The 58,221-nt window shown below is 46.4% G+C and overlaps 2 protein-coding genes and 1 pseudogene across 2 annotated transcripts; 2 read left to right on the plus strand and 1 right to left on the minus strand.

The window, feature by feature from the left end:
* The first annotated feature begins 5,870 nt into the window (after nt 1-5,870).
* Nucleotides 5,871-7,147, plus strand: LOC120383511 (annotated as a pseudogene).
* A 28,480-nt stretch (nt 7,148-35,627) lies between these two features.
* Nucleotides 35,628-36,575, plus strand: LOC120386006 (olfactory receptor 52R1-like). Its single transcript, XM_039504727.1, has one exon. It carries the CDS (start codon nt 35,628-35,630, stop codon nt 36,573-36,575), a length of 948 nt encoding a protein of 315 aa, XP_039360661.1.
* Nucleotides 36,576-52,080: 15,505 nt separating this feature from the next.
* Nucleotides 52,081-53,028, minus strand: LOC120398666 (olfactory receptor 52K1-like). The gene has a single exon (XM_039526218.1). It carries the CDS (start codon nt 53,026-53,028, stop codon nt 52,081-52,083), a length of 948 nt encoding a protein of 315 aa, XP_039382152.1.
* Between the last annotated feature and the right edge of the window lie 5,193 nt (nt 53,029-58,221).

The raw sequence follows: 58,221 nt of genomic DNA on the forward strand, positions 1-58,221 counted from the left end.
TGGGAGGTCCTCGTTGTTTTTGCTGATACAGACTAACACAGACTAACATCTGAAGTCTAATGAACGTTACTGATGAGAATTACTGATCTCTGATCCCTTAGCGACAGTCCAGTATGGCTGCAGAAAGTGTTCGTATCTCCCCAAAGTCATCTATCCCCAGATCTGTCTGTCTACTACCTACCCATCCCTCCTGGGCATTTACAGGGCATCAGACCCTATGGAGACCAAGACACTACCCCTAGTTTTCTTCCTGATCTATTATAATTTTTAAATATACACAAATGAACAGAGCAGCCAATTCCTTTGTGGCTCAGCACAGAGACCAAGAGTTCTCATCTCCCTTTGGGATGGTCCCTTAATTACTGTTTACTCATAAAGGTGGATAAATAGAACAGAAGTGCAGACAGGCCTGTCTCCAGCCTGTTTACGTTGAGATGCAGCTTCTCCACTAGAGGCTGAGCGAACCCCACTGGGATTGCACAGAGCTATGTTATAAATGGTGCACACCCCTGTGTTAGCTCTCGGTGTGTGATGCTGCTGCAGATGCTGGGCTGAGAGAGGTGTGGGACACGGCTACCTGAGGGGGATTCCATCTCAGGATTCACAGGTACCATCTCTTGCTGAGGAGCTCACCTGCTCGACAAACCCAGTGCAATGTGGGTGTGGTGGGATAGAGAATAGGTCTGGGGTCCTTTCCGATCTGCACAGCCAGTAAACATCTCAGGGATCTTACCACAGGGGATGACTTTCCTCTAGTATCACTGGCCAAAATGTCCCTCTTTCTGTGCACTCCCTCCTACCCTGGCTGATGGCCTCTAGCCCTGAGGTGGCTGCATTTCAGTGCCACAGTAGATCCTTGAGGATGAAAGTTGTTAGTAGATGTGCAATACAGGGCCAAATTCTGAGGCCACGGCTTGTAGTTTGTTCAGGCCCCAAAGAGATTAAAGTCCCCGTGGAGTAAAAACTGATTAAAGACCTTGGGAGCAAGGTGACTGCAAAGACACTGTCACCTCCTCCTCTTGCATTTCTGGGCTTTGGCTGTTAACGGGGACGGGGGCTGTTACCTGACTTGTATCTGCTGCAAGGCATGGAGGTGCTACAGCTCCTCACTGGAACAATTCTAAGAATTTTTCAACGTGGGCAAGACATCATCTCTCCTGGCTTCATTCGAGAAGTCGGCTGAACTGTTACATCTGAAACTTTCAAAAAGCAACTCAGCCAGAAGCAGACACCCAGCGTGGGAAATTTTAGCCAAAGGGTTAAAATTTGGCAAACTTAGAAGCAAATGAAAATCAGGTCTCCTAACGGAAGGTGTCAGACAGACTTAACTAACTGTGGTGCCACCACCTACAATGGCCAATCCATTGGTGAATCCCATTGAGCTAAGCTCTTCTAGAGTAATGTCAGTGCCAAGGAGTTCCACAGGCCAAATATGGAATATGTAAACAATTTTCTTTTCTCGGTGTTATATGTTCAGATTTTCAGTGTAATTGAATATTCCCTTGTTCATATGTTGTGAGACAGAATAATTATAAATGTCTGATCTTTATCTTTTCTTTATCAATGGATTTGTTGGGTTCAACATTAGAAGGCACCATTAGATCATCCTGTCTGAACTCCTGTGTAACACAGGCCATGAAATTTTACCCAATTACCCCTAGATTGAGCTCAGTAACTTGTGTGTGACTAAGGCCTGGTCCACACTAGGATTTTACATTATAGAATCATTGAGCCAGAGGGTGAGAAGAGACCATAAGGAACATCTAGTCTAACTCCCTGCTACAATGCAGGATTTGTTGCATCTAAACCATCCCAGACAGATGAGGATCCAGCCTCCTTTGAAAACCTCCAGTGAAGGAGCTTCCATGACCTCCCAAGGCATCTGTTCCATTGTCCTCCTGTCCTTACAGTTAGGAAGTTTTTCCTGAAATTTCATCTAAATCTGCTCTGCTGTAGTTTGAACCCATTGACTCTTGCCCACCAACTATGGTGAGACAGAACAACTTTTCTCCATCTTTTTTATGTCAGACTTTCAAGTAGGTGAAGACTGTTGTCATGTCCCCGTTCAATCTTCTCTTTTCCTAATTAAACATACCCAGTTCCTTCAGCCTTTGCTCGTATGGTTTGTATTCCATCCCTTGGATCCTCTCTGTCTCTCAGCTCTGGATCCTTTCCAGTTTCTCTTCAAACTTCCTATACACTGGTGACCCAAACGGGACACAATGCTCCAGCTGAGGCCTAACCAGCACTGAGTAGGGGAATACTATCACCTCCAGAGACTTGCATGCTATGCCTTTGTTAATGCAACCCACAACTGCATTTTCTTCCTTTGCAATAGAAAAAAATCCACACCCCAGAGATATGTCGCCGAATCAATCTAACCCTGGTGTAAACAGCATGACGTCGATGGAAGAATTCTTCCATCGACCTAGTTACCACCTTTTGGGGAGGTGGCTACTTACGTTGATGGGAGAACCCCTGCCATCGGTGTAAATAGTGTCTACACTGAAGCACTATGGCAGCGCTGCTGTAGCATCTTAAGTGTAGACAAGCCCTCAAGCAGATCTTCCAGAAAAGCATCCAGTCTGGGTCTGCAGAAATGGGGAGTTGGAGAATCCACCACTTCCCTTCGCAGTTTGTTCCAAAGGTTAATCACCCTCAGTGCTAAACATTTGGACCTTATTTCCAGCTGGCATTTGTCTGGCTTCAGCTTCCAGCCATTGGGTCTTGCTCTGCTTTTGTCCACTTTACCAATAGTTTTCACCCCATGAAAGTCTCTGCTTGATCATCTTTTTGATAAGTTAAGTATATGATGCCCTTTAAATCTCTCTCTGTCAGGCATTTTCTCCAGCCTCCAAGCATTTTTGTGGCTCTTTTCTGCATCCTCTCCAATTTCTCAACAGCCTTTTTGAAATGTGGACCCCAGACCTGGACGCAGTTCGTTTCACCAATGCCACATGCAGAGGTAAAATCCTTCCCCTGCTCCCGTGTTTATGCATCCAAGGGTCACATCAGCCCTTTTGACCACAGCACCTCACTCGGAGCTGATGATGAGTTGGTTTCCACCGTGACCCCTAAATCCTTTTCAGGGTCCCTGCGTTCCATAATACGGTGCCCTAGTCTGTAGGCCTAGCCTGCATTGCCGGTTCAGAGAGAATAACTTTTCATGTGACTGTATTAAAACATTTCGTTTGTATGGGCCCAGCTCTCCAAATGCTCCACATCAATGGGTGTGCTGCCCTGGCCTCCTCATTGTGACCATGCTGCCAGTCTTTGGGTTGCCTGCACATTTTATCTGCAGTGATTTCCTTCCAGATCACTGCTGAAAATATTCAATAGCACTGGGCGTAGAACTGTCCCAGCAGAACCCCGCTAGAAACAGCCCCATTTGCTGACAATGGCCCCTTGACAATGGCTTTCTGAGATCTGTCAGTTAGCCAGTTTTTAATCCACTTCACATGTGCTCTGCTGATATTGTAGACTGGTCATTTTTTTATCTGAAAATTTTCCCCTAATGAATCAAATGTCTCAGAGAAATTGAAGTTCATTGCATCTCTGCAGTACCCTTGATCAACCAAACGTGTGCTCTCATTAAAGGATGAAATCAGTTTTATTTGACAAGACCTGTTTTCCATAAACTATATTGTTTACTGGCATTAAGTATGTTCCTAGACTTTTTTTTAACTAATCCCATACCAGCTTTTCCATTGTTTCCTAACCTTGTGACATCTTTTATTTTTTTAAATTTCCCCCTTTTTAAAATACTTTACATTTAACACAGAACTGTCCTGTGTTTGTCCCTTTTTTTTTCCCCTGCTGCTGACAGGATGTGCACTTCTACTTCCGAAGGGGATGTGTGGTGGATCAGTCGGTTCATACCTCTCGTGTTCGTAACTCTGAGGTTCTGCTGTAGATGCTGTTTAACATTCTCCTTGCAGCTAATGGACTGGAGACTATTCCATCACCTCATGTGATAGGAGCACCTCATACTGCTTCTTTCCAAATGCAGAACAAAACTATTTCTGCAACACATCTACGTTTTCTGCAACATTAAGAAGTTACCTTTCTCCCTCTAGGAATTGGCCTAAACCTTTTCTAGGATTTTTCTTGTTCTTAACATACTTAATAACCTCCTTTTTGTTATCCTTAGCCCTGCCAAGCATGGATTTTCCCCTGATGTCTTTAACATCCGTTATCAATTTTCATAACTTCCAATTTGTATTGCTTGCTGTCTATTTTCCCTTTTTTCCCATTTGTATTGTGATAAACTCAGGACAGACAGCTGCAAGGGGGGGGGGTAGGAGTCAGTCCCAGAGGGTTAAAAGGCCTCCTCCTTATCAACTGGGAGGCAACTACAGGTCAATCAGGTTCAGCTGAGAAAGGGTTACCAAGGTAGCAAATTAGGATCAGCTGAGGGAGAGCTCCCTGAGGGTATTTAGGATCAGCTGATTCCAACTTGGGGCTGCCTGAGACCTTTTTAAACCCCTCCCTGGGAGGAAGGAAGGGGGGAAGCAGAGAGAGAAGGAGCCCTGCTGCCAGGAGTGCTGGAGCAGCAAGACAGCGAGCCTCACCAGGAGGAGAGGCAGTACGCTCCCCCACAAGGGAGTAAAAATACTTTAAACAGGACTGGTGGAGAGACAGGGAGCAGACTTCCCCTGTGTCCTAAGGGGGACCGCGTTACCCAAGCCTGTCTCACCAGGGCTAAAAGCAGCAGAGGCTGGGGAGACTGAGAAGGTGCCTTGCCACAGTATATATTGCTTTTTTCCATATAATTCCTGCCTTCACTTAGCCATTGAATTGGGGTTTTAGCCAAAGGTCTCTACTTCCTTGACTGTGGAATCGTGACTTTTTAGCTATCGAATAAACTCTTCTTAACGAACTCCCAAGCTTCAGTCCCATGTTTCTGTCCAATATTTTCTGCCCAATCAGTTTTCTTGATAATTTTCTACAGCTTTGGGGAATTAGCCCTTTTGATGCACTAAGTATCTACAGGTATTACTGGCTGGGAACTGTTCTCTGTTTCTCCAATTGAATGTAATCAGTTCTATTCTATCCCTCTATCATATGCCTCAATTAGTGTCTCTTCTCTAAAGTAAACTGTTCCAGATTTTTCAGTTTGTCGGCATATGGCAGCCTCCCCCATTCTCAGAGCCTGTCTCGGAAATCCCCTTTATAATGCTGTATCCCTTTTAGAGACTGGGTGACCAAAACTGAGCACATATCCAGAGCAGGTTATTCTCCATCCCATTTCTTAGGCATCCAAACATTTTCTTTGATTTGGCCACTATTGAGAATGAGCAGGTGTTTCCATGGATCTGCTATCAATGAAGCCCATGTCTTTGCCCTGAGGTGTGTTCTAGGTGGGATGTTTCTCCCTGGAACATGTCCTGGCAAAGGTTTTTTTGTTTCTTTGTTTGTTTGGGTTTTTTTTCCACTTTCAGATTTGAGATAGGAACTCCCTACAACATGGACTCTCTAGCCTGGGTTTCATTGCACTAAGGAACAATGATGGAAAACCAGTGTCCACACTCACGTTTCGTGCTGGTGGCTATTAAGGTTTCCCACACGACGACATGTAGAATTATTGAGACATGGAATTGGCATTGGTAGGGTCAGTTGTTCATAATTCATTAATCTGAGTAATGAAAATGTCATTTTTCAGTGTGAGAAGAGAGATCAATCTGCTTTACCCATGAGAACAGCCCCCAGTAGAGCATGTAATGTCTCATATTAACATTGTCTCTCCATCCAGGTATTTGTACTGTGACCATTACCCAAGAGCCTGGGCATATAAAAGAAGTCAGGGGAACATATGTTACATGCAGGACACACGGTTCTGTCTCAGACTTGGACACCTTCTCCCCTACTCCATGTCAGATTCCAACAAAACTGACTTCACCAACCCCTCCACCTTCATCCTGCTGGGCATTCCTGGCCTGGAAGCCGCCCATGTCTGGATCTCCATCCCCTTCTGTGTCATGTACATCATAGCCATCCTGGGGAACTTCACCATCCTGTTCATTGTGAAGAGGGAGCCGAGCCTCCATGGGCCCATGTACTATTTCCTCTGCATGCTGGCCATCGGCGACCTGGTCCTGTCCACGTCCATCCTGCCCAAAACGCTGAGCAACTTCTGGTTCAATTCCAGGGAGATCGATTTCAGTGCCTGCATCACCCAGATGTACTTCATTCACTGCATCTCTGCGATACAGTCTGGGATCTTCGTGGCCATGGCTTTGGATCGCTATGTGGCCATCTGTGACCCCCTGAGACATTCCACCATCCTGACAAACCCCATGGTGGCCAAGATTGGCCTGGCCGTGGTGCTGCGCGGAGGGATGCTCGCACTGCCCTATCCCTTCCTTGCGAGGCGGTGGCCATATTGTAGAACCAACATCATCCCCCACTCGTACTGTGAGCACATGGCCGTGGTGAAACTGGCCTGCGCCGACATCCGCGTCAGTAGTTACTATGGCCTCTCTGTGGCATTTTTGGTGATGGGTCTGGACGTGTTTTTTGTTGCCGTGTCCTATATCCAGATCCTTATGGCCATCTTCAGCCTCCCCACAAAGGACGGCTCAAGACATTTGGGACCTGCAGCTCCCACCTCTGTGTCATCTTAGCCTCTTACATCCCAGCTCTTTTCTCCTTTCTCACACACCGTTTTGGCCACAATGTGCCCCTGCATTTCCACATTCTCATTGCCAACGCGTACCTGCTTGTGCCCCCCATGCTAAATCCCATCATCTACGGGGTGAGGACCAAACAGATCCGGGACAGGCTGCTCCGGCTCTTTACTCATAAAGGGACCTAAAGTTTTCTCCTAGTGCTCTGGCTCTCAGACCGAGCTTTGTGCAGAGCTGGCTGGTGACATGGTGCTGGGGCGTCTTCCTTGAATCACTTACCGGACAGTCAAAAAGACATGAAATCCTTTCCTGACATTAATGTGCTGTGTCAGCATGACAAACTGGGGAATAGGTCTATGTACAATTCTGTGGGTTGCCACCTTTCTAATGCTGGTAACTTGACCCTGAAACCCCACCCTTTGCCCCACCTCTTCTGCTAAGGCTCCGACCCTGCTGTACGTCTTCCCCCGCAAGGCCCCGCCCCTGTCGCTTGCTCCTCTATTCCCCTCCCCGTGTCACTTGCAGGATCATTTCCACCACTCCCACCAGCTACAAAGGAGCCATTTCAGATTTTGGTGGGGGTGGCAACTTTAACCATGATTCCAAGGGCTACTTAGGGTCTTGAAAACTCTAGTTTTGTGTCAGATAAGTTAGCAATTAGCTGACAGGAGCACTGTGTCTAATTCTGATATAAACAAAAGAAAATAACGTACATATTAATGTATTGTTGTGGAAAATCGACCACACGATTGATTTTGGATCAGATCAGCCTGATGCACCTTTATTGATTAATCAAACATGCATGCATGGGGGAGTCAGCCAAGGCAGCCGAACCGCCCCTTCCCAACAGACAAAATACAAAAGCTTATATAGGATAAACTCACAACAATTACATATACTGCCTTAAAATTGTATATCCACAGAAGGGCTAAAGCAAGGCAAGCTTTTTCCTGTTTTTCTACCCTTTGTGGTCCCTTGCTCTGCCCCCGGACAGCCATTAATCACTAACTGTTACAGACGGTTAGTTCTGCTTCTATAGTTTCTTTCTACCCTTCTCCTTCTACCTCCCCCCTCCTGCCTCCAGGCCATACACACAGTTTACTTAACCAAAGTTTAGGCCTCGGGCCTTTTCCTCCACAATTCCCCCCTTTGGGTCCTCTTTGGCACCATTTTTGGCCTAAACTTTCACATTCATGAGCCCATTTTTTTTCTTTCCTTTTCCTTTTCCTTTTTCTCATTCCAACTTTTATCAAAAATTTTATTAACAATCATTAATTCCACTTGCTCCCTTGCACTGGGCTTAGCAGAAAAATTACAAGCACAGCAATGTTTCTTGCAACAGCAATAACAAAGGCACAATCCCAAACCAACCAACACCACTACAAGTGTTAGCCTACTCATGGTAACAATATGATGGGGTTTGCGCATAATTTTGATTACTGTACACAGCACATCTCAACTAATACACAAAGGAAACAGTTTATAGGCTGTCTGAAAAGCACCCTTTTCTACCTGATACATATTTTCAAGGATATGAATTTGCCCTTGTAAATCAAAAAAAAATTTTTTTGGGACCTCTGATAAGAATAAAAGCAGATTTAAAAAATGGTTGGGAACCAGGGTCATCCAGTTGAAGAGCATTTGATATCTAAGGGTGATTGCAAATTTTTGTCTGCAGGCCAAAAGATAATCTGGCTGCCTGCAGTCATAGTGATGTTAAAATTGACATCGTATACAATATGGGCCTTAACAAGTACACAACTGTTACTAGCCTGGCAGAGCATGTCTCCTCTCAGGAGGGTTCCTAGTCTCATACCCTCCCAACAAACATAGTCATGAACAGTGACAATTCCCCCTGGCTTGAATTTACATATACACTGAAGCTGTGGGTGTTCTAATGGCCAGAGTGTCCATTGGTTTCTTATCCCAATCCAAATATTGGGTGTTATTTTAGGAACACTGACTATGAATCGGCTAGGCATACCAGGTGGCTTGATTTCCCAAATGTCTTGGTGAATTACCCAATCCCACATTCATTTTCCTTACAGACCCGGCAGGATTCGGTATGTGGGAGCCCACATCCCTCTAACTGGTCTGTAAGCTTGGAAGGAGCACTGTGAATATCCACACCTTCACCCAGAGAACCTCCAAGTATGCCTCCATGGCCATAGATCAGATGGTACCCCTGAAGTGTCTGTAAGGGCAGTGGGCCAGGCCTGGTGTTCGAGATCACTCCGAATGGCCATTAGCTGGTCATTCAGGAAATCCCGAACTTCTGAACATGCCAAGTCACACTGCAATGCCTTCTCAGCCTCAGTGACATTTAATACCATTTCTGTTAGCAACTTCTGGATTATTGAACTAAGGGCGGAAATAACATGCAATTTACCAACCCCAGCCTGAATCTGCGTTAGCTGTGCTCCAGTAATAAGACCAGTGGTTTTCCAATTGGCCTAATTTTTCCTCATGCTGTTGGTTTTCGTGACTATTCCAAATTGCAGCTGCACTATTGGCCCCATCCCACAGGTGTCCAGTTAAATCTCTTCTCTTTTTGGAAGAAGCTGTGACGATGCGGTTCTGGCGGGACCCAACTGAGAGTGCCAATTCAGGACCAATTGCTCAAACAGGGCAGTCACAGCCCTAGGCTGGGGTTTTTCCACCTCTAAGGCAAACCAAACCAGCCAGACAAAAGGGACTTCGGTCTCACCCTACTGGCTAACCACAAGTCACACAAGCAATTTCCTTAGACACTCCAGTCTCCCAGTATCACCACCAGTGCACTCGTCCTGGGGATGAATGGTTATGAAAACCAAAACCCCAATAAAAGGAAAAGATTCTCTCGATCCCAAAGGACCAAGCCCCAGACCCAGGTCAATATACACATCAGATCTTACCCACAAATCACGCTCTTGCCAATCCTTTAGAATCTAAAATCTAAAGGTTTATTCATAAAGGGAAAAGGTAGAGATGAGAGCTAAAATTGGTTAAATGGAATCAATTACATACAGTAATGGCAAAGTTCTTAGTTCAGGCTTGCAGCAGTGATGGCATAAACTGCAGGTTCAAATCAAGTCTCTGGAGAACATCCCCCGCTGGGATGGGTCATTCAGTCCTTTGTGTAGAGCTTCAGCTTGTAGCAAAGTCCCTCCACAGGTAAGAAGCAGGATTGAAGACAAGATGGAGATGATGCATCAGCCTTATATAGGCTTTTCCAGGTGTAAGAACCTCTTTGTCCTTACTGTGGAAAATTACAGCAAAATGGAGTCCGGAGTCACATGGGCCAGTCCCTGCATACTTCGCTGAGTCATAAGGCGTGTTTGCCTTCTCTCCATGGGTCAGTTGTGTAGCTGATGGTCCTTAATGGGCCATCAAGCAGGCTAAGCAGGGCTAACACCAACTTGTCTGCGGTGTCACCCAGAAGCACATCACCAACTTGAAATACAGACAGTATACAGCCAATATACATAATTTCAACTAAAAATGATACATGCACACAGACAGCATAATCATAACCAGCAACCCATAACCTGGTCTTAGACACCTTATATGACCCCCTTTACCTAAGATTTGGTGCCACTACAGGACCTTGGTTGCAACCCATGTTCTATATGGTCCCAATCTATATCAATAACATCACACCCCCAACGCAAAATTGATGCAGGAAGGGATGACAAAACATCACTGACTGCATCCCAAGAGCCCCCTTTCCTTGGGTCTGTCTCACTACAGCTAGTGTTGGGCTAGAGGCCGTACCAGTGTATAACAGAAATGGTTTATCAAAGTCATGTTCAATAACATGATTGAATTTCTTTACAAACTCAAGGTATAACTTGGTTAGCTTTTGCAGCAGGGTTCCTGTATGTTTCATGTGATCTTGCCAAGAGCTAAAGAAAACAGCTACTTTATCCATACCAGCTTTGGCCAATGTTTGGAACCCAATTAACATTAAACCAATGTAGATATTGATGTTGTTCATAGTACAGGAATCTTGGCATTTAGCCATGAAAGCAATATGGTAGTGTGCCTCAGTTTCCCCTTTCATACAGCACATCAGGTCTGGAATGTATTTTCCCCTGTGAAAAGTTCCAATACTATTTACAGGCATTAAGTGTGAAACATCAGTATAGCAAGGCCCTTTAACTTAAAGTGTGTTTTCATGTGTTCCTTTCAACATGTTCAAGGGATTTTCCAAAAGATTAGGCACATTGTACATTGTTACAGTTCTTGGCAATAGCAACACATTAGTTACAAAAATTAGCATTAGCAATAACAACAAATTCATTGCAAGTGTCCATTTACAATCATGTTTGTCATGCCACACCCTTGGCTCAATACCATTGGGGTTTGGGCATTTTAGGGTTAACCTGTGGCTTTCCTTTGCAAAATTCAGTTTTTTCTTTCCTCCCTGTCCTTCAGGATTAAATCCTGATTTCTCTTGCTTAACAGAATTCACTGGCTGATGGGGTGGGCCCTCTGTGCTAACAGCTATTAGCAAGTCTTTCTTCTCCCTGCCAGCCAGGTAATTTGCATTAACACAGACACTAGCTTTTAACTTCTTAGCTGCTACCATTTCCAATCCTGGACTTTGTCTTACAGAGATACCACACAAATTCAAAGGGTCTGAGGGTGAGAGCTGGCTTGCTCTCCCCTGCATCTTTAAGAGTTCCACCATAAAACTGTTCTGCTCTGAGACACCAGTAACCCAATCTGTCCTCAGACCCTGAAGCACTGACTGCTCACTCACAGATTCAGCATGGAGACATTCCTGTTCCAACACCATTGTCTTCCCAACACGCTGGCCACACACAGCCACCTGGTTATATGGCTGCTCAACTTTCTCAACAGCTCCTACTTCATCTGAGACCTTTTTTAAAGCTACCCACACTGGATCTCTCAAAAGGAAAGTCAGTGGATCCATTCACAACAGAAAATTTCTGGCTGTTAGGAACTAAAACTTTCTTGATTAAATCACTTTCACACCCTTCAGTTGCAGTAAACTGCTTGCACAAATTACCATGAGGATTCCCTTCCCTAGGAGCTTTTCTAAGCAGCAATTCACCCCTCTCAGAAATTCTGTCCTTCCCTGCTTCACTTAGGACTTGCTCTAAAGGAACACTTTCCTGACCAACCACAAACTTTTGCTGGGTCTCACTTACATTTAGAATCACCTCTGGCCCATCAGGCAGATCTCTACACAATCCCCTTTCAGACAAACTTATAGACTTTCTCGATAACAGGTTAGAAGGATTCTCCTTTCCCTGGCCTGCAACAAGTTCAGGAATCTTTTCCTTCTTGCTACAAGTTGTCAAACTGTCAGTAGGTAACACAATTAAATCACCTTTATGCTCCCTTTGTGCCCTGGCTAGGGTATCACCCTGATCAGGCAGAGTTGCTACACCCTTTTCCAACCACACATTAGCAACTGGCAAACTACAAGCACCAGAATTGTCTGGTTTCTGGGATCTTGCTAAGACACTAACTGGATGCAACCTAGTCACAGGGCCATTCTCCCCAGCAGACACAAACTTAGGACCATTCCGTTCCTGGGCTTTAGCTGTATTTACAACCAACTTTGAAACAACTGAATCACCCTCAGCCATCACAGGCTGAAAGGCATCTTCTGTCTGCTCCACAGACACAGAAGAGCCAGAGACACATTCTCCTTCACCAGACACACAGCTTGGGATCTCATTTCCCTTGTCCCAGCACACAGGGCTGTTCACAGACAACTGCTTGGAGACCAAGGTAGCTCCCTTCACAGGTGAGTCAATACCCGTGACAGACACAGGCACATTCCCTTCACGGTCATATTTATTCACACAGGAAACAGGTAAGGGACAGGGACACTCATCTTCCACTATCCCTCTCTGCCCAAACTGCTGACTAGACAAAGCCATCAGCTCACAAGGCTGCCTAGGCTCCTCCAAATTTTCCCTACCAGGCACATTGCCACTCCCAATGGATAAGCTGCTGCTTTTTTCACTACACTGAGCTACTTCCAGCAAATCACCGTTACCCATTTCAGGTTCACTTTTACAAGCTGCACTAGCCACCAATTCATTACCCATCACAAATTTACCCTTTCCTTCCTCAGTTAGGGCTTTAACCTGACCATCTACTTTAATCTGCTCCTGAGAAACATTTTCCTCACCCATGAGATCTTTCTGCTCTTGATCTAACTCCAGATTTCCTTCCGAGACATCAGACAGACATTCAGAAACTCCATTCACAGACACACTGCTTTCTTGCACAGACAAACAGATATTTCCCCCCAGGTTAGGACTCCCATCTCCCCAGTCATAGCAAAACTGGTTAAACACAGAAAACTGCCCAGAGTAATACCACATATCAACACAGTTATAAACTGGATTTTGAAGAGAATACAGCTTCTGCTGTTCTTCTATTGCTTTTTTGACTTGGAGTTGGAGTCTAGCCGTCTCCTGTTGCATCTGTCGAGTTTTCTCCTCAGCAGCCAGCAGCTCCAGACGCCCCTTATGAGCTTTTTCTTCTCTCTCAGCAGCTTCTTTCTTTCTCTCAGCAGCCTCTTTCTCCATTCGAATTTCTGCCAGTTCTTGCTCATATTCAAACTGCAGGCTGTCTCTCAAGGCTTGCAGTTTCCTTGCTTTTCCTGATGCTTTCTGTCTCATGGTCACTGATCTTTAACCAACCAAACTCTCAATCCCAAATTTAAAATTTGGATAGCGTGTGGTTCTGACCCAAAGCTTAATTGACCTGGTTCTGTGGATCCTAGCACGACTACACCACTGTGACGATGCGGTTCTGGCGGGACCCAACTGAGAGTGTCAATTCAGGGCCAATTGCTCAAACAGGGCAGTCACAGCCCTAGGCTGGGGTTTTTCCACCTCTAAGGCAAACCAAACCAGCCAGACAAAAGGGACTTCGGTCTCACCCCACTGGCTAACCACAAGTCACACAAGCAATTTCCTTAGACATTCCAGTCTCCCAGTATCACCACCAGTGCACTCGTCCTGGGGATGAATGGTTATGAAAACCAACACCCCAATAAAAGAAAAAGATTCTCTCGATCCCAAAGGACCAAGCCCCAGACCCAGGTCAATATACACATCAGATCTTACCCACAAATCATGCTGTTGCCAATCCTTTAGAATCTAAAATCTAAAGGTTTATTCATAAAGGGAAAAGGTAGAGATGAGAGTTAGAATTGGTTAAATGGAATCAATTACATACAGTGATGGCAAAGTTCTTAGTTCAGGCTTGCAGCAGTGATGGCTTAAACTGCAGGTTCAAATCAAGTCTCTGGAGAACATCCCCCTCTGGGGTGGGTCATTCAGTCCTTTGTGTAGAGCTTCAGCTTGTAGCAAAGTCCCTTCAGAGGTAGAAGCAGGATTGAAGACAAGATGGAGATGATGCATCAGCCTTATATAGGCTTTTCCAGGTGTAAGAACCTCTTTGTCCTTACTGTGGAAAATTACAGCAAAATGGAGTCCGGAGTCACATGGGCCAGTCCCTGCATACTTCGCTGAGTCATAAGGCGTGTTTGTCTTCTCTCCATGGGTCAATTGTGTAGCTGATGGTCCTTAATGGGCCATCAAGCAGGCTAGGCAGAGTTAACACCAGCTTGTCTGGGATATCACCCAGAAGCACAGCACCAACTTGAAATACAGACAGTATAGAGCCAATATACATAACTTCAACTAAAAATGACACATGCACACAGACAGCATAATCATAACCAGCAACCCATAACCTGGTCTTAGACACCTCATATGACCCCCTTTACCTAAGATTTGGTGCCACTACAGGATCTTGGTTGCAACCCATGTTCTCTATGGTCCCAATTTATATCAATAACGTCTCAGAAGCCTAGGTCTTTTGCTGTGCTAGCCGAATGGCAGCTCCTTTAGAGCAATTCGGATAGATAAAGGTAACTTGAAAACTGGATAAGGACAGCATGAACTTTATGGTTCCCAGTATAACATTGATTACAGTCCATCGGTGTTCAAACACATCTCTTCTTTGTGAAGTATTATACCACATCCGTTGGTTAAACACCTTTACAAAGGGCAAACTAATAATTTAGAAAAATATTATTTTCCCATCCCCACCCTAAGTTCGTGAAGAAGGAGAGGCTAAGGAATATTAAAAGTTTTATGTTCAGGCAGTTTTGGCTAGCTATTTTTTGCAGTCTTAGATCACGTAGCTGTCCGGTAGTGAGGCAGCAAGGGAGAAGTTACTAGCACAATCACCTTGCTTGGTTGGAGGCTTTATTATGTCCTCAGGTGGAGAGGTTGTTTTAGCAAGATCCAAAGGCACAGTGGGTCTATCAGTGGACAAAGGAGAGGTTACCAGCTCTTTTACCTTGTCTTTCACTCCTGCTGTCCAGAAGGAACAACAATGCCAGAAGGAAAGATAGACTGATCATCAGTTGGAGAGCTATTACAGTGGGAAACATGGGCAGGTAGTCAATTCTTGGCACTTTACAGCAGTTTTGGTAATGAACAGGACTTGATAAGGGTCTTTCAGCATGGGGCCAGGGCAGTTCCTCACTGATGGACCTCTATGTAGATCCAGTCTCCTGGTTTCAGCGAGTGGCAGGGCTGCTGTATATAAAAAGACCAAACACATTTAATTAGTGCATGGCAATAATTAAGCGTTGTCTTATTTATTAAATGAATGTCCATCTGAGCCAGGGCCAGCAGGGCACTGCCGGTAGTCGCATCAGGCACCCGGGTAGAAATTTTATGAGGGTTGAGTCAGTTTTTCGATTGGGAGTGGCCTTCAAAGGGCATTTGACCATACTGGATCTGTGAAGCTGCACATAACTCTTTTATAATCAGTCCAGATATGCCAGATTGTGATACAAAATACTTAAACAAAAGTTTTACAATAGTTTTGGCATCTGCCTTTTTAAAAGGAAATACATTACTAAAACTAACACATACTTACAATTATAACATTTACACATTTGAATAAAATCAATCTGCATATTTACAAAAGGTCCCCAGGGTCGGGGACGCGCTGTCTGCCTAACTTTGACAGCTTTACCAACATTATGTTGCTGGCAGTAGTGCTGGGTCACAGAGGAAAAGTCTTATTTAAATGTAGCAATCAAACCCCCCCTTTGCTCACGCGTGTCATCCAGTGATGCATGTGAGCAAATAGGGCCAGAGCACCTGAGGCGCAACCAGGTGGCCGTCCAGGGAGCCCCAAAGGTGATCAGGCTGTAAGGTGTACCCAGCAACACTGTAAGAACAATTTGCCGCTTTTCAGTTGGTATCAGATTTTCCTATTTTTTTTGGAAAGCCAAAGAGACATATTTCTACCCCTTTTGGGTTGGCAGATTATTGCTTAAAATATTTCTTTCTTTATAAATACCCTTGCTGATTGCAGACAAAACTGAGAAATTACTCAGATTAATCCCCATATTTTCCTGTATTTGTTTTATAGGCAGGTCAGGTTTTAATGGCTTCTATCTTTATTATTTAGGTGATTTACATTAACACAGACATTTTTGGCTTGCTTTTGGATTCAAAGTTATTAGCCGCTTAGAGACTCTGTCTCAAAAGGACACAATTAACTTTTAACTTCTGCTTTCAAATACGTTGATTTGAAAGGAAAACGCAACCTACTTTGCTCCCCTTTGGGAAAGTGAGTGTTGATTACACAGAACCACCCTAAGGCTTAGTGTGGGGTACTGACTACAGCTTTTATCTGCTATTTGTTACCAAAACAGATTTCAATTTTTTCCCATTCTCCTGGCTTTGGCTGCCCTGCTGCAGCCACAACTTTGTTTTTTTTTTTAATTAAAAAACCACAATTTAAATTTTATAACACATTAAATTACCTTAAGGATCAAATGCTAAATACAAAAATTAAACAACACTAGTTTCTTTTGTTTGGAAAAATATTTCTTGGTTTTATAACCCCCAAGCAACATCAATTTATTTTAAACTTATAAAACAAAGTTTGTACACACCAGGAGTGTTCTTTAACAAATTTGACTAATTTTTTCATAGTCAAATGATTTCACTGAGATAGCCTCTTGCCTGGATTATTTACAGACATTCCCAAAGGAATGGCTGCAAGGAAACCAAGAATTTTTCTTAGAATCATAGAATCTCAGGGTTGGAAGGGACCTCAGGAGGTATCTAGTCCAACCCCTTGCTCAAAGCAGGACCAAACCCAACTAAATCATCCCAGCCAGGGCTTTGTCAAGCCTGACCTTAAAAACCTCTAAGGAAGGAGATTCCACCACCTCCCTAGGTAACCCATTCCAGTTCTTCACCACCCTACTAGTGAAAAAGGTTTTCCTAATGTCCAACCTAAACCTCCCCCTCTGCAACTTGAGACCATTACTCCTTGTTCTGTCATCTTCTGCCGCTGAGAACAGTCTAGATCCATCCTCTTTGGAACCCCCTTTCAGGTAGTTGAAAGCAGCTATCAAATCCCCCCTCATTCTTCTCTTCTGCAGGCTAAAGAATCCCAGTTCCCTCAGACTCTCCTCATAAGTCATGTGCTCCAGCCCCCTAATCATTTTTGTTGCCCTCCGCTGGACTCTCTCCAATTTATCCACATCCTTCTTGAAGTGTGGGGCCCAAAACTGGACACACTACTCCAAATGAGGCCTCACTAGTGCTGAATAGAGGGGAATGATCACGTCCCTCGATCTGCTGGAAATGCCCCTACTTATACAACCCAAAATGCCATAAACCTTCTTGGCAAAAAGGGCACACTGTTGACTCATATTCAGCTTTTCGTCCACCGTAACCCCTAGGTCCTTTTCTGCAGAACTGCTGCCCAGCCATTCGGTCCCTAGTCTGTAGAAGTGCATGGGATTCTTCCGTCCTAAGTGCAGGACTCTGCACTTGTCCTTGTTGAACCTCATCATATTTCTTTTGGCCCAATCCTCTAATTTGTCTAGGTCCCTCTGTATACTATCCCTACCCTCCAGCGTATCAACCACTCCTCCCAGTTTAGTGTCATCTGCAAACTTGCTAAGGGTGCAGTCCACACTATCCTCCAGAACGTTAATGAAGATGTTGAACAAAACCGGCCCCAGCACCGACCCTTGGGGCACTCCACTTGATACCGGCTGCCAACTAGACATGGAACCATTGATCACTACCCGTTGAGCCCGACCATCTAGCCAGTTTTCTATCCACCTTACCGTCCATTCATCCAGCCCAGACTTCTTTAACTTGCTGGCAAGAATACTGTGGGAGACTGTATCAAAAGCTTTGCTAAAGTCCAGAAATAGCACATCCACTGCTTTCCCCTCATCCACAGAGCCGGTTATCTCATCATAGAAGGCAATTAGGTTAGTTAGGCATGACTTGCCCTTGCTGAATCCATGCTGACTGTTCCTGATCACTTTTCCCTCCTTTAAGTGGTTCAGAATTGATTCCTTGAGGACCTGTTCCATGATTTTTCCATGGACTGAGGTGAGACTGACTGGCCTGTAGTTCCCTGGATCTTCCTTCTTCCCTTTTTTAAAGATGCGCACTACATTAGCTTTTTTCCAGTCATCTGGGACCTCCCCCGATCGCCATGAGTTTTCAAAGATAATGGCCAATGGCTCTGCAATCTCATCGGCCAACTCCTTTAGCACCCTCGGATGCAGCGCATCCGGCCCCATGGACTTGTGCTCGTCCAGCTTTTCTAAATAGTCCCGAACTACTTCTTTCTGCACAGAGAGCTGGTCACCTCCTCCCCATACCGTGCTGCAGAGTGCAGCTGTCTGGGAGCTGACCTTGTCTGTGAAGACAGATGCAAAAAAAGCATTGAGTACACTAGCTTTCTCCACATCCTCTGTCACTAGGTTCCCTCCCTCATTCAGCAAGGGGCCTACACTTTCCTTGACTTTCTTCTTGTTGCTAACATACCTGAAGAAACCCTTCTTGTTACTCCTAACATCTCCGGCTAGCTGCAACTCCAAGTGTGATTTGGCCTTCCTAATTTCACTCCTGCACTCTTTTATAACATTTTCTTTTAACATTTATACAAAGTTTTACTGCTTAATTCTTTTTAGTAATTATAGAGTTAACTTCTCACTTTTTTTCTTTTAACTTCCTCATACTTCGGTTGCCTGCTTGTCTGGGCCCGATCCTCTTTTCTTGGTACATTATTTCTTTCCATGGGTAGAGGCATTGTTTCACTACCAATTTAGTAAAGAGGGAGGGGTTTTTTGACTAACCCCCCTTTTATTTATTAATACACACCTATGTATATATATACACCTTTTTTTTTTTACATCTAGATGTATTTTATTTAACAATAACCATAATTCTTTATGTCTGGACTTAATACCATCTTTCCTTGAGGAGGTAACAACCCCTCAGCACCGGTGCATTGTAGGAAAGGATAATCTCAGGGTTAGGGACAACGGGAAAGTTAGGAAAAACAGTCACATTAAGAGCACTATGAAATGGGGGAGTTACGCTCACTGACCATAGGAATAATGACTCCTTGCTGAATGCAGGAGGTAATAACAGGTTGGATTTTTCCTTGGCCTGTTTTGAGAGAGGGTACTGCTGCACCTTGGGAAGGAGTCTTGCTGGGTTTAGGTGAATCTTAACAGGTTGGGCAGACCCAATGCACCCAGCCTAGTCGCATGATCGGCTCACAAGGCCCACAGGGAGGGAGAGACCTTAACCAGCAGTTCCTGTTGCAACGAGGAAGGGCTGGGGTCGGTTTTCTCCTATAAACTGCCAGGACCTCACTGTGAGCGGGACCAGGCACATCCAGAGACACAGCATCTGGGATACCGCAGATTATACAATTTAATTTACACAGCAAGTCTTTTCCCAAAAGGTTAACTGATAAACAAGGACTGAGGAGGAAAACGTGATAATAGCAGGTCTATAAGATCGTCAGGAGGTGCGCAGGGGATACTCCAAAGGGGATTTGCCTCCTGAAGGGGTCTAGATGTGTAGAGGCAGATCTGCTGACCAGTGGGGTTACGGAAAAGAGTCAATTTCCTTTTTGTCTTTTTTAGTTGGGTTTTAAGCTCTTCTTGGGAGTCCTTGGGACTCCCGGCTTGAGATTTATGGCACCGTTTTACTGTTTTCTTACACCAATAAAAGTATACATCAAACTGACCTTGTCCGACTTTGTTGGCAAGAAGTGCGCCCCTGGGGTGCACAATCTTGTCAAGGTCGAAACTTCCGTCTAGGGGAACTGTAAATTTGGATCCTCTTTGGGGTATACCAATTTCATTTATTCAGAAACTTGCAAGCGAAAGGACCAAAATTCATTTACATGTAGTGTGCAGGGATGCCTTTTGGTGGGACTCAGCGGCCCCCATTTTTTTCCCCTGGTGAGGTGATCGGCCTCCCAGTAAACTTCCTGGTCCGGTCCCAGTACCTTCCTGGTGAGGCGGAGGTCACCTTGGACCCACCGGCTCCCAATACCCGGAGAACTTTCACTTAGGTCACTCACACAGGGAAGGCTTATTTTAGGGAGTTCACGACTGTCCACATCCCCATCCAGCAAAGAGCGTCAGCTAGTCTCAGAGAGAACAGCGCTGCTCACTCTGCTGCCTTTGGTGGGGCGTTTGGACCCGTCAGTGGATCTTCAGACCGCCTTTTGCTGGCGGAGGAGGGGAACCAAGGGCAGAGGGTGAGGAAACCAGACTGTTCACAGACGGTAGAGGACAGGGTCTCACACGCCTAGACCCAGACAGGCCCCTCGCCGGCCATGGCATGCAGAGGAAGCCTTATCCCAGTCAGGGCCTTTTATTGATCCACTAAGGTGCAGTCACAGGGCTTGCGTTTGAGGCACCTCTGGTCACGAGCCCAAGGCTTATATAGGACAAAGCCATAAAAATTACATGTACTTCCCTAAAATTGTATATCCGTAGAAGGACTAAAGCAAGGCAAGCTTTTCCCTGTTTTTCTACCCTTTGCGGTCCCTTGCTCTGCCCCCGGACAGCCATTAATCTCAAACTGTTACAAGCAGTTAGTTCTGCTTCTATAGTTTCTTTCTACCCTTCTCCTTCTACCTCCCCCTCCCCTCTCCCTCCTCCCTCCAGGCCATACACACAGTTTACTTAACCAACGTTTAGGCCTCGGCCCTTTTCCTCCATAGGATATTCTTAGTTTGTTACTAACTCTGCGGAGAGAGAGATCACATCAGGACTCCTGGTTCTATCTCAGCTCTGGGAGGGGACTGGGGTCTAGTGCATTACAGCAAAGGGGCGGGGAAGATACATCCGTGGTCTCTATAGGAACATCAGAATGGCCAGACTGGGTGAGACCAATGGTCCATCTAGCTCAGTATCTCATCTTCTGATGGTGGCCAGTGCCAGGTGCCCCAGATGGAATGAACAGAACAGGGAATCATCAAGTGATCAATCCCCTGTCGCCCATTCCCAGCTTCTGGCAAACAGAGGCTAGGGACACCATCCCTGCCCAGCCTGGCTAATAGCCATGTATAGACCTATCCACCATGAACTTATCTAGGTCATATTGGAACCATGTTCTAGTTTTGGCCTTCACAGTTTCCCTTGGTGAAGAGTTCCACAGGTTGACTGTGAAGAAATATTTCCTTTTGTTTGTTTTAAATCTGCTGCAGACTAATTCTATTGGGTGACCCTTAGTTCGTGTGTTATGAGAAAGAGTAAATAACACTTCCTTCTTCACTTTCTCCACACCAGTCATGATTTTATAGACCTCTGTCATATCCCCCCTTAGTTGTCTGTTTTCCAGGCTGAAAAGTCCCTGTTTTCATAGAATCATAGAATCATAGAATCTCAGGGTTGGAAGGGACCTCAGGAGGTATCTAGTCCAACCCCCTGCTCAAAGCAGGACCAAACAAAACTAAATCATCCCAGCCAGGGCTTTGTCAAGCCTGACCTTAAAAACCTCTAAGGAAGGAGATTCCACCACCTCCCTAGGTAAAACAGTCAGCATGGATTCACCAAGGGCAAGTCATGCCTGACTAACCTAATTGCCTTCTATGATGAGATAACCGGCTCTGTGGATGAGGGGAAAGCAGTGGATGTGCTATTTCTGGACTTTAGCAAAGCTTTTGATACAGTCTCCCACAGTATTCTTGCCAGCAAGTTAAAGAAGTATGGGCTGGATGAATGGATGGTAAGGTGAATAGAAAACTGGCTAGATGGTCGGGCTCAACGGGTAGTGATCAATGGTTCCATGTCTAGTTGGCAGCCGGTATCAAGTGGGGTGCCCCAAGGGTCGGTGCTGGGGCCGGTTTTATTCAATATCTTCATTAATGATCTGGAGGATCGTGTGGACTGCACCCTTAGCAAGCTTGCAGATGACACTAAACTGGAAGGAGTGGTTGATACGCTGGAGGGTAGGGATAGGATACAGAGGGACCTAGACAAATTAGAGGATTGGGCCAAAAGAAATATGATGAGGTTCAACAAGGACAAGTGCAGAGTCCTGCACTTAGGACGGAAGAATCCCATGCACTGCTACAGACTAGGGACCGAATGGCTGGGCAGCAGTTCTGCAGAAAAGGACCTAGGGGTTACGGTGGACGAAAAGCTGAATATGAGTCAACAGTGTGCCCTTGTTGCCAAGAAGGCTAATGGCATTTTGGGTTGTATAAGTAGGGGCATTTCCAGCAGATCGCGGGATGTGATCATTCCCCTCTATTCAGCACTGGTGAGGCCTCATTTGGAGTACTGTGTCCAGTTTTGGGCCCCACACTACAAGAAGGATGTGGATAAATTGGAGAGAGTCCAGCGGAGGGCAACAAAAATGATTAGGGGGCTGGAACACATGACCAGTGGGGCCACTGGCCCATCAAGGTGCTAACGGAGCGCTCAAGGACAATAGGGCCATTGAGGAGAAACTAAATGAAATCTTTGCATTGGTTTTCACGGCTGAGGATGTGAGGGAGATTCCCAAACCTGAGCCCTTTTTTTTAAGTGACAATGCGGAGGAACTGACCCAGGCTGAGATGTCATTAGAGTTGGTTTTGGAACAAACTGATAAAATAAATGGTAATAAGTCACCAGGCCCAGATGGGATTCACCCAAGAGTTCTGAAGGAACTCAAATGTGAAACAGCTTCCAACAGCCAGGGCTGGGCTGGGCATTTCCGCTGTCTCACGCCACCCAGCAGCCTATGGAGCCACCCGTTCTGAGTGCTGCTCCTCCCCATCTCCCGCCTGCCCCCTCTCTGGTGTGTTACACTCAGTAGCTGGGTCTTGTCTGAATTTGATTTCTAAGCTCCTTGGGACAGGGGATGTTTCTGCTTCTGGGTTTGCGAAGGGCCCAGCACGAGTGGCCCTGAACTGGAGCGAGGCCTCTGCAGGCTTCCACAATTCAGACAATAATAATAAATTATAGACACTGTGATCCAGCCAAATCAGGGCCTAGACCCCTGTGACATTGCACCCCATAAGGTTTTATGGAAATATGCTCATGAATGTAAATATGACATAACTGGAATATGTTTTACGCTACATATGTAACATATCTCTGTAAAGGTTACGCTCTACTGAATCTATTCATCCTATTTGTCTGCATGTGTCATTTTTGTATTCAAAGTTATGAATATTGGCTGTGTACTTGCTTTTGTTTTTAAGTAGCCTTGGTAATGCATTTGGGCAGCTTCTTGAGAAAGGAATGTGCATGTTAAGTGCCCAGTCAAGAAACTCTTAATGGACAATGGATCTTGGAAGGCTCCAATCCACATAAGAAGTCTACATGAGGATGTTCACGGCAGCATGTGAACCATGGCTGCTACCTTTAAGATGGGACTCCAAAACTCCATCTTGTAGCTGGGATTCTACACAGGAGGAGGGGGGTCTCCACCCACAAGAGAAAGTCTACTTCAACCCCTTGGAGACCCCTCCATTTTGTCTTCAACTGGCTAAAGAGGGAGCCTCTCCACCCCCAAAGGATACCTGAAAGAAACTGGAACAAAGGTCAGTAATTATGGGGGGTGGGGGGTGGGGGGTGAGCGATTGCTGGACCCAGACTAGAAGGAGACTAGTCTGTAAAAGGGAGCTTACTGGAACACCTCTGAGGGTGAGGTTTTATCTGTATTCAGTTTTCTTACTGTATTAGTCATAGACTTGCATGTTCTATTTTATTTTGCTTGGTAATTCACTTTGTTCTGCCTGTTAGTACTTGGAATCACTTAAATCCTACTTTCTGTATTTAATAACATCACTTTTTACTTATTAATTAACCCAGAGTCTTTATTAATACCTGGGGGGAAGGAGGGGTAAACAGCTGTTCATATCTCTCTCTCAGTGTTATAGAGGGTGAACAATTTATGTATAAGCTGTATACAGGGTAAAACAGATTTATTTGGGGTTTGGACCCCATTGGGAGTTGGGCATCTGAGTGTTAGAGACAGGAACACTTCTTGAGTTGATTTCAGTTAAGCCTGCAGTTTGTGGGACGTGGTTCAACCTGGGTCTGTGTTTGTGGCCAGCAAGCGTGTCTGGCATAACCAGGCAGAGTTCTGGGGTCCCAGGCTGGCAGGGAAGGCAGGGGCAGAAGTAGTCTTGGCACATCAGTTGGCAGCCCCAAGGGGGTTTCTGCGAACCAACCCATCAAACCCCCCTTTGCCTTTAGCTACAAACACATCAAACCAGGCTGGCCAGCTACAGAATGTTAGAAACTTGAATACAGGTGGACACGGGGCCCCTGTTCAGTTTGGGCAGGAGAATTTGTTCAGTCTCCTTCCAGTGCTTCAAATCCCAGGCACTCCACATGGAGAAATACCCTCGATGAGCCAGAGGAGCAGGCAGGGCGTTCAGCTGTGGCAATCCAAGCGCCCTCCAGCCGGGGCAGTGCTGGAAAGTCTGACTCAGCCTGGAACATTCGATTTCAATTCCCCCTGGGAGAGACTGGGAGGAAAGGAACCAAGAGGGAGAGAACAAACCCAGTGCAAACACTGAGCCAGCCTCTATCCTACATATAGGGACCCCCTTCTTCCAAGGCAGCTCTTGGGGAGAGAGGGGGCAAGGCCTCTGTCCCCGGGACAGGCCCCCGGCTGCCCTCTGTCCACGGGAACATTCTGTTGGTGTTGGTTTTCCTGAGTCTGTTCCCCCAAAGCGACCCCAGTGACTGTGATGTGTTGGCAGGTTTCTGAGGGGCAGTGGAAGTGGAGTCCTGGAGTTCAAACCTCACAGGGGCAGGGAGCTCACAAATTCCTGCTAGTTCTGAAAACCTCAGATTTGCTAAGTGTGTTGAAGATCCTTCAGTGAAAGGTCCTGCACAGTTTGATGATTGTTACAGATGAGAATTACAGATTTCTGATCCCTTAGCAACAGGCCAATACAGCTGCAGAAAGTGTTCGTATCTCCCCTAAGTCATCTATCCCCAGATCTGTCTGTCTACTACCTACCCATCCCTCCTGGGCATTTATAGGGTATCTGGCGCTATGGAGGCCCAGACACTCTCCTTAGTTTCTTCCAAATCGACTAGAATTTTAAAATATACACAAATGCACAGAGCAGCCAATTCCTCTCTGACTCACTAGAAAGCACATGGGTTCTCATCTCCCTTTGGGAAGGTCCCTTAATTGCTGCTTACTCCTAAAGCTGGATAAATAGCACAGAAGTGCAGACAGGCTTGTCTCCAGCCTGTTTACATCCAGATGCTGCTTCTCCCCTAGAAGCTGAGCGAACCCCACTGGGATTGCACAGGGCTATATTATAAATGGTGCACACCCCTGTGTCGCTCTCAGTGTGGGATGTTGCTGCAGATGCTGGGCTGAGAGAGGCGTGGGACACGGCTACCTGAGGGGGATTCCCAGGGAAGACGCTTCCATCTCAGGATTCACAGGTACCGTCTCTTGCTCAAGAGCTCACCTGTTTAACAATCCCAGTTCAACATGGGCGTGATGGGATAGTTAGTCTGGGGTCCTTTCTCTTCTGCACAGTCATTAAACATCCCAGGGCTCTTGCCACAGGTGATGAATTTGCTCCAGTATCACTGGACAAAATGTCATTAGAACATAAGAATGGCCCTACTGGGTCAGACCAAGGGTCCATCTATCCCAGTATCCTGTCTTGCGACCGAGGCCAGTGCCAGGTGCCCCAGAGGGAATGAACAGAACAGGGAATCATCAAGTCATCCATCCCCTGTTGCTCATTCTCAGCTTCTGGCAAACAGAGGTTAGGGACACCATCCCTGTGCAGCCTGGCTGATATCCACTGATTGACCTATCCTCCATGAACTTCTCTAGTCCTTTTTTGAACCCTGTTATGGTCTTGGCCTTCAGAACATCCTTTGGCAAGGAGTTCCACAGATTGACTCTGCGTTGTGTGAGGAAATACTTCCTTTTATTTGTTTAAACCTGCTGCCTATTCATTTCATTTCGTGATCCCTAGTTCTTATGTTATGCGAAGTAGTAAACAACACTTCCTCATCTACTTTCTCTACACCAGTCCTGATTTTATAGACCTCAATCATATCTCCCCTTAGCCGTCTCTTTTCCAAGTTGAAAAATCCCAGTCTTATTAATCTCTCCTCATATGGAAGCCATTCCATACCCCTAATAATTTTTGTTGCCCTTTTCTGAACCTTTTCCAATTCCAAGATATCTTTTATGAGATGGGGCGACCACATCTGCACGCAGTATTCAAGATGTGGGTGTACCATGGATTTATATAGAGGTGCCATGATATTTTCTGTCCTGTTAGGTATCCCTTTCTTAATTATTCCCAGCATTCTGTTTGCTTTTTTGATGCCGCTGCACATTGAGTGGATGTTTTCAGAGAACTATTCACAATGACTCCAAGATCTCTTTCTTGAGTGGTAACAGCTAATTTAGACCCCATCATTTTATATGTAGAGTTGGGATTATGTTTCCCAAGGTGCTTTACTTTGCATTTATCAACATTAAACTTCATCTGCCATTTTGTTGCCCCGTCACCCAGTTTTGTGAGATCCTTTTGTAGCTCTTGGCAGTCTGCTTGGAACTCAACTATCTTTAGTAATTTTGTATCATCTGCAAATTTTGCCACCTCACTGGTTACCCCTTTTCCCAGATCATTTAGGAACATGTTGAACTGAAAACTTATCATTTATTCATACCCTTTGTTTCCTATCTTTCAACCAGTTACCAGTCCTCTCATCCCATGGCAGCTGACTTTGCATAAGAGCCTTTGGTGAGGGACCTTGTCAGAGGCTTTCTGAAATCTAAGTACACTATGTCCACTGGGTCCACATGCTTGTTGACCCCCTCAAAGAATTCTAGTAGATTGGTGAGGTATGATTTCCCTTTACTAAAACTATGTTCACTCTTTTTAAACAAATTATGTACATCTATGACACATCTATGTACATCTATGTGTCTGACATTATTGTTCTTCTGAGTGCCCCAAGGGTCGGTGCTGGGGCCGGTTTTGTTCAATATCTTCATTAACGATCTGGAGGATGGTGTGGACTGCACCCTTAGCAAGTTTGCAGATGACACTAAACTGGGAGAAGTGGTTGATACGCTGGAGGGTAGGGATAGGATACAGAGGGACCTAGACAAATTAGAGGATTGGGCCAAAAGAAATATGATGAGGTTCAACAAGGACAAGTGCAGAGTCCTGCACTTAGGACGGAAGAATCCCATGCACTGTTACAGACTAGGGACCAAATGGCTGGGTAGCAGTTCTGCAGAAAAGGACCTAGGGGTTACGGTGGACGAAAAGCTGAATATGAGTCAACAGTGTGCCCTTGTTGCCAAGAAGGCTAATGGCATTTTGGGTTGTATAAGTAGGGGCATTTCCAGCAGATCAAGGGATGTGATCATTCCCCTCTACTCAGCACTGGTGAGGCCTCATTTGGCGTACTGTGTTCAGTTTTGGGCCCCACACTACAAGAAGGATGTGGATAAATTGGAGAGAGTCCAGCGGAGGGCAACAAAAATGATTAGGGGGCTGGAGCACATGACTTATGAGGAGAGGCTGAGGGAACTGGGATTGTTTAGTCTGCAGAAGAGAAGAATGAGGGGGGATTTGATAGCTGCTTTCAACTACCTGAAAGGGGTTCCAAAGAGGATGGATCTAGACTGTTCTCAGTGGTAGAAGATGATAGAACAAGGAGTAATGGTCTCAAGTTGCAGAGGGGGAGGTTTAGGTTGGATATTAGGAAAAACTTTTTCACTAGTAGGGTGGCGAGGAACTGGAATAGGTTACCTAGGGAGGTAGTGGAATCTCCTTCCTTAGAGGTTTTTAAAGTCAGGCTTGACAAAGCCCTGGCTGGGATGATTTAGTTGGTTTGGTCCTGCTTTGAGCAGGGGGTTGGACTAGATGACCTCCTGAGGTCCCTGCCAACCCTGAGATTCTATGATTCTATGATTATAGTTTCAACCAGTTTGCCCGGTACTGAAGTCAGGCTTACTGACCTGTAATTGCCGGGATCACCCCTGGAGCCCTTTAAAAATTGGTGTCACATTAGCTATCCCTCCAGTCATCTGGTCCAGAAGCTGATTTAAATGATAGGTTACAAACCACAGTTAGTAGTTGTGCAATTTCACATTTGAGTTCCTTCAGAACTCTTGGGTGAATCTCATCTGGGCCTGTTGACTTATTGCTGTTTAATTTATCAATTTGTTCCCAAACCTCCTCTAATGATACCTCAATCTGGGATAGTTCCACAGATTTGTCACGTAAAAAGACTGGCTCAGGTTTGGGAATCTCCCTCACATCCTCAGCCACGAAGACCAATGCAAAGATTTAATTTAGTTTCTCCACAATGGCCTTATCGTCCTTGAGTGCTTCTTTAGCACCTCGATTATCCAGTGGCCCCACTTGTTGTTTAGCAGCTTCCTGCTTCTGAGGTACTTAAATTTGGTTTCGGTATTACTTTGGAGTCTTTGGCTTGCTGTTCTTCAAATTGTTTTTTGGCCTGCGTAATTATATTTTTACACTTCACTTGCCAAAGTTTATGCTCCTTTCTATTTTCCTCACTAGGATTTAACTTCCACTGTTTAAAGGATGCCTTTTTGCCTCTCACTGCTTCTTTTACTTTGTTGTTTAGTCACAGTGGCACTTTTTTGGTTCTCTTACTGTGTTTTTTAATTTGGGGTGTACGTTTAAATTGAGCCTCTATTATGGTGTCTTTAAAAGTTTCCATGCAGCTTGCAGGGATTTCACTCTTGGCGCTGTACCCTTTAATTTCTGTTTAACTAACCTCCTCATTTTTGTGTAGTTCCCCTTTCTGAAATGAAATGGGACAATGTTCAGCTGCTGTGGTGTTTTTAAATTTAATTATATTATGGTCACTATTACCAAGCAGTCCAGCTATATTCACCTCTTGTATCACATCCTGTGTTCCACTTAGGACTAAATCAAGAATTGCCTCTCCTCTGGTGGGTTCCAGAACTAGCTGCTCCAAGAAACAGTCGTTTAAGGTGTTAATAAACTTTATCTCTGCATCCCTTCCTGAGGTGACATGTACCCAGTCAACATGGGGATAATTGAAATCTCCCATTATTATAATTGATTTTTTTTATTTTTCTAGCCTCTCTAATCTCCCTGAGCATTTCACAGTGACTGTCACCATCCTAGTCAGTAGGTCGGTAATAGATCCCTACTGCTATAGTCTTATTATTAGAGCATGGGATTTCTATCCTTAGAGATTCTATGGTGCAGTTTGATTCATTTATGATTTTTACTTCATTTGATTCTACGCTTTCTTTCACATCTAGCGCCAGTCCTCCACCAGCACAACCTGTTCTGTCCTTCCGATAGATTTTGTACCCTGGTATTACTGTGTCCCATTGATTATCCTCATTCCACCAAGTTTCTGTGATGCCTCTTATATCCCTATCCTCGGGACTCTTTTTTATTGACTGTTTCTGATCAGACCCTGCTGTTATTTTATCATCTTCCATCCTCTGGTCCTCGCTAGGACAGAGAGAATCTCCATTAATAGATCCTTCCCTAAAGGATGTCGCTGTCTGAACCACACGCTGCTCTGCACCTGTCAGCTTTCCCCCAGCCCCTAGTTTAAAAACTGCTCTGCGACCTTTTCAATGTTTAGTGCCAGCAGACTGGTTCCCTTTTGGTTTAGGTGGAGCCCATACTTCCTGTACAGGCTCCTCCTTTCCCCCAAATGTCCCCAGTTCCTAATAAATCTAAACCCCTCCTTCCTACACCATCATCTCATCCATGCATTGAGAGACTCTGCAGTAATGCCTGTCTCATTGCAAACCCAGCTATCTATGTTTCTAATGATCGAATCGCCCATTACTAATACCGGTGTCTTCCTAATAGCTGGAGTTCCCTCCCCCAGAGAGGTACCACAACATCATTTGGAAGGAGGGTCCCAACTATGGGATCGTTTCCCTCTGCTCCGGTTGGATGTTCTCCTTCCCTGGGACGTTCATCCTCCTCAGCAGCACAGAGACTGTCAGACCGGGGCTGGGACCATTCTACTGTGTCCTGGGAAGTCTCATCTGTGTCCCTCTCTGTCTCCCTCAGCTCCTCCAGCTCAGCCACCAGGGCCAGCTCCAGACCCCAGCGCGCCAGCGCGCCAGCGGCATTTTGCCGGCAGGGCTGCAGGCGGGTCCGGCAGACCTTCGCAGTCATGCCTACAGGAGGTCCACGGGCCGCGGGTCCAGCGATCCGCCCGCAGGCCTGACTGCGGAGGGTCCGCTGGTCCCGCGGCTCCAGTCGATCTCCCTCAGGCATGACTGCGGCTGATTCGCTGGTCCTGCGGCTCGGGTGGACCTCCCGCATGCATGACTGCGGATGCTCCACTGGAGCTGCGGGGCCAGCGAACCGCCAGCAGTCATGCCTGCAGGAGGTCCGCTGGTCCCACGGCTCCGGTGCACCTCCCGCAGGCATGACTGCTTGGGGCGGCCAAATTCCTAGAGCCGCCCCTGTCAGCCACCCTGGTCCCCAAAGCCCGTACGCAGTCTCTGAAGACCAGGAGCTCCTTTCACCGAATGCTCACATATGCCACCCGCCCCTAGGGCAGGTAATCAGACATGCTGCCTTGGGTGCAATAACCTGGATGGCTCCCACTCTGCTGCCGGACTCCTGCCGGCGTTCTCTTTGTACTGCTGCAGCTGGTTCCTTTTTTGTTGTTTGGCTTTTAAGTTTAAAGAATGTTGAGTTCTAGCCCCTGATCACACTCCCCCTCTAAACTCCTTCGCCAAAATCCCCGTTAGCCGCTCCTGTTTGTAGCTCTTCTGGTCGCTTAAGAGCCGGCTTTTTGAAGCACGGCTCTCCCTGAGGAGCCCTCAGTAGCCCCGCCCCCTGGTTAAGGGTTGATGGTGCTAAAAGGCTTAGGGATCACAGAAGCTCTCAGCTGTCAGCCTTACCTAGCAGGCCGCTAGGCTCAGCACCCACACGGTCAGCACACAATCCCCCAAACAAACAGCGCACACGGTATAGTTCAGTCAAGCAGCAAGCACCCCACAAACACAGATACATACACTACGGACAACAAACTTACGTCAAGGGTCACAAAATCACTCCTCCATCCCTCACAAAACTCCCCTGTTAGCCGCTCCTGCGCGTTAGCTCCTTCTCTGCACTCCCTGCCACTGCGGCTGACAGCTGATGGCCTCTAGCCCTGAGGTGGCTGCATTTCAGTGGCACAGGGGATCCTTCAGGATGGAAGGTGTCGGTAGATGTACAATGCAAGGCTAAGTTCTGAGGCCATGGCTTGTACTATACTAAGGCTGCACCGAGGCAAAATTCCCCTTGAAGTAAAAACTGATAAAAGACCTCAGGAGCCAGCTGTGTGTTACTGCACAGACTCTGTCACCTCCTCCTCCTGCATTTCAGGGCTCTAGCTGTGAACAGGATGGGGAGTTGAGGCTGTTACCTGACTTTTATCTGCTGTAAGGCATGGAGGTGCTAGGGCTCCTCACCGGAATAATTATAAGAATTTTTCAAAATGGGCAAGACATCGTCTCTCCTGGCTTCACTCGAGAGGTTGGCTGAACTGTTATGCCTGAAACTTTCACATAACAATTCAGCTGGAAGCAGACACCCAGCGTGGGAAATTTCAGTTCAAACACATAAAATTTGGCAAACTTAGAAGCAACTGAAAATCAGGTCTCCTAATTGAAGGCATCAGACAGACTTAACTAACTTTGGTGCCACCAGCACCATCTACAATGGCCAATCCATTTGTGAATCCCGTTGAGCTAAGCTCTTCTCCAGTAATGTCAGTGCCAAGGAGTTCCATAGGCCAAACAGGGATTATGTAAACAATTTTCTTTTCTCAGTGTTATATGTTCAGATTTTCAATGTAATTGAATATTCCCTTGTTCATGTGTTGTGAGACACAGTAAATATAAATGTCTGATCTTTATCTTTTCTTTATCAATGGATTCGTAGGGTTCAATGTCAGAAGGCACTATTAGATCATCCTGTCTGAACTCCTGTATAACACGGTCATGAAATTTTACCCAATTACCCCTAGATTGAGCTCAGTAACTTGTGTGTGACTAAGGCCTGGTCCACACTAGGATTTTACAGTGTAGAATCACAGACCCAGAGGGTGAGAAGGAACCACAAGGGTCATCTAGTCTAACTCCCTGCCTCAATGCAGGATTTGTTGCATCAAAACCATCCCAGACAGATGAGGATCCAGCCTCTCTTGGAAAACCTCCAGCGAAGGAGCTTCAACCACCTCCCAAGGCATCTGTTTCACTGTCCTGCTGTTGTTACAGTTAGGAAGTTTTTCCTGAAATTTCATCTAAATTTGCTGTGCTGTAGTTTGAACCCCTCGACTCTTGTCCACCCACTATGGTGAGACAGATCAACTTTTCTCCATCTTTTTATGGCAGCCTTTCAAGTAGCTGAAGAGCATTGTCATGTCCCAGCTCAATTTTCTTTTTTTCAGATTAAACATATCCAATTCCTTCAGCCTTTGCTCGTATGGTTTGTATTCCATCCCTTGGATTATCTTTGTCTCTCGCCTCTGGATCCTTCCCAGTTTCTCTACATACTTCCTATTCTCCAGCTGAGGCCTAACCAGCACTGAGTAGGGGAATACTATCACCTCCAATAACTTGCATGCTACGCCTTTGTTAATGCAACCCACAACTGCATTTTCTTCCTTTGCAATAGGAAAACATATCCACACCCTAGAGAGCTGTTGCTGTATCAATCTAACACCGGTGTAAACAGCATGGGGTCGATGGAAGAATTCTTCCATCGACCTAGTTACCACCACCTGGGGAGGTGGCTACCTACGTGGACGGGAGAACCCCTGCCATCGGTATAAATAGTGTCTACACTGAAGCGATATGGCAGTGCTGCTGTAGCATTTTAAGTGTAGACAAGCCCTCAAGCAGATCTACCAGAAACGCATCTAGTCTGGGTCTGCAGCCACGAGGAGATGGAGAATCCACCACTTCCCTTGGCAGTTTGTTCCAAAGGTTAATCACTCTCAGTGCTAAACATCTGGCCCTTATTTCCAGCTGGAATTCCTCTGGTTTCAGCTTCCAGCCATTGGGTCTTGCTCGGCCTTTCTCCGCTTTACTAATGATTTTCACCCCAAGAAAGTCTCTGCTTGATCATTTTTTTGATAAGTTAAATATCTGATGCCCTTTTAGTCTCTCACTGTCTGGCATTTTCTCCATCCTCCAAGCATTTTTGTGGGTCTTTTCTGCACCCTCTCCAATTTCTCAACAGCCTTTTTGAAATGTGGACCCCAGGACTGGACACGGTCGGTTTCACCAATGCCACATGCAGAGGTAAAATCCTTCCCCTGCTCCAACTCACCACTCCCCTGTTTATGCATCCAACGATCACATCAGCGCTTTTGGCCACAGCATCGCACTGGGACCTCACAGTAAGTTGGTTGACCACAATGACCCCTAAATCCTTTTCAGGGTCCCTGCGTTCCATAATGCAGTGATCTAGTCTGTGAGTCCGGCCTGCATTGTCTTTTCTGAGACAATAACTTTTCACGTGACTGTATTTGTATGGGCCTATTCTCCCAATCAATCAGTATGCCTGCCCTGGCCTCCTCATTGTAACCAGTGATTTTCTGTTTCCTTCCAAATCATTGATGAAAATGTTGAATAGCATCGGACCAAGAACTGATCCCTGCAGAACCCCATTAGAAACACCCCCATTCATCCCCTTGACAACTGATTTCTGAGATCTGTCAGTTAGCCAGTTTTTAATCCACTTTACATGTGCTCTGCTGATATTGTAGAGTGTTAATGTTTTATCTGAATGTTTTCACCTAATGAATACATCTCAGAGAAATTGAAGTTTATTGTATCTGCGCAGTGCATTTGATCAATGAAATATGTACTCTCATTAAAGGATGAAATCAGTTTTATTTGACAAGACCTGCTTTTCATAAACCATGTTGTTGACTGGCATTAATTATATTCCTAGACTTTTTTTTTAAACTAATCTCATACCAGCTTTTCCGTTGTTTCTTAACCTTGTCAAATCTTTTTTTTTTAAATTCCTCTTTTTTACTAGTTTACATCAGAACTGTCCTGTAGTTGCCTTTTTTTTTTGTTTTTTTTGTTTTTTTGTGGCTCTGCAGCTGACAGATTGTGTACTTCTACTTCCCAAGGAGATGTGTGGTGGTTCGGTCAGTTCATACCGCTGGTGTTCATAACTCTAAGGTTCTATGTAGATGCTGTTTAACATTCTCCTTGGAAGCTAATGGACTGGAGACTATTCCATCACCTCATGTGATAGCAGCCCCTCATACTGCTTCTTTCCAAATGCAGAACAAAACTATTTCTGCAACACATCTATGTTTTCTGCAACATTAAGAAGTTTCCTTTCTCCCTCTAGGAATTGGCCTAAACCTTTTCCGGGATTTCTTTTGTTCTTAATATACGTAATAACCTTCTATTTGTTGTCCTTAGCCTCACCAAGCATGGATTTTTCCCTGATGTCAGTAGCTGTCGCTTATCAATTTCCATAACTTCCAATTTGTATTGCTTGCTATCTATTTTCCTTTTTCCCCATTTCTATACATTGCTTTCCCCGCAAATTCCTGCCTTCACTTTGCCACTGAATTGGGTTTTTAGCCAAAGATCTCCACCTCCTTGACTGTGGAATCGTGACTTTTCAGCTATCAAATAAACTTTTCTTAAAGAACTCCCAAGTTTCATTCCCATTTTCCTGTGTAATATTTTCGTCCCAATCAGGTTTCTTGGTAATTTTCTTCAGCTTTGGGGAATTAGCCCTTTTGAAGCACTAAGTGTCTATAGATATTACTGGTTGGGAACTGTTCTGTTTCTCTAATTGAATGTAATCAGTTCTATTCTTTCCCTCTATCATATGCCTCCATTAGTGTCTCTTCTCTAAAGTAAACTGTTCCAGATTTTTCAGTTTGTCGGCATATGGCAGCTTTCCCCATTCTCAGAGCCTGTCTCAGAAATCCTCTTTATAATGCTGTATCCTCTTTAGAGACTGGGTGACCAAAACTGAGCACATCTCCAGAGCAGGTTTTCTCCATCCCATTTCTTAGGCATCCAAACATTGTCTTTGATTTGGCCACAACTGCAAATGAGTATGTGTTTTGTTGATCTGCTGTCAATGACCCCCAGGTCTTTTCCCCGAGGTGTTTTCTGGTTGGGATGTTTCTCCCTGGTACATGTCTTGGCAAAGGTTTGATTTTTTTTACAATCTCAGATTTTTAGCAACCGGGTGAATGGGGAACTCTTTACAGCATGAAATTTCTAGTCTGGCTTTCATTGCATTAAGGAAAAACGATGGATAACCAGTATCTACACTCGTGTTTCCTGCTGGTGCCTATTAAGGTTTCCCACACCACGACATGTAGATTTATTGATGAATGGAGCACCATCAAATATGGAACTGGGATTAGTAGGGCCAGTTGTTCATAATTCATTTATCTGAATAATGAAAATGTCATTGTTCAGTGTGTGTAGAGCGACCAATCTGCTTCACCCCTGAGAACAGCCTCCAGTAGTGCATGCAGTGTCTCATGTTAACATTGTCTCTCCATACAGGCTTTAGTATTTTGACCATCACCCTAGACCCTGGGCACATACAGGAAGTCTGAGGAACGTATGGTACGTGCGAGAGACATCGTTCTGCCTCAGAGTTGGACACCTTCTCCTATACTCCATGTCAGATTCCAACACAACCGAGTTCACCAACCCCTCCACCTTCATCCTGCTGGGCATTCCTGGCCTGGAGGCAGCCCACGTCTGGATCTCCATCGCCTTCTGTGCCATGTACGCCATAGCCATCTTGGGGAACTTCACCATCCTGTTCATCGTGAAGACCGAGCAGAGCCTGCATGGGCCCATGTACTATTTCCTCTGCATGCTGGCTGTCAGCGACCTGGTCCTGTCTACATCCACCCTACCCAAGACGCTGAGCATCTTCTGGTTCAATTCCAGGGAGATCGATTTCAGTGCCTGCCTCACCCAGATGTACTTCATTCACTGCTTCTTAGTGGTTGACTCTGGGATCCTTGTGGCCATGGCTTTGGATCGCTATGTGGCCATCTGCCATCCCCTGAGACATTCCACCATCCTGACAAACCCTGTGGTGGCAAAGATCGGCCTGGCCGTGGTGCTTCGTGGCAGCATTCTCATTCTGCCCTATCCCTTTCTGGCGAGGCGGTGGCCATATTGTAGAACCAACATTATCCCCCACTTGTACTGTGAGCACATGGCCGTGGTGAAACTGGCCTGTGCCGACATCCGCATCAGTAATTACTACAGCCTCTCTGTTGCCTTCTTGGTGACTGCTCTGGATGTGTTTTTTATCACTGTGTCCTATATCCAGATCCTCAGGGCCATCTTTAGCCTCCCCACAAAGGACGCCCGGCTCAAGACTTTTGGGACCTGTAGCTCCCACCTGTGTGTCATTTTAGCCTCTTACATCCCAGCTGTCTTCTCTCTCCTCATGCACCGGTTTGGCCACAATGTGGCCCTACATTTCCACATTCTCATGGCCAACGCATACCTGCTCGTGCCCCCCGTGCTACACCCCATCATCTATGGGGTGAGGACTAAACAGATCCGGGACAGGCTGCTACAGCTACTGAGTTATAAAGGGATGTAAAGTTTTCTCCTGGTGCTCTGGCTCTCAGACCGAGCTCTGTGCAGAGCTGGCAGGTGACAGGGTGCTGGGCTATTTCCCTGAATCACTTGACTGGACAGTCAGAGAGACATTAAACCCTTTCCTGACGTTACTGTGCTGTGTCAGCCTGACAAATGGGGGAATCGGTCTATGTACAATTCAGTGGGTTGCCACGTCTCTAATTGCTGGTATCTGGACCCCCAACACCCCACCCCTTCCTCACCTCTTCTGCCAAGGCTCCCTCCCTGCTTTGCCTCTTCCCCCCCAAGGCCCCGCGCCTGTTGCTTGCTCCTCTATTCCCCTCCCCCTGTCACTTGCTGGAGCCTTTCCACCCCCATCCCCCGACCCCAGCTACAAGGGAGCCATTTCAGATTTTGGTGGGGATGGCAACTTTAGCTTTGATTCCAAAGGCTACTTGAAAACGCTATTTTTTTTGGCAGATAACTTAGCAATTAGCTGACAGGAGCACTGTGTCTAATTCTGATATGAACAAAAGAAATTAAAATAAATGTTAGACCCATTCAGCTCTAATACTAATATGTTCTGACATCTTGTGTCCAGTCACTTAGAATATAATGTATATTCTTACGTTGTTACTAACTCAGCAGAGAGAGACAGACGCCAGCAGGACTCCTGGGTTCTATCTCAGGTCTGGGAGGAGAGTGGGGTCTAGTTCATTGCAGCAGGGAGGGGTGGTGGTGCAAAGGGTGGAGATATATCTGGGGTTTCTATAAGAACATCAGAGTGGACATACTGGGTCAGACTAATGGTCCATCTAGAGCATTGTCCTGTCTTCCATCAGTGGCCAGTGCCAGGTGCCCCAGAGGGAATGAACAGAACAGGGAATCACCAAGTGACCCATCTCCTGGGCCCATTCCCAGCTTCTGGCAAACAGAGGTTAGGGACACCATCCCTGCCCATCCTGGCTAATAGCCATTGATGGACCTGTCCTCCATGAATTTATCTAGTTCTTATTGGAACCATGTTCTAATTTTGGCCTTCACAAGTTCCCCTGGCAAAGAGTTCCACAGGTTGACTGTGAAGAAATATTTCCTTTTGTTTGTTTTAAATCTGCTGCCAAGTAAATCTATTCAGTGACTCCTAGTTTGTGTGTTATGAGAAGGAGTAAATAACATTTTCTTCTTTACTTTCTCTATACCACTCATGGTTTTATAGACCTCTGTCATATCCCCCCTTTGTCATCTCTTTTCCAAGCTGAAAAGTCACTGCCTTATTAATCTCTCCTCATATGAAGCTGTTACATGTCCCTAATCATTTGTGCTGCCCTTCTCTGTACCTTTCCGCACACAGTATTCAAGGTGTGGGCATCCCATGGATTTATACAGAGGCAATATGATATTTCCTGTCTGATTCTCTATCCCTTGCCTAGTGATTCCCAACATTCTGTTCATTCGTTTGATTGCCACTGCACATCGAGCAGATGTTTTAACCCTATTAACTCACATTAGATTGTATGAACTGTCTGTAGCCTTATATCTTTGGGCTGTTCCTGAACTCTTCCCTCATGCTCCTTGCACTAAGGGGAAGTGTACTAGTAGGATTTTATGTTTTTTATTTTACATAATTTAAAAGAAAAAATATAGGATAATAATGTAGCATGTATGAAATGTATTGGTATCTGATTCAATTATATCCGGACAGTCATCCTTTTTAAATAGTGGAAAGGAACGGCCTAGTGGGCCATGGGTAAAGATGCATCAGCCAGAATCTGTGTCTGAGCTGATTTCAAGGCAGTAACAGACCTTTCAGGGTGACCACTTCGTTGTAGGTTTAGCATTTGAAAATAAGTAAAAGAATGTAATGATTGTTTTTCTCTTGCATTGCAGTTTGATGTTCCTGTTCAAATGCTCTGTGTAAATCAATTCTGTTTTGTGTGTGAATGAGGAATGTGTGTGTTAGAAAATAAGTGTAAAGGCCGTCACTGAACCAGATGTTCTAGGGAGGAACCGAGGACAGACTCAAGGGTGCCAGAAAATTACAAGATGCCCCAATTGAAATGTCAGAAAAGGACAAATTAACAACTCTAAAAATAAGACACAGGCACCTATGAATGGGGACAAAATAGCTGCAATCAAAACCAGCCTGGGGGCAACTCCCTAAAAACCTTAATAAAAAACAAAATTAAAAAAGCAATTTTTAAAAACAAGCACTCATCAAACAACAATTGATTACAGCAAAACTCATTGGTTGCAATGAAAAAAACCACACTATATACAGGGTGCCTTGCTGTGAAACTTTGGGTTCGTCCTGACAAGACTTCCCCAGAGCATCGTGTCATGACTGACTGAACCCGGCTCCCCCCTACCCGTGAGGAGAGAGGAGGAGGGGTAAGTGAGCTACCGAGCCGGAGCCCACATCAAAGCCCTATGGCAAGGAGTCATTCTGCCCCTGGGTGATTGGGGTCAGACCCAGGGCCTTGATCTTCTTGAAGGTGGACTTCCGCTGCCACAACAACCTAGGCAGCAATTGCCTTGGCGTTGACGGGGGTACAGCTGGTAAAGGGGCTGGGGGGGGTCCATCTGAGGCCCCCTCGGGAAGGGACTCTGAGAGGGGGACGATACCGCTCCCCTCTGTTGTCATGGCGTCTGCAGCCAGAGCCACCTGCTGGGCTGTATCAGCAGGTGCGGCAGAAGTCTCAGCAGCCGCGTCTCCCCTCCTTATCTTTTGGGGGGATTCTCCACCTCCGCATCGAGGGTGAGTTGCCAATCCCATTCCTTTCGTGTGCCACGCTTCCCATGAACAAGCACCCAGTGTGATGCTACACCCCATATCCTTCACCGAACTATTGTTATGATACAGATATGGGATAACTAAGATATATTTCAGGGAACCTGGGTCATGTGAGGTATCATTGGAAAGGTTACGATTTACTAAACATGATTATCCAATTTGTACGCATGGGTCATCTCTGTATCTGAAGATAGCAGTATTGACTATGTAGCAATTACAATGGGTGTGTACTTGGGAACGCCCACCAGACAGTAGGCAATCAGCCTGGAGGAGCCATTTCAGAAGGACAATAAAACTGAAGATTCTAATCTCCCACCTTCCTGAGGAGCTTCCCGGGATGTTGCTTTGACGGTGCCGGGGCATCCGATGATGTCACCTGGTACGGAGGACCACCTTGGACACTGCTGGTATTTTTCCACTGGAAACAAAGGATTCCTGCCTCACGTAAATCCTACTCAGGGATGGGAAGTGAGTCAATCAGGGCTCTTCTCCATTGCCTCCCCGCCCAAGAAGGGAGACGGCTGAAAACACCTGAAGAAACAAAGGAACTAAACTGGGGAGAGACAAGGGTTGAGTTGAGGCTGAGTCAGGAGTTTAGCCTGTGAAGAGAAATAACTGCAACTCTAAGCTACAGAAACTCTGCAACTTCCCTAAAACAACATTTAGGGTGAGAAATGACATGTTGTAACCTCCTTCTTTAGTGAATTAAGCTGAATTAAGCTTAGGTGGCCTGTTTTGTTTTATTTGCTCAGTAATTTGCTTTGTTCTGTTTGCTATCCCTTATCATCACTTACAATTTATCTGTTGTAGCTAAAAAGGGGGGGGCAGGGATAGCTCAGTGGCTTGAGCATTCACCTGCTAAACCCTGGGTTGTGAGCTCAATCCTTGAGGATCTGGATTAGGGATCAGATCCTTAGGGAGCTGGGGCAAAATCAGTACTTGGTCCTGCTAGTGAAGGCAGGGGGCTGGACTCAAGGACCTTTCAGGGTCCCTTCCAGTTCCAGGAGATTGGTATAAGTCCATATATTCCTTGTTTGTTTCAGACCCCAGTTTGTGCAATTCATATCTGGGGCAGGGGTAGAAAGCTGTGCATATCTCCCCCGACATTGAGGGTGGGGGCAGTTGTTATGAGCTCATGCTGTACAGATCTTTCTATACAGCACAAGAGAATGCATTTTGGGTTTACACCCCGAGGGACGTGTGCATGTGAGTGCTGGGCTGAAGCCTCCCACACAGAGCTGATTTCAGTCTGTGTCCGCAGCGGGTGTGGCCTTGCCTGGGTGTGTGCTGGAGAAGGCTTGAGGGCCTGACACAGCAGGACAGGGTGAGGGAGCCCAGGCTGGTGGAACGGGCGGGCTCAGTGGAGCCCCAGCACATCAGGTGGCATCCCAGATGGTGGGTCCCACCTGTCACAGCCTCCTCCCCCTCCACATTGAGGGGGAGGTGCTGAGTCTGTGCCTTTCGGGTGCCACACTTCACCTGAATGAGCACCCAGTCCTCCAAGGTGGAGGTGGAGGGCTGGTCGGGAGCAGAGGGCAGGGGCAACGGATCCAAGGATAAGGGAGGCATATAGATCATTGTTTCAACCACTGTCATATATTTGCAAAAATGTTGTACAAAATGTGACATGTGAGATGTCTATGATTTGCTGGTTGCGATGATGCTATCTGCATGCATGGATCACTTTTGTTTTGGGGGCTATAAGTACTGGCTCTCTACCTGTATTTCAAGTGTTTTCTCCTGGGGTAACGCCCACAAGGTTTTTAGCCAGCACATCTTGACGGGATTATTAAAATTAAGTGGCTCATCAAGTATCAGTTAACTGAGAATAGACCCTGGGAGACGCCCATCTACACTGAATGGATTGTCCTTCAAACGTGCTGTCTGGGGTATAGCTAACGATTTCCTGCAATGACTCGGTGAAATGCATGGACATGTGACTTGTCCATGTGACTCCAACCACTATCTTGTTACTGTACTTTTCCACAGGACGAACAATGGGATTCCCTCCACCTGGCAGAAGATATAAAAGGCCCTGGAAACTCCTCCATTTTGCCTCTTTCCTGCTCAAACCTCTGGACTCTGGACTTATACTAATGGGAGCATCTAACCAAGAGAGCGAGGCCCTTCCAATGATTTGGAGGCAGCCAGAGACTTGATTTAACACAGCAGTTTGTTCCATCACTGCTACAAGCCTGAAGCAAGAGCTTTGCAATTACTGTATGTATTTGATGCCTTTAATCAGTTTTAACTCTCACTTTTCTTTTATTTCTTTTTATAAAGGAAACCGCTTTTATGACTTCCTGTTAGCCAGTATGGGGAGAGAGAAGTTCACTCTTGTTGCTGGTTTGGTATATCCTATGGGGGATTAGCCACCAGCCTTGGGGTATATCTGCCCTATATCTCGGCAGTGTGTTGAGAATTCAGCATTCTCAGTTGTGACCCAAGAAGGCATGGTTACCAGACGTAGCACTGGGCCTCCCCCGAAGAACAGTGTACCCATTAATGGGCCCCCGGATGGGGCACCCGGAAGGATCCCTCTAATGCCTGTCCATCATGCGCTGCCGGAGGCAGTCGGATCTGAACCTGCTGGCAGAAGGCTAAATGGGAACGTATGTGCCGTCCCCCACCAGGCCCTTCTCCACTGCCTCCTGGGCAGTGGCCTCCAATGCCAGGAAGAAAGCCACCTTCCCGTACATCTTGCAGGCTCCCGCCACCCTCACCAATGCCTGCCAGGGAGGCAGGGGAGGAGGTGCCAATGGGGGATGTAAAAGCCAGTTGAGGCAGGGAAAGGGGGCACACTGACTGGCGCGAGGCGGGGAACTACAAATCTCTGTTCAAGTCCCTGCTCCAAATCAGGGAGAGCAGAAATTTTGGATCTGGTCCCTCATGTCTCTCTTGGAAGTCTAAATAATAAGATGGGTGAACTTAGAAGCCTGAGCAGTGTAACTTTATTACCCAGCCTGCCCCTCCCTCAGTGTGGCGAGAACAATGAACCAGCCCCTGTTGCAGGGCAGCCTTCCCTTTACGCTGGAAACAACACACGTTTTAGGTTAAAATATAAAAGAGATTTATTACCTAAGGCAAGATAGATTTTAAGTGATTATAAGTAATAAGTGTGCAGATCAAAGGAGCTTACCTAACAAATAAAGCAACATTGCAATCTGAGTGCTACAAACCAGACTGGATCTGAATCAGGCAGTGACTCACCCTATCGCACAAATAGTTCACCAGTGTTCTGTACGCAGGCCGGGATTCCTCATTTCCAGCTGGGACCACCTCCCCACTCAAAGTCTTTTCACTCTAGCTGTGTTTTCAGGTGTTCAGTCGTGGGGGGAGTGAGGCCAGCTGCTGATGTCACTTCCCCTTTTCATAGTTTCTGCCATGTGGAGGGAACATCATTTTCGCAAACAAAGCCCCAGCACAGTTAATGGGAAAGTACAGGAACAAGATGGAGTGCGGTGTCACATGAGCAGGTCACATGCCCGTGCATGAATCAGTGAGTCACAGTTCCATGGCACATTGTGTTCAGTGAGGGCCATCAACTTGAATAGTCCATTCACAGTGTGCTGGCTAGACTGGATGTAAACTACCTTGTAGGAGTTACCACAGGAGGAAACACATTTGAAATTCAGGTGTATAGTCAATATTCATAACTTCAGATACAAAACCTGAGCCATGCCTACAGATAGGATAACCCTGTTCACCAGACCATAACTTTTCCATAGACACCTCACACGAAATATTTTGGAGAAGATTTGTTGCAATTAGTGGTGAATATGGGGCTGCCAGTGTGTTGCTTTGGGGTGCAGAGTGGCACAGCAATATGTCTGTTGAACTAGAGCCTATGAGATCTAATTCTGTATTTTTCTTATTTTTCCGTTGACCTCATGCTGTCTACACCAGGGTAAGGCGGATACAGTGACATCTGTCTGGGGTGTGGAATGTTTTGCTATTGCAAAAAAGCAAATGCAGTTTTGTGCTGCCTGAACAGAGGCACAGCATGCGACTCATGGGAGGTGACAGTGTTCCTCTTCTCCGTGCTGGTTAGGCCACAGCTGGAGCACTGTGTCCAGTTCTGGGTGCCACATTTCAGGAAAGATGTGGAGAAAGAGCAAGAAAAATGACTAAAGTTCTAGAAAACATGACCTGAGGAAGATTGAAAAAACTGGGTTTGTTTAGTCTGGAGAAGAGAAGACTGAGAGGGGACATGATAACAGTTTTCAAGTACATAAAAGGTTGTTACAAGCAGGAGGGAGAAGAATTATTTTTCTTAACCTCTGAGGACAGGACAAGAAGCAATGGGCTTAAATTGCAGCAGGGGAGGTTTAGGTTGGACATTAGGAAAAACTTCCTAACTGTCAGGGTGGCTAAGCACTGGAATAAATTGCCTGGGGAGGTTGTGGAATCTCCATTGTTGGAGATTTTTAAGAGCAGGTTGGACAAATACCTGTCAGGGATGGTCTAGATAATACTTAGTCCTGCTGTGAGTCCAGGGGACTGAACTAGATGACCTCTCGAATCCCTGCGATCCAACACTGCTGTGATTCTGTGCCCACTCCCGGTGCCCCTCCTGCCTAGCTGACATTTTGAGGTTCCTTCCACTCCTCTGATTCCATGATTCTATGCCTTGGCCATGTTGAAAAATTCTTAGAATTGTTCCGGTGAGGAGCCCTAACACCTCCTTACTTTCCAGCAGATAAAAGTCAGGTAACGGCTCCTCTTCCCCTCCTCCTCCCTCCCCGTTAACAGTCAGAGCCCTGAAATACAAGACCAGGAGGGGACAGTGTCTGTGCATAAACACACAGCTGGCTCCTGAGCTCTCACTCCGAGTGAAGATTTGCCTCAGTGGAGACTAAGCAAATCACAGGTGATGGACTCAAAATTTGGCCTTGTCTTGTCCACATACCAACACCTTTCATCCTGAAGGGTCCTCTGTGCCACTGAAATGCAGCCACCTTGGGGCTGGAGCCCATCAACCTGGGTGGGCAGGGTCACACAGCAAAGAAGGACATTTTGGCCAGTGATACTGGAGCAAACCCATCCCCTGTGGGAAGGGCCCTGGGATGTTTACTGGCAGCACAGAGGAGAAAGGACCCCAGACCTATTCTCCATCCCATCACGCCCACGTTGCACTGGGTTTGTCGAGCAGGTGAGCTCCTCAGCAAGAGATGGTGCCTGTGAATCCTGAGACGGAAGCATCTTCCCTGGGAATCCCCCTCAGGTAGCTGTGACCTATACCGCTCTGAATCCAGCATCTGCAGCAGCATCTCACACCGAGAGCTGACACAGAGGAGTGCAGCATTTATAATATAGCTCTGTGCAATCCCCGTCAGTTTGCTCAGTGTCTACCAGAGAAAGCACATCTGGATGTAAACAGGCTGGAGAGGAGCCTGTCTGCACTTCTGTGCTATTTATACAGCTTTAGGAGTAAGCAGTAATTAAGGGACCTTCCCAAAGGGAGATGAGAACTCCTGGGCTCTGTACTGAGTCAGAGAGCAATTGGCTGCTCTGTGTATTTGTGTATATTTATAAATTATAGTTGATTAGGAAGAAAACTAGGGATAATGCTGAGATCTCCACAGGGTGTGATACCCTGTAAATGCCCAGGATGGATGGATGGATACTAGACAGACAGAACTGGACAAAGATGACTGAGTAGAGAAATGAACATTTTCATTGAAGGCTCTTCAAAACACCTAGCAAAGGAAAGTCACGATGAACATATCCCCATTATACAGATAGGTAAACTGAGGCACGGGAAAACATGAATTGGCCAAGGTCATTCAGAGACTCAATGCCAGGATGACACACAGAACCCAGGAGTCCTGACTTCCCTGCCGTAACCACAGTCTCTTCGTCACACCAAGAGGGAAATGGACTCTCGCTCTGGCAGGGGCTGTTCGTTGGGTGGGATGCAGAGGAAAGGCTGGTAGAGGGAGCCTGAGCCTTCGCCATCCTCTGAAGGTGAATCTGAGGTTTTCAGAACTAGCTGGAGTTTGTGAGCTCCCCGTTCCTGTGAGGTGTGAACTCCGAGATTCCACTTCTGCTGCCCCTCAGAGACCTGCCAACGCATCACAGTCACTGGGGTCACTTCGGGGGAACAAACTTAGTAAAACCAACACCAACAGAATGTTCCCGTGGACAGAGGGCAGCCGGGGGCCTGTTCTTGGCACAGAGGCCTCCCCCACCCCATGAAAGCTGACTTGGAAGAAGGGAGGCCCTATAGGCAGGATAGAGACTGGATTAATGTTTGCATTGGATTTGTTCCTTTCCTCCCAGTCTCTCCCAGGGGGAATTGAAATAAAATGTTCCAGGCTGAGTCAGACTTTCCAGCACTGCCCCGGCTGGAGGGCACTTGGATTCCCACAGCTGAACTCGCTGCCTGCTCCTCTGGCCAATCCCGGTACACAGCACCTGGGCTTTTCAGCACTGGAATGGGACTGAATAAATTCTCCTGTCCGAGTGCAACAGGGTCCCCGTGTCCACCTGTACTCAGGTTACTGACACTCTGTGGCTGGCCAGCCTGGTTTGACCTTCGTCTGCAGCTAAAGGCAAAGCGGGGAGGGGCTAGGCCCTGATTTGGCTGGATCACTGTGTCTATCATTTATTATTATTGTCTTAATTGTGGAAGCCTGCAGAGGCCCCGCTCCAGTTCATGGCCCCTTGTGCTGGGCCCTTCACAAACCCAGAAGCAGAAACAGCCCCTGCCCCAGGGAGCTTAGAAATCAAATTCAGACAAGGCCCAGCTACTGAGTGTAACACACCAGAGAGGGGGCAGGCAGGAGACGGGGAGGAGCAGCACTCAGAACGGGTGGCTCCATAGGCTGCTGGGTGGGCGTGAGACAGCGGAAATGCACAGCCCGGCCCTGGCTGTTGGAAGTGAGTCCTGGGCCGTTAAGAGCAGATCACATGTTCGGGGAACTAGACTGGGGCTAGCGAGAACCGGCCATTGAGTGGCGGCTGCAGCAGACACACAGCTGGGAGCGCGTGACTCTCCATTAGCTTTTGTAACCTGCTTTAGTTCCAATCACACCTCCCTCCTTCCAGTGCAGACTGAGCCTCCTTCTCCTTAATTCCCAGGACAACGCCCGGTACCGGAGGGGGGACCAGAGGACAGGACAGAGGTAACAGGGCTGTGGGGAAGTGGTCAAGTGTCTTCCTAAAGAGGGGCGGCTCCAGGCATCAGCACACCAAGCACGTGCTTGGGGCGGCAAGCCACTGGGGGCGCTCTGCCGGTCGCCGCGAGGGCGGCAGGCAGCCTGCCTGCTGTGCTTGGGGCGGCAAAATGCCTAGAGCCACCCCTGTTCCTAAATTTTAATACTCCTTTTTGATCTTTGAATCAAAGCCATATTAATAGACAAGACGTGTTTGCTGACATCCCACGACCTGAGCACACAGCTCCCTTCTCTCTCTAACAATGCAGGCTCAGAACATCACACAAAAGATGGGACCCCCCTGACCTCCTGAGTCCCTCATTGGCGTGCCCTCCCTGTCAATCAGGCTGACCAGGAGCTTTGGCCTCTCCCCATTGGCCTTTGGGCCTGTCATTCTCAGGGTCCTGGCTTCCCATCGACCCTCCCCCTTCCTTTTGGTACTGGGAGATGCCAATCAACCCCCACCCCACTAAGTTTTTGTTAGTGTCCAACAGTCCCTGTACACAGAGTTGACGCTAACGAGTCCAACCTGCAGCTGTTCACAGTTAACAGAAACCTTCAGAGCTCAGGCCGGTGGAGTCGGAGCAGAAGATGGCGCCCATCCCATTCTTCAGTCACACACTGGAGTTCAGCCCAAATTCAGTGCACCAGGAATGCTAGATACAAAGCACCAGACACACAACAGTTGGTTTGTGCACCGAAGGACGCTGGGAGTGTTATGTAGAGAGACGTAGGGGTGCACAAAGAATCACAGGGAGTCAGTTCGTTTCCTAGCAGCGGCACTGAGCAGCAAGCGTCAGGGGAAAAGGAGTTTGATAATAGCAGGCTCTTAAAGCTAGCAGGCCAGGCAAAGAACAGTCAGTGGGTGGGCGTTGAAGGTAGACAAATGGAGACTAGAGATACAGAGGACATTTTTAACACTGAGGATAATTGACCATTAGAACAATTTAGCAAGGATCAGGTTGTGTCTCCATCACTGGCCACATTTCAGTCGAGATGGGAGATTTTCTCAAAGATCTGCTCTAGTTCAAACAGGAAGTCATCCAGGGCAGGCCTACGGCCTGTGCAATGCAGGAGGTCAGAGCAGATGACACTAAGATGGGGGAGAGGTAGATAGGCTGGAGGGTAGAGATAGGGTGACGTAGACAAATTGGAGGATTGGGCCAAAAGAAATCTGATGAGGTTCAACAAGGACAAGTGCAGAGTTGTGCCCTTAGGAAGGAAGAATCCCATGCACGGCTACAGGATGCGGACCAACTGGCTAAGCAGCAGTTCTGCAGAAAAGGACCTGGGGATTACAGTGGATGAGAAGCTGGATATGAGTCAGCAGTGTGCCCTTGTTGCCAAGAAGGCCAATGGCATATTGGGCTGTATTAGTAGGAGCATTGCCAGCAGATCGAGGGACATGATCTGATAGAGAGATATGCACAGCTGTTTGCCCCCACTCCACCTATTAATACATATTCTGAGTTAATTTATAAGTAAAAAGTGATTTTATTAAATACAAAATGTAGGATTTAAGTGGTTCCAAGTAGTGACAGACAGAACAAAGTGAATTACCAAGCAAAATAAAATAAAACATGCAAGTCTGAGCCTAATACAGTAAGAAACTGAATACAGATAAGATCTCACCCTCAGAGATGTTTCAATACGTTTCTTTCACAGATGGGACACCTTCCTAGTCTGGGCACAATCCTTTTCCCGGTACAGCCCTTGTTCCAGTTCCGGTGGCAGCTAGGGGAGTCCTCATGATGGCTCCCTCTTTGTTCTGTTCCACCCCTTTATATATCTTTTGCATAAGGTAGGAATCCATTGTCCCACTCTGGGTTCCCACCCTCTAGCAGGGTGCTTACCCTGATCCTGCCATCCATTGTCCCGCTCTGGGTTCCCACCCTTTTGAAGGGTGCTTACCCTTAGCCTGCCTTTACGGGATTAAACCCGCCCTGGGGGAAGGTTGTGGCTGGGAGCTACTAAGATGGGCTGATTGGGAAGTGGCTGCAGCTGGGCCACACCCCAATCAGGCCACAGCTGGCCCCTATAAAAGGCTGTGAGCCAGAGGCCCAGGGACAGTCTCTCTCTCTGTTTGTAGAGGGAGATGGGCCTGGCTGCAGGGAGCTGGACACAGGGTACCTGAGTGGAGCAGGGCTGGGGAAAGGCTGAGGAGCTGGGCAGCTCCAGCCTGGAAAGCCCCAGGCTGCGGCCTAGCATTGGGCTAACAGGTCCTGAGGGTTGCAGAGGCAGCCCAGGGGTAGGCCAAGGCAGCAGGTCCAAACCCAACCTTGCCAGTGATGAGTGGCTGATACTGCAGTCTGCCCCAGGGCGTGGGGGCTAGACGATGACTGGCAGTAGCCGTATACTGAGGTGAGATGGGGATAGTGGGTGGGGGGTTCCCTGGGCAGGGGAGACCCTAAGACTGAGGGGTTACTGCCAGGGGCAGCACCCCAGTTAAAGGGGAACTGGCATCCAGGGAAGGAGATGGGGCCAGAGGACAGGTGGATTACGGTCTGCAGAGGGTGCTCCGGAGATGAATTGCGCTAGTTCCCGGAAGTCACCAGCAGGAGGCGCCGCAGGGGTGAGTCCGCTCGTCTACACACCCTCCTTCTCAATGGAAAAGCAGCAGGTTGAAGATGGATTCCAGTTCAGGTGACATGATCACATGTCACTGCAAGACTTCATTGCCCACTTGCCAGCACACACATATACAGGAAGACTTACAGGTAAAACAGAGCCATCTGCAGTCAATTGTCCTGGTTAATGGGAGTCATCAAGATTCCAAACCACTATTAATGGCCCACACTTTGCATAACTACAATAGGCCCTCAAAGTTATATTTCATATTTCTAGTTTCAGATACAAGAGTGGTACATTTATACAAATAGGATGATCACACTCAGTAGATTATAAGCTTTGTAATGATACACAGAAAGACCTCCGTCAGATACAAGACAACTGGTGGGAGAGCAACGCCAAAGAAATTGAGCACTATCCTGAGACTCACAACTCAAAGATGTTCTTCAGTGCTATTAAGACTGTCTATGGACCTTCTAAACCAAGGACCACCCCATTGTTCTCATCAGACAACACAACGCTGATTAAAGATAAAGAAGGCATCAACGAAAGATGGCGAGAACACTTTAGCAACCTTCTCAATAGACCATCAACCGTGAATAATAATGTCTTCAATGAAATTCCACAACAACCTGCTCTGACAGATCTTGACTTTCCGCCCACTATAGATGAGATTAAGAAAGCTGTTAGCCAGATGAGTTCAGGAAAAGCTCCTGGAAAAGATGGGATACCAGCAGAGATATACAAAGCAGCAGGTCCAGCAGCACTAGCAGCGTTCCACAGCGTGAACATCAGCATCTGGGAGGATGAAAACATACCACAGGACCTCCGCGACGCTACTATTGTCTCTCTTTCTCCGTTGGTGGGAAGATCATTGCCCGCATCATCTTGAAACGCCTAATAGCCAGTATTTCCGAGGCAAATCTACCTGAAAGTCAATGTGGTTTCCGACCTGGCCGGAGCACAGTCGACATGGTGTTTGCTTTCAGACCAATACAAGAGAAGTGCATTGAACAGACTATGCACCTGTATGCTGTCTTCATAGATCTGACAAAGGCTTTTGATACCGTCAACAGGGAAGCCCTTTGGACCATTCTAACACGACTTGCCTGCCCAAGAAAATTTGTCCAGGTTATAAGCCTTTTTCATGACAGGCGAAGTATTGTCTGCTGGAGCCACATCAGCCCCCTTCAACATCACCAATGACGTGAAACAAGGATGTGTTCTCGCTCCTGTCCTATTTAACCTGTTCTTTGCATGCGTCCTTAACCATGCAATGAAAGATCTGGACCGAGGTATATACTTGAAATACCGCACGATGGTTCACTTTTTGACCTCCGTCGCCTGAATGCAAAGACTAAGACAGTGCAGAAACTCCTTCTTGAGGCACTCTTTGCCGACGACTGTGCCTTCATGGCTCACACTGAAAATGATCTTCAGCACATTGTAAACAAGTTTGCTGAGGCCTCGCAATTCTTCGGACTAACTATCAGCCTCGGAAAGACAGAAGTTCTTCACCAACCTGCACCTGGATCAAATGCTTCTGTCCCGAGTATCTCCATTGACGGCACTCAGCTTAAAGTAGTGGAGAACTTTAAATACCTGGGTAGTGTCATATCTAGTGATGGATCACTGGATAATGAGATCAACGCATGAATATCCAAAGCAAGCCAGGCACTTGGCTGTCTGCGTGTCAAAGTTTTAAACCACCACAACATCCGGATGTCAACAAAACTGCTTGTGTACAGAGCTGTTGTTCTCTCAACTCTTTTGTACGGGTGTGAAACATGGACACTATATAGGCGTCACATCAAGCAGCTCGAAGCATTCCACATGCGCCGCCTCCACAACATCATGAAGATCCGCTGGCAAGACAAAGTGCCCAAACTCGAGGTCCTCAGGAGAGCCCAGATGACAAGCATCGAAATGATGATCATGAAGTCACAGCTATGTTGGACCGGTCATGTCAGCCGCATGGATGCCAACAGAATCCCCTGCCAGCTTCTCTATGGTGAGCTCTCCCAGGGCATCCGGCATATAGGTCGTCCACGAAAACGTTACAAGGACACCATCAAAGCCAATCTGCAGTACAGCAGTATCAAACCCAGAGACCTTGAGGACGCTGCCAGTGACAGAACACAGTGGCGTGCAGCAGTCAGAAATAGCTGCATCGCCTTTGAGGCAGGCCGCTGCCGGTGTCTACAAGAGGCACGCGAATGATGTCACAGAGCACCAGCAGCGCACAACCCACTGACCCCGAACATCCCATGCACCATCTGCAGCAAAATGTGCACCGCTAGAATTGGCTTGTATAGTCATCAGAGAGCACACCATGAGACCAACAATAGATGATCTGCACAGATTTGTCATCATCAGATCGATGGACTATCAAGAGAGAGAGAATGATACCTTACAAGGGACCTTTTGCATGAAGCATATTTATATTCCCACTCATTAGCATATTTTCATAAAATCATATAGAATGCGTCACAATTAGGAAAACCTTTTTCAGTAGGAGGGTGGTGAAGCACTGGAATGGGTTCCCTAGGGAGGTGATGAAATCTCCTTCCTTAGAGGTTTTTAAAGGGCAGGCTTGACAAAGCCCTGGCTGGGATGATTTAGTTGGGGTTGGTCCTGCTTTGAGCAGAGGGTTGGACTAGATACCTCCTGAGGTCCCTTCCAACCCTGATATTCTATGATTTTATGACAGGGGTGGGAGTTTTGGGGGGGAGGAGAAGATGTAAACAGGGTCAGAGCCTTGGCAGAAGATGTGGGGCAAGGGATGGGATTTTGGGACTCCAGTTACCAGCAATTAGAGAGGTGGCTGCCCACTGAATCGTACATGGCCTGATTCCCCAGTTTGTCATGCTGACCCAGCACAGTACGGTCTAGAAAGGATTTCATGTCTTTTTGACTGTCCGGTAAGTTTTCAGGGAAGGGGGCCCAGCACTGCGTCACCTGACAGCTCTGCATGGAGCTCGGTCTGAGAGCCAGAGCACCAGGAGAAAACTTTACATCCCTTTATGACTAAGTAGCCGTAGCAGCCTGTCCCGGATCTGTTTGGTCCTCACCCCATAGATGATGGGGTGTAGCATGGGGGGCACCAGCAGGTACGCATTGGCCATCAGCACGTGGAAATGTAGGGCCACATTGTGGCCAAACCGGTGCATGAGGGCGGAGAAGACAGATGGGATGTAAGTGGATAAAATGACACAGAGGTGGGAGCCACAGGTCCCAAAAGTCTTGAGCCGGGCGTCCTTTGTGGGGAGGCTGAAGATGGCCCTGAGGATCTGGATATAGGCCACGGCGATAAAAAACACATCCAGACCAGTGACCATGAATCCCACAGAGATGCTGTAGTTACTACTGATGCGGATGTCAGCACAGGCCAGCTTCACCACGGCCATGTGCTCACAGTACGAGTGGGGGATGAAGTTGGTTCTACAATATGGCCACCGCCTCGCCAGGAAGGGAAAGGGCAGTACAAGTATGCCACTGCGCAGCACCACGGCCAGGCCGATCTTCGCCACCACGGGGTTTGTGAGGGTGGTGGAATGTCTCAGGGGATGGCAGATGGCCACGTAGCGATCCAAAGACATGGCCACAAGGATCCCAGAGTCCATCACTAAGAAGCAGGCAACGAAGTACATCTGGGTGAGGCAGGCACTGAAATTGATCTCCCTGGAATTGAACCAGAAGATGCTCAGCGTTTTGGGCAGGGTGGATGTAGACAGGACCAGGTCACTGATGGCCAGCATGCAGAGGAAATAGTACATGGGCTTATGGAGGTTCGGCTCCCTCTTCACAATGAACAGGATGGTGAAGTTCCCCAAGACGGCTATGGCGTACATGGCGGAGAAGGGGATGGAGATCCAGACATGGGCCATCTCCAGGCCAGGAATGCCCAGCAGGATGAAAGTGGGGGGGTTAGTGAAATCGGTTGTGTTGGAATCTGACATGGAGTAGGGGAGAAGGTGTCCAAGTCTGAGGCAGAACGGTGTCTTCTACATGTACCGTATGTTCCTCAGACTTCCTGTATGTGCCCAGGCTCTAGGGTGATGGTCGCAGTACAAATGCCTAGAGAGAGAGACAATGTTAGCATGAGACACTGCATGCACAACTGGAGGCTGTTCTCATGGGTGACGCAGATTGGTCTTTCTCCACACACTGAAAAATGACATTTTCGTTATTCAAAGAAAAATGTCGTCGTGTGGGAAACCTTAATAGGCACCAGCAGGAAACGTGAGTGTGGATACTGGTTATCCCTCATCATTCCTTAATGCAATGAAAGCCAGGCTAGAGAGGCCATGCTGTAGAGAGTTCTCCATTCACCCGATTGTAAAAAAAAATAAGAAGCTTTTGCCAAGACATGTGCCAGGGAGAAACATCTCAACTAGAACACACCTCAGGGATGGAGAATAACCTGCTCTGGAGATGTGCTTAGTTTTGGTCATCCTGTCTCTAAAAAGGATACAGCATTATAAAGGGGATTTCTGAGACAGGCTATAAGAATGGGGAAGGCTGCCATATGCCGACAGACTGATAATTCTGGGACTGTTTAGTTTAGAGAAAAGACAAAGAAGGGGGCAGTTGACAGAGGAGAGGAATATAAAGAAAAGAACTGATTACATTCAACTGGACAAAGAGAGAACAGTTCCCAGCCAGTAATATCTATAGACACAGTGTTCCATAAGGGCTAATTCAGAAGAAAATTACCAAGAAAACTGACTAGGAGGAAAATATTAGGCAGAAAAATGGGACTGAAGCTTGGGAATCCTTTAAGAAGAGTTTATTCGATAGCTAAAAAGTCACGATTCCACAGTCAAGGAGGTGGAGAACTTTGGCTAAAAACCCAGTTCAGTGGCAAAGTGAAGGCAGCAATTATGTGGGGAAAAACAATATATGCAAATGGGGATAAAGGGAAAATAGATAGCAAGCAATACAAATTGGAAGATGTTTAAATTGATTGGGGACATTAAAGATATCAGGGAAATATCCATGCTTGGCAGGGCTAAGGATAACAAAAAAGGAGGTTATTAAGTATATTAAGAACAAAAGAAATCCTAGAAAGGGTTTAGGCCAATCCCTAGAGGGAGAAAGATGGAAGAATTCCACGCTTGTTGTATAAAATGTAGATGTGTTGCAGAAACTGTTCTCCATTTGGAAAGAAGCAGTATGAGGTGCTAATATCACATGAGGTGATGAAATATTCCCTAGTCCAGCAGCTGCCAAGGAGAATGTTAAACAGCATCTACAGTAGAACCTTAGAGTTACAAACACCATAGTAACGAACTGACAGATCCACCACACATCCCCTTCGGAAATGGAAGTAGACAATCTGTCAGCAGCAGAGCTAAAACAAACCAAAGCCAAATACAGGACAGTTCTTCGTCAAATGTAAAGAATTTTAGAAAAGGGAAATATTAAAAACAATTATTTCACAAGGTTAGGAAACAATGGAAAACTGATATGGGATTAGTTTAAAAAAAGGTCGAGGAATCTAATTAATGCCAGTAAACACATGATTAATGGAAAACAGGTCTTGTCAAATAAAACTGATTCAATCGTGAATGTGCACGTTTGGTAGATCAAGGGTACTGTGCAGATGCAATAAACTTCAATTTCTCTGAGACATTGGATTCAGTAGGGGAAAACAATCAGATAAAAAATGAACAGTCTATAATATCAGTAGAGCACATGTAAAGTTGATTAAAAACTGGCTAACTGACAGATCTCAGAAAGCCATTGTCAAGGGGCCAGTGTCAGGTAATGGGGATGTTTCTAGTGGGGTTCTGCAGGGATCAGTTTCACACCCGATGCTATTCAATATTTCCATCAATGATAGGGAAGGAAATAGAAAATCACTGCAGAAAAAATGTGCAGATAACCCAATGATTGGCAGCATGGTTACAATGAGGAGGCCATGGCAGGCACACCGATTGATCTGGTGCATAGGCCCATACAAACAAAATGTTTTAACACAGCCACATGAAATGTTATTCTCACAGAAGAGGGAATGCAGGCCGGATCAACAGACGAGGACACTGTATTATGGAATGCAGGGACCCTGAAAAGGCTTTAGGGGTCATAGTGGTCCACCAACATATTGTGAGCTCCCAGTGCGATGCTGTGGCCAAAAGGGCTGATGTGATCCTTGGATGCATAAACAGGGGACTGGTGAGCTGGAACAGGGGAAGGATTTTACTTCTGCACGTGACTTTGGTGAAACGAACTGCATCCACTTGTGGGGTCCACATTTCAAAAAGGCTGTTTAGAAATTGGAGAGGGTGCTGAAAAGAGCCACAAAAATGCTTGGAGGCTGGAGAAAATGCCGGACAGTGAGAAATTAAAAGGGCCCCAGATATTTAACTTATCAAAAAAATGATCAAGGAGAGACTTTCTTGGGGTGAAAATCATTAGTAAAGCGGAGAAAGGCTGAGCAAGACCCAATGGCTGGAAGCTGAAGCCAGAGGAATTCCAGCTGGAAATAAGGGCCAGATGTTTAGCACTGAGGGTGATTAACCTTTGGAACAAACTGAGAAGGGAAGTGGTACTGATCCTCCAGCTCCCCATGGCTGCAGACCCAGACTGGATGCTTTTCTGGAAGATCTGCTTGAGGGCTTGTCTACACTTAAGATGCTACAGCAGCACTGCCATAGCGCTTCAGTGTAGACACTATTTACACCCATAACAGGGGTTCTCCCATCCACGTAGGAAGCCACCTCCCCAAGAGGTGGTAACTAGGTCGATGGAAGAATTCCACTCTTCTCCTAGTGAGGACCAGAGGATGGAAGATGATAAAATACCAGGGCCGCCTGGAGGATTCAGGAAGCCTGTGGTCTTCGGCGGTGGGGTCCTTCCGCTCCTGGTCTTTGGAGTACTTTGGCGGCGAGTCCTGGAGTTAGTGAAGGACCCTGCCACCGGATTGCTGCCAAAGACCCAGAGTGGAAGGAGCTCGGTCTTCGGCAGTGGGTCCTTCACTTGCTTCGGGCGATTCGGCGGCACTGAAGGACCTGTCGCCGAAGACCTGCCAAAAACTCTGGTGGGGCATTGCCCCAATTGACCCCCCCTTCTGGGTGGCCCTGTAAAATACAGGCAGGGTCTGAGCAGAAAAAGTCATTAAAAAGAAGCCCATTCAATCGTGTAATGACAGACAGCTCACAGGAGACAAATTTTTAAAGTGCTTATATACCAATGCTAGAAGTCTTAATACGAAGATGGGTGAACTAGAGTGCCTCTTACCAAATGAGGATATTGATATAAGAGGCATCACAGAAACTTGGTGGAATGAGGATAATCAATGGGACACAGTAATACCAGGGTACAAAATCTATCGGAAGGACAGAGCAGGTTGTGCTGGTGGAGGACCGGCGCTAGAGGTGAAAGAAAGCGTAGAATCAAATGAAGTAATAATCATAAATTAATCAGACTGTACCATAGAATCTCTATGGATAGCAATTACATGCTCTAATAAGAATGTAAGAGTAGGGATATCTTACCGACCACCTGACCAGGATGGTGATAGTGACTGTGAAAATTAGAGAGGCTATTAAAATAAAATAATATTAAAATAAAAAACTCAGTTATAATGGGAGATTTCAATTATCCCCATATTGACAAGGTACATGTCACCTGAGGACGGGATGCAGAGATAAAGTTTCTTGACACCTTAAAAGACTGGTTCTTGGAGCAGCTAGTCCTGGAACCCACCAGAGGAGAGGCAATTCTTGATTTAGTCCTAAGTGAAACACACGCTGTGATACAAGAGGTGAATATAGCTGGACTGCTTGGTAATAGTGACCATAATATAATTAAATTTAAAAACACCACAGCGGCTGAACATTGTCCCATTTCATTTCAGAAAGGGGAACTACACAAAAATGAGGAGGTTAGTTAAACAGAAATTAAAGGGTACAGCGCCAAGAGTGAAATCCCTGCAAGCTGCTTGGAAACTTTTTAAAGACACCATAATAGAGGCTCAATTTAAACGTACACCCCAAATTAAAAAACACAGTAAGAGAACCAAAAAAGTGCCACTGTAACTAAACAACAAAGTAAAAGAAGCAGAGAGAGGCAAAAAGGCATCCTTTAAACAGTGGAAGTTAAATCCTAGTGAGGAAAATAGAAAGGAGCATAAACTCTGGCAAGTGAAGTGTAAAAATATAATTACGCAAGCCAAAAAACAATTTGAAGACCAGCTAGCCAAAGACTCCAAAGTAATACCGAAACCAAATTTAAGTACCTCAGAAGCAGGAAGCTGCTAAACAACCAGTGGGGCCACTGGACAATCGAGGTGCTAAAGAAGCACTCAAGGACGATAATGCCATTGCAGAGAAACTAACTGAATTCTTTGCATTAATCTTCACGGCTGAGGATGTGAGGGAGATTCCCAAACCTGAGCCAATCTTTTTACATGACAAATCTGAGGAACTGTTCCAGATTGAGGTGCCATTTGAGGAGGTTTTGGAACAAATTGATAAATTAAACAGCAATAAGTCACCAGGCCCAGATGGGATTCACCCAAGAGTTCTGAAGGAACTCAAATGTGAAATTGCAGAACTACTAACTGTGGTATGTAACCTATCATTTAAATCAACTTCTGTACCAGATGACTGGAAGGATAGCTAATGTGACGCCAATTTTAAAAAGGGCTCCAGAGGTGATCCCCGCAATTACAGGTCAGTAAGCCTGACTTCAGTACCGGGCAAACTGGTTGAAACTATAATGAAGAACAGTATTGTCAGACACACAGATGAACATAATTTGTTGGGGAAGAGTGAACATGGTTTTAGTAAAGGGAAATCATACCTCACCAATCTACTAGAATCCTCTGATGGGGTCAACAAGCATATGGACCAAGGGGATCTAGTGTACATAGATTTTCAGAAAGCCTTTGACAAGGTCTCTCACCAAAGGCTCTTATGCAAAGTAAGCTGCTATGGGATGAGGGGAAAGGTGGTCTCATGGATTGGTAACTGGTTGAAAGATAGGAACCAAAGGGTATGACTAAATTATCAGTTTTCAGAATGGAGAGAGGTAAATAGTGGTGTCCCCCAGGGGTCTGTTCTGGGACCAGTGCTATTCAACATGTTCGTAAATTATCTGGGAAAAGGAGTAACTAGTGAGGTGGCAAAATTTGCAGATGATACAAA

The sequence above is a fragment of the Mauremys reevesii genome, linkage group 1, assembly GCF_016161935.1.
Source record: "Mauremys reevesii isolate NIE-2019 linkage group 1, ASM1616193v1, whole genome shotgun sequence".
NCBI classification, from domain to species: Eukaryota; Metazoa; Chordata; order Testudines; family Geoemydidae; genus Mauremys; species Mauremys reevesii.

Coding starts and splice junctions, on each gene's coding strand:
- LOC120386006 (XM_039504727.1), top strand. CDS start 35,628: ATGTCAGATTCCAACACAACCGAGTTCACCAACCCCTCCACCTTCATC.
- LOC120398666 (XM_039526218.1), bottom strand. CDS start 53,028: ATGTCAGATTCCAACACAACCGATTTCACTAACCCCCCCACTTTCATC.